This window comes from Eretmochelys imbricata, chromosome 14 (assembly GCF_965152235.1).
Source record: "Eretmochelys imbricata isolate rEreImb1 chromosome 14, rEreImb1.hap1, whole genome shotgun sequence".
Classification (NCBI taxonomy): domain Eukaryota; kingdom Metazoa; phylum Chordata; order Testudines; family Cheloniidae; genus Eretmochelys; species Eretmochelys imbricata.
Window position 1 is genome coordinate 38878484 of NC_135585.1, and position 71758 is coordinate 38950241.

The 71758-nt window shown below is 46.8% G+C and overlaps 2 protein-coding genes and 2 non-coding genes across 4 annotated transcripts; all 4 read left to right on the plus strand.

Moving 5' to 3' along the window:
• Window positions 1–39809: 39809 nt before the first annotated feature.
• On the plus strand, window positions 39810–40235 carry LOC144273994 (H2B.U histone 2-like). The gene has a single exon (XM_077832716.1). It carries the CDS (start codon window positions 39810–39812, stop codon window positions 40233–40235), a length of 426 nt encoding a protein of 141 aa, XP_077688842.1.
• A 13402-nt stretch (window positions 40236–53637) lies between these two features.
• Window positions 53638–54084, plus strand: LOC144273995 (histone H2B type 3-B-like). Its single transcript, XM_077832717.1, has one exon. It carries the CDS (start codon window positions 53638–53640, stop codon window positions 54082–54084), a length of 447 nt encoding a protein of 148 aa, XP_077688843.1.
• Window positions 54085–58019: 3935 nt separating this feature from the next.
• On the plus strand, window positions 58020–58128 carry TRNAL-CAA (transfer RNA leucine (anticodon CAA)). Its single transcript has 2 exons — window positions 58020–58057; window positions 58083–58128. It is a non-coding gene; the product is annotated as a tRNA-Leu (tRNA).
• A 564-nt stretch (window positions 58129–58692) lies between these two features.
• TRNAE-CUC (transfer RNA glutamic acid (anticodon CUC)) lies at window positions 58693–58764 on the plus strand. The gene has a single exon. It is a non-coding gene; the product is annotated as a tRNA-Glu (tRNA).
• The last annotated feature ends 12994 nt before the right edge of the window (window positions 58765–71758 follow it).

Below are 71758 nucleotides of genomic sequence, written 5' to 3' on the forward strand. Positions count from 1 at the left end.
GAAGAGGTAGACACAGCTGCCTTAATATGCCCTGACCCTAAAGGGACCTCTGATGTGTCTGTATTGATAGGGACCAACTCCAGTCTTTTCAAGGTACTCGCGGATTACTGCAGAAGGCGGGCTGGGGACCAGTACCTGAATACCCTGATGATCCATACGCTTTGTGCTGAAGCCTACAGGAAAATTGAGAACGCTAAAAGGGACACATCTGAGCTACCGCTTGGGGCACTGAAGTACGCAGGCACGACCCCCCTAGTAGTGCCTGCAAGGATGGAGCAAGAAGTGCTTGTCATGAATACCTGGCTGAAAGGCAGTAAACGGAAGTTAGCAATGATAGAGCAGCCGATGGGAGGATAGCTCCCTGAAGGAGTGCTGGTCCCCAGTGGAGTCATAACCCTACCTGCTGACGCCCAGGAAAGGGTGACTATACTGATTGCTAATGAAACGAGTCTTGATGTTGTTGTGAAGCAAGGACAAAAGATAACAGACCTCTTTGAGCCTGAGTCGATCGTAAAACCTCAGTGGGAAACTCAAATTCCGACAATAGACCCAGCAAAGTTTGACTTTGGAGATTCACCAGTGTCCGAGGACTGGAAAGATCGCCTGAGGAAGAAACTTTGTGAAAGGTCCAAGGTGTTCTCACTGCATGAGTGGGATGTGGGATGTGCAAAAGGAGTAGAGCACAATATCAGACTACATGACTCTCGACCTTTCAGGGAGAGATCTACGAAGATTGCTCTCTCTGAGATGGAAGATGTGCGACATCATCTTCAGGAGCTGGCTGAGAATGGCATCATTACAGAATCCCACAGCCCATACGCCTCACCCATTGTGATAGTCCGTAAAAAGAATGGGAAAATCCGGATGTGTATTGACTACCGCACCCTAAACAGCCGTACTGCGGTCGACCAGTACACTATGCCTTGAGTCCAAGATGCTTTAGACTGTTTGCTGGGAAGCCAGTGGTTCTCTGTGTTGGATCTTCGAAGTGGATACTACCAGATCCCTCTGGGAGAAGAAGATAAGGAGAAGACGGCCTTCATCTGCCCATTAGGGTTTTATCAGTTCGAACGCATGCCCCAAGGGATTTCTGGAGCACCTGCCACCTTTCAATGTCTCATGGAGAAAGTTGTGTGAGACATGAATTTACTGCAAGTGTTAGTTTATTTGGATGACCTGATTGTGTTTGGAAGAACCTTAGAGGAGCATGAAGAAAGACTTCTTAAAGTGCTTGATAGGTTGGAGGATTATGGTCTGAAGCTTTCAATTGACAAATGCCAGTTCTGCAGAACCTCAGTGAAGTATGTGGGTCACATCGTGTCCCAAGAGGGTGTGAGTACTGATCCTGATAAAATAGAAGCACTCACTACATGGCCACATCCAAGTAACTACAGAGAACTCAAGACCTTTCTCGGATTTAGTGGCTACTACCGCAGATTTGTGAAAAACTATGCTACGATTGTAAAGCCTCTGAATGATCTTACCAGGGGACACCAGTCCAGCAAGAACAAATCTAAGACCAAGAATAAGGGGATGTCTCCAAAGCCTCCTGTGCGGAGACATTATGGCCCCTTTGAACCATTTGGGCCACGGTGGGATGAGAGATGTGAAAGGGCTTTTCAAGAAATCATTACTTGCCTAACTCATGCTCCAGTTCTATTTTTTGCTGACCCAAGCAAACCATTTATCCTGCATACTGATGCCAGTTTGGAGGGTCTGGGAGCAGTCCTGTACCAGGAAGTGGAAGGCAAACGTAAACCTGTAGCCTTTGCCAACTGAGGATTGTCTGATAGCGAAACTCGCTATCCCACCCACAAGCTGGAATTCTTGGCCTTGAAATGGGCCATCACTGAGAAATTTCGAGACTACTTGTATGGTGCTCAGTTCCAGGTGTGGACAGACAACAATCCACTGACTTATGTGTTAACAAGTGCTAAGCTGGATGCTACAGGGCAGAGATGGGTGGCCGCCTTGGCTAGCTATGAGTTCAGCATTCAGTACTGATCAGGGAGAAGCAATGTAGATGCAGATGCATTGTCCAGGTGTCCACAGACTCCAGAAGTTGCTGTGATACTCACGGATGGAGTGAGAGCTATTTGCAGTGTGAGTCGCCGAGAGCCAGAGGCCCGTGAGGGCTTTCAGGGATGTGTTGCAGAAGCTTTGGGCCTGCCCCCTGAATGCATGCCTTCTGCTTCAGTGAACTATATTGCATTAGACCAATCTCCCTTGCCTGTGCTCAATGCGGCTGACTGGCAAGAAGCCCAGCGGCAAGATATTGACATTCATGATACACTACTTGCCAAAAGGGCGGGGCGAAGCCCAGCTGCGGTTGTCCCACCTAACTCAGAGGGTAAACTACTATTGAGAGAATGGACCAAACTGAAACTGATTCAGGGAGTGCTACACCGAATGACCATCGACCCTTTACAAAAGCAACGAGCCCAACTAGTACTGCCAAAAGAATACAGAGCCCTGGCCATGAGGGCCCTGCATGATGACTTTTTTGGGCATTTAGGGATGGAGAGAACCCTGGAACTTATTCGTAGTAGGTTCTATTGGCCCCGAATGGCTGAAGATGTTCGCAGGAAATGTGAGACTTGCGCTCGATGTGTTCAAAGAAAAACTCTGCCCACTAGGGCTGCATATCTCAAGAACATCACAAGCAACAAACCTTTGGAACTGGTATGCATTGATTTCTTGTCTGTAGAGGTAGACAAGAGGAATGTTGGGAACATTCCAGTAGTGACTGACCATTTTACACGGTATGCACAGGCATATCCCACATGTGATCAGAGGGCCACCACCGTCGCTCGAGTATTGTGGGATAAATATTTCTCAGTCTATGGATTCCCGGCTCGGGTACACTCTGATCAGGGGCGGGATTTTGAGAGTCACCTTCTGAAGGAGGTGCTGAAGATAGCAGGAATTAAAAAGTCTAGGACAACGCCTTATCACCCGCAAGGTGATCCTCAGCCAGAGAGGTTCAACTGAACCCTATTAGATATGTTGGGAACTTTGCGACCAGAGCAGAAGGCAACCTGGAGGCAGCATGTCGCATTTCTCGTGCATGCCTACAATGCCACAAAGAATGATGTTACAGGAGTCACCCCATATCTCTTGATGTTTGGGCGAGAACCAAGATTACCCATAGATTTGTGCTTTGGTGTATCAGAGGATGGAGCTAGCTATGAAACTCATCAGCAATATGTATCCCGACTAAGAGAAAAGCTGCGGGATGCTTATCACTTAGCTACCGCTGCGGCTCGGAAGAACGCAGACCACAACAAACATCGATATGATGCTAGAGTGCGTTTGCAGGAGCTCCAGCCGGGGGACAGAGTCCTGCTGCGAAATTTGGGTATTGCTGGCAAACACAAGATAGCTGACAGATGGAAGGCAATACCTTACCTGGCGATGGAAAAGCTGGGAGATCTGCTGGTCTGCAAGATCAGACCTGAAGACGGTCCAGGGCAAATAAAGACGGTGCATAGAAACCTTTTGCTCCCTGTGGGGGAATTGGTAAGCACCCCTTATGAGATGGGCCACGACAGGGCAGCCGGGCAGAATAGAAGTGCTAGACCAAAGCCGCCATCCAACACAGACAGCAGGCCCCCTGCAGCTAACTTACCCCTATTCTGCACATCCGAGAGTGAGTCTGAGGAGGAAGACACAACCCTGGTGTATCCTGGGATGGAGACAAGGTTTCAGACTTGATCAGCTGAACCAAACGAGAGTTCTCCCTCTTCCGCCCTAAACCCCATGGTGGAATTATTTAGGCCCATTTCTGACACGTCTGTGCCGCTGATGGGTCCCCCATGTGATGACACACACAGGTTATTGGACGTGGAGACACACAGGTAGAGGATGTCCTGGGCACCTTGGACCCTCCAGTGTTAGAACTAGAAGTGCAGGGGCCTACGCCAATAGCCGAGGGACCCTCCAGAAAAGCCTCTCCATCTGTCACTCAAGAGGATGTTCCCCCTACCACGGCAACAGAGATTCTGAATAGACGAGACAGTGGGATAAGACCAGTAAAATGGTTAACTTATGATGCCACCTGGGGTGACTAGTGAGGAGCCAATACATTTAGCACACAGGCTTGTGGAAGCTAAAGTGGGCTTCCTGAGGCCCTTTGGAGGAAACCAATGAGTTGGTATAAAGGAAGTGTGATTTGTCGGGACGACAAATTCTCAGCTGGGGAGAGGATGTAAGCAGAGTCAGGATGAGCTCCACCCTGACATCTGGTGGTGAGCTGTGGCAAGTTGTGGAAAAGAACTTCAGGAGCTCATCTCATTTGCATAGGCACACCCACCCTGCCTAGCATAAGCCCATAGCTGCCCAAATGGTCACTTTGGCTGCTGTGGGATCCCCAATGTCTCTGTTATTGGGGCAGGAAGAATAAATTGTTATTACCCTGATTATGGGAACTGTGCTTGGAACTGTACTGGACCTTTTGTTATGATGGAGGGACTCGCCATCAACTAAGCAGCACTCGCTAGGCAAGGGCCCTGGGTTCCAAAACTCTGTGAATTGAGAGAGGCTAGGGACAGGTATTTATACTTGGTGGTATGGGCCCCCCTGGTGAGGGCCTTATATGCTAATTGCACTTCTTTCTCTCTCCACTGTGGAATATCCGAGCTAATGTTGATTCCATTAGGAGTCTTGTTACAGGCTGCTGAGCTGAATTCACTTTGGGCTAATGGTGTACCAGCACTGAGGCTCCCCTACTACAAGCTGAAATCACAGAAGAGCTAAAAACTGACAAAGAGCTGAAATCACTGAGTGTTGTGTTAAGTAGTGGGGGAGCCTGAAGATATATTGTGGACCGGCTGGTGGAGCAGTTCATGGGACGGCAGGAGCTGTTTGTGGACCGGCTGGTGGAGCAGTTCATGGGATGGCAGGAGCTGCTTGTGGACCGGCTGGTGGAGCAGTTCATGGGATGGCAGGAGCTGCTTGTGGGACGTGGAGCAGAGCGGAGCAGTTCATGGGACAGTGGGAGCTGCTTGTGAGATGCAGAGCAGTTTGTGGACTCACTGGTGGAGTGGAACGGAGCCCTATGGAGCTGTGGGGCAGTCAGCTTCAGATCATGTAAGGTGCCCCTTACCTCTTTCCCCCCCCCATTTCCACCCAGGTTGGGAGGTAAAACTCTGCAGATAAACTTTCGAACTCTGGGGCTGCCCTGACCAGGGACAGAGACTTTTGGGCCATTGGACTTTTGGGACTTTGGGTGATTTCGGGTTGCTGGACTCAAGAACCCAAGGGAAAGGACATGCCCCAATTTGCTTGGGGTGGGTTTTTGCTCATGGGTTGTGTTATGAATCCTGTTGGTGGTCTTTCCCCAGCATAATGCCACATCGTTTCTCTCTGTTATTAAAAGGCTTTTTTGCTACACTCAGACTCCGTGCTTGCGAGAGGGGAAGTATTGCCTCTTGGAGGTGCCCAGCAGGGGTGGTATATATTTGTCCCAGGTCACTGCGTGGGGGCTCAAGCTGGTTTTGCATTGTGATATTGGAATGGAACCCCTAGATACTGAACCCGGCCCTTGTTGCTGCCAACTCTGATGGGCAGAAGGGTTACATATGATAGCCTTTCACAGCAGCTACAGCTGAAGAGAGATTTAACCCTACCCGGAGCTATAGAGATAGCGAAGCAGTCAGAATTAGTCAAACAATAGAACAAAAGGCAGGAGCAACTTGAAAAACCAGAAACTAGTTTAGAAGCTATAAACAGACACTTGATTGTTAAAAGTCATTGTCATAAAACCCCTTAGGCAAGGAGAGAGAGCTCCCAAGCTAAGAGGGACAAATTCCAGCTGATATGCACAAGGTGTGGAAAAATCATATCACAAGAGATGATGCATATCCAGCCAGAAGCACATGGTGTAATAAATGCAGAAAAATGGACATTTTGCAACTGTTTGCCACACCAATGCTGTCAGGGAGTTGACTCATATTACAGACAATCAAAAGCCATTGTTTCTGGGATCTATCAATTGTGATGACTTAGAGTCTGTCCAGAGAGTGAAACTGAATATTCGTGGCAAGACTATTGACAGTAAAATTGACTCAGAAGCTGATGTTAACAGTCATCTCAGAAGGGACTTACAATCACTTTCAACCCCTCCCAGAACTGAAGTCACCCAACACAGCTCTGACTAGCCCTGGAACTATTCTGAATAGCATGGGCCAATTCACCACAGAAACAACCTAAACAGGGAAAGGTTATGCATTCATAGCAGTCAAAGGAACAAAGACCAACAACTTCTTCAGCTTCAGCATGGCAGCCATGATGGGCCTAGTGGGAAAGGTGGAAGAACATGATGGATGATTTGATGATACTGGACTTTTGAAAGGAGATTCAGTACAAATCAACTTCAGAGACAATGCTGAACCATACAGTGTACAAACACCCTTACCAGAGAGACCTTGGAAGAAACTAGCTGCAGATTTATGCGAAATCAGAAGACATCATTACCTGGTTGTAGTGGACTATTTTGCCTGGTATATAGAAATAATGTACTTGAAAGACATATTATGGAACTGAAGTGCACTTTTGCTCACTTCGAAATTCCAGAACAACTAGTGACAGACAGTGGACCACAATTCATTGCAGCAGAATTTAAGTCATTCTGAATGAAATATGATTTTGATTACTACTACTACTTCTACACATCACCCACAACTGAATGGAGAGGCTGAGAAAGCTCCAAGACATCCAAGAAAATCCTACAGCAGGAAGATCCATTCCTTGCTCTTCTGAGTTACAGATCAACACCCATAGTGGTTGCAGAAGACCTCAGGAGGTCATCTAGTCCAATCCCCTGCTCAAAGCAGGACCAACACCAACCAAATCATCCCAGCCAGGGCTTTGTCAAGTCGAGCCTTAAAAACCTCTAAGGAAAGAGATTCCACCACCTCTCTAGGTAACCCATTCCAGTGCTTCACCACTCTCCTAGTGAAACAGTGTTTCCTAATATCCAACCTAGACCTCCCGCACTGGAACTTGAGACCATTGCTCCTTGTTCTGTCATCTGCCACCACTGAGAACAGCCTAGCTCCATCCTCTTTGGAACCCCCCTTCAGGTAGTTGAAGGCTGCTATCAAATCCCCCCTCACTCTTCTCTTCTGCAGACTAAATAACCCCAGTTCCCTCAGCCTCTCCTCGTAAGTCATGTGCCCCAGCCCGCCATTTTTGTTGCCCTTTGCTGGACTCTCTCCAATATTTCCACATCCCTTCTGTAATGGGGGGATCAAAACTGGATGCAATACTCCAGGTGTCTCCTCACCAGTGCCAAATAGAGGGGAATAATCAGTTCCCTCGATCTGCTGGCAGTGTTCCTACTAATGTAGCTCAATATGCCGTTGGCCTTCTTGGCAACAAGGGCACACTGCTGACTCATATCCACTGTGATCCCCAGGTCCTTTTCCGCAGCACTGCTGCTTAGCCTGTTGGTCCCCAGCCTGTAGCGATGCATGGGATTCTTCCTTCCTAAGCGCAGGACCTTGTTGAATCTCATCAGATTTCTTTTGGCCCAATTCTCCAATTTGTCTAGGTCACTCTAGACCCTATCCCTACCCTCCAGCGTATCTACTTCTCCCCGCAGCTTAGTGTCATCTGCGAACTTGCTGAGGGTGCAATCCATTCCATCATTCAGATCATTAATAAAGATGTTGAACAAAACTGGCCCCAGGACCAACCCTTGGGGCACTCCACTTGATACTGGCTGCTAACTAGACATTGAGCCATTGATCACTACCCGTTGAGCCTGACAATCTAGCCAGCTTTCTATCCACCTTATATGTGGTCAAGGCCTACAGTGGAGAGTTCAACAGAAACCATCAACCTGTACAGTGTGTCCCAGTGAAAGAACAATCAACAGAGAAAATGCTACAGATGGTAGATGCAGAACAAGAAGAAGAAGACTCAAAGATTCCAAATGGAGCACAGCCAGCTGCTGCAACTAGTGGACAACCAGATGACCAAGCTATTAGATGATTGGTTCAGGTAATGAGAAAACCAGTACAAGCCAAAGACACTTAACAGACTGAGCTGAGCTGAACTTCAAAGACAGTATGATAGTGTAAATACTGTAAATGGTAGAAAGGTAGAACTTAAGGGGGCAGGAGATGTAATGGAATACTAAACTCTTTTGTACTGGTCAGTCACTGGGAGGCCTGTGTGTATATATGTTATTTAAGCCAGTGGTTCTCAACCAGGGGTACATCAACTCATCTAAATATTTGCCTAGTTTTACAACAGGCTACATAAAAAGCACTAGTGAAATCAGTACAAACTAAAATTTCATACAGACGATGACTTGTTTATACCATTGTATATACTATACACTGAGTATAATATTTATATTCCAATTGATTTTTTTAATAATTATATGGTAAAAAAGAGAAAGTAAGAATTTTTAAGTAATAGCAGGAGGTGACGCTTTTGTGTTTTTATGTTTGATTTTGTAAGCGAGTACTTTTTAAGTGAGGTGAAACTTGGGGGCACGCAAGACAAATCAGACTCCTGTAAGGGGTACAGTAGTCTGGAAAGGTTGCGATCCACTGATTTAAGCTAACCTCAGCCACACTTGGCAGAGCATTAAAGGATCTGATGATGAACATATCTGGTGTATATAAACAAGCTCTGTAGCCAGCCCATATCTGATACAGGAGCATGACATCCCTCATTTACATAAGAGAGGGTGTAGGTCATAGTCACACACAGTGTCACAATGAGGCCCATGCTGCACCGGTCACAAGGCAGTTGCCTGGAGTGGCAGCCCAGCTACCCTATCAGCTGGCACAGTGGGAGCTCCTCATTTGCATGCCAGTTCCTTTGACTGGTCAGATCTGGGAAGAGGCTGCCGGCATTTGCAGGTGGAGAAGAGCTGAGCAGAGTGGAGCCATGGCAGCTGCCCAGGGAGGGAAGAGGAGACAGCCTCTGAGGAAACAGAAGCCCCAGCAAGATGAGCCACAGGCCGCCCCCAAGCAGGGTAAGTGCCAGTCCCAGCTGGGGCATCAGATGAGGCAGAAGCCAGCGGCGAAGCAGCTGAAGAGCTGCCAGGGGAAGAAGAGCCTGGGGAAGAGCGGTGTCCCCACCCGCTACGCCTCCAAGATGCTGCAGCAGATGACGAAGGTGCGCATGTCGGCCAAGGCCAAGGGGCTGATGAAATCCTTCATGGCCGATCTCTACAGCCAGGTATCCACCGAGGCCGAGCACCTGAGGAAGCAGAAACAGCTCCCTGCCCTTGGCTCCTCGGAGGTGAGAGCTGCCCTGCAGCAGGTGATGCCGAGGGAAGTGGCCAAGCACTCGGCCACCCCCGTCTGCAACGAATCCGCATAGAGAACCATCCCTCCCTTCTCCCCAGGGGCAAGCCCGGCTGGGGGGAGAGAAAGAACAAGAGGGGAGAAGGGAGAGAAGCAAGCACCAGCCTGAGAGACACCCCGACACCTGCCTGATTTAAAAGAGGACATTGCTTCAAAGATGATGAGAGAATTTTCCTTAGGTGCCAGCCTCACAATTTTTTATGCAAGAGACTGAGCTATAGGAGAGACCGCATCACTGAGAGACACTTCCCATTGCTGCAAACCAGAAACTATCCTGCTGCAGCCTGAAATAACCGAGAAACTCTTCTTCATAAAACAGAACTTTGTCAGATCTCCACACTGAGTGAGAGACAGGCCAAGAGGCGACCCTCGTGCTGCACCTGGAAGCGCTGAACAAGATCCTTGACAAGAAGAGCCTAACATCTCTGTACTGGACCCATGAAAGAGACTGGTCTTCCTAGGAAAGAAGAGATCTCCATACCGAGGACTGAATGAGCCTGAGACGCCATCATGGTGAAACAGAAAGAAGAGACGAAATAGAGAGATTTGCCCTCACTCAAAATGAGAGGATGGCATGTGATGTGTGTTATCCTAAAGCAAATAAAAACATCATCTTTCCATTATAATAAAACAAAATTTTTAACAGCAGTTTTTGTTCTCACGTATTTCCTTTGTCTTAAAGACTGATACTGGGGTGGATTGCATTTGAGAATGTAATCTAAAACATTAGTAATATTGTAACTTTCTGCTGTGCTGAATAAAAAGAGGAGGAGGGTTTTATGCCACATCTTCGGTCCTGTTTGCTTATTGTTGTTTAAAAGCAAATAGCCACCCGAAGATGGTAAGAGTGGCCATTTAAGGCCACCTTTGGGGGGTTGAGGAGCAATAAAGGTTCCAATAAGATCCCTAGATTTAAAGCCACTCAGATCAAGGGTTGCCATACACCTCCGTAGAAAGAGAAATCACAGCCCTCTCCAGTTCCTTCAGATTTATTCCTTTTCCCACCAGCATTACCTTGGCCTTGGCTAGACTGAGCTAAAGATCAGCGTTTTTCATTAGAGGTCCTGTCTCTGCTAGCTGCTGAGGCTACGTTTTCACTGCTAAAAGAACTGTGTTTTTTTAGTGAAATAGGTCAATTGGGTCAGGTATCTCCCTGTACCTTCAAAGTAGAGATAAAGCACAGGTAGTTTTTATCTCAGTGTAGCTAGTCGAGATCAACATTCCATCCCCCACCCGTTTAGTTCAATTAGCTACAACAAGGTGAAAACTACAGGACTTTGTCTCCACTGGGATTTGTACAGGAAGATCACTAATTTGAGGTAGCTACCTCACTGTAAAAGTGAAACCCTATTTTAGCAGTGAAACCATAAACTGAGAGAGCAAGGAGAAGGCAGAATTTGGGTTTGACAAAAAGACAAAGTAAACTTGAGTATCATCAACATACTGAGAATTTTTCTCATCAAAAACATCTCAGAATTGCTGCTCCACACCACCACTACCAATCATCTTCACATACACATTAAAACTATATGGGTTTCACAGTTAACTCATGGACAGGATAGGTTAACTACAACCCCATGGGACCTTCCAGAAAGTAAAGAATGTAGCCATGGGAAGGACAATTCCATTTTATTCTGCCAAGACCCATACATGAGCCACAGCACCTCACGTTCAATCCTACCCGAGGCTGATGAAAGGTCAAATGAAGTGTCCCATGGACAGCTGACCTCTGTGCTTCCCCAGAAGGAGACGATGAACTAAAGAGATCTGTGCAGGTATTAGGCTGTTCCCCAGTGTAAATCCAAACATGTTAGGATCTCAAAAGTTCGAAGAATGTGGGTGCGGCTGAAGTTAGTTGACTGCAATCTTCCAAAATGGAAGGTTTGAGACTGGACGAAAACAGAGCATAGTGTGAATGGTGTGGTGGGGCACCATCAGCAACAGCCTAAGCTGACTTTTAGGCAAGCTGCCCTCACAGGTGACTTGTCATCCATATTTCACCAGTAGTAACCTCAACACTGATTTTCACTAACCATGAAAGGTGGTCATTCACAAGAACATAAGAATGGCCCTACTGGGTCAGACCAAAGGTCCATCTATCCCAGTATCCTGTCTCTTGACAGTGGCCAATGCCAGGTGTCCCAGAGGGAATGAACAGAACAGGTAATCATGAAGTGATCCATCTCCTGTCGCCCATTCCCAGCTTCTGGCAAACAGAGGCTAGAGACACCGTCCTTGCGCAACCTGGCTAATAACCATTCTTGGGACCTATCCTCCATGAACTTATCTAGTTCTTTTTTTAATTCTGTTATAGCGGGTCAGACTAAAGGTCCATCGAGCCCAGTGTCCTGTCTACCGACAGTGGCCAATGCCAGGTGCCCCAGAGGGAGTGAACCTAACAGGTAATGATCAAGTGATCTCTCTCCTGCCACCCATCTCCACCCTCTGACAAACAGAGGCTAGGGACACCATTCCTTACCCATCCTGGCTAATAGCCATTAATGAACTTAACCTCCATGAATTTATCCAGTTCTCTTTTAAACCCTGTTATAGTCGTAGCCTTCACAACCTCCTCAAGCAAGGAGTTCCACAGGTTGACTGTGCGCTGAGTGAAGAAGAACGTCCTTTTATTTGTTTTAAACCTGCTGCCCATTAATTTCATTTGATGGCCCCTAGTTCTTATAATCTGGGAACAAGTAAATCACTTTTTCTGATTCACTTTCTCCACACCACTCATGATTTTATATACCTCTATCATATCCCCCCTCCTCTGGCAAGGTGTTCCACAGGTCGACTGTGTGTTGTGTGAAGAAATACTTCCTTTTGTTTGTTTTAAACCTGCTGCCCGGTAATTTCATTTGGGGACTCCCCTAGTTCTTGTGTTTTGAGAAGGAGTAAAAAACATTTCCTTATTTATTTTCTCCACACCAGTCAAGATTTTATAGACCTCTGTCATATCCTCCCTATTCATGTTTCAGACATCTGAAGAAAGCTTACCCTGAACATATGAAACATCCATCTGTGGGAAGGAGACCCCTTTTCTAAAGCATTGCAGAGCTGCTGTATTTATGTGATACCTCTTCTAAGTCCACGTGGACTTATTTAATTTTAAACTGTATTTAATCAAGATGGGGGAGTTCAAATACACACGAAACAGAAATACTACTGTAACTTCCTGCTTGCTCAGAATGGCGCTCTGTCCCCCTCTAGTGGTGGTTAGGCCCCTACAGAATGATGAGCCTGCCACAGCCTTGGCTAACAGACATGCGTATTTTCACTCATGCGTTTAGCTCCAGATGTCCCAGGTTTGATTCCTGCTGCCGATGCCTGGGTGTGGGTCAGCATTATGGTAGCATCACTGTTTGCACTAAAATATGGCTTGTTTCAGCTCTTATTACCCATGACTTCAATGGGAAGCTGGTTCAGTCCGTAATGTGCTGAGTGTTCTAACGATGTATAGTATCTTATAGGCTCCTGGATCCCATTGTATACCTGGCCTTTCTGCTTTCACTCTCTGTGTGGATCAAGCCTTTTACCCCATGGAATGGAAGTTTCTCTTTATACATAGATTCCTTCATTTATTAAGGGTCCATTTTTTCAAAGATTTTTTACTAATTGTAGAGCTTCCAGGCAAGATCAGTCCTACTGAAATTCACGGACAGTGCTCATTGAAGAAAGTGCTACAGTAAATGTTTGAAGAAGTGGGCATTAACAGAGCTTGATGCAGTTAAAATTGATACATCTCCAAAAAACCAATGATTTTTCATGAAACCTGCCACTCTTCTCTTTGGGAGAATGGTGGGAAACATACTTGTCTTTAATCTGGAGCCATTCTAGGGTTGAGCAGTTATCTACTCATCAAGTTATTGCTTTAATGTGTGCGCGGAGAACTAGTGAGAGCTCTGGTGGGAACATTTTAAATCTGATGATTACATTTACAATCTTTGTCCTTATGAACCTCATCCCCACCCAATTCTGTTAACTCACTGGTTGGGTCACATCTAAAGAATCACTTGTAAGATCTTTGGAGTGAGGAAAGATGTTTGATATGACTTCTGTGAAATGCCAGACTCTCTTTAATAAAAATAATAGTTTAATAATAATAATAATAATAATATAATAATAAATTAATAATACAGGCTAAAATTTTGAAAGCAGCCTAAAGGATTTCTCTGTTCAGTTCTCATTCAAATTAATGGGAACTGGGCATCCACAGGCAACCAAAAAACTCAACCCAAAATATGAAAAAGAGGGCCCAATGTATCAGGGATTTATATTGCTAAGTGGAAGTAAAGGAGAGAAAAAGCCAACAGAAATAGTAATAACTACAATTAATAATGGTTAAACAAAATCAACATAAAAATAAATATGAATACTATTAGATTAATATTATTAATGATATCAACATTAAAAAGTGATCATTAGTACCCAGCTAAGGGATAGTCTGACTCCAATATAACAGATCAAATTGCTATATAAACTTTATTATACTATTTATCCCTCCATTGGCCAGTCAGCAGGTGGGATGTAACCATTAATTCAGGGAAGTCCTATGTCCTGAGTTATACAGGAGGTCAGATTCGAAATTCACTATAGTTCCTTCTGACTTTATCATCTATGAATCCCCTTCATTTCTGTGTGAGGGAGTAAATAACCCATGGCTGCCCATTATGAGGCATGTGGGTCTCTACCAATATCATCACATTGTGACTAGTTGGGCATTGTTCCGGTCAGCCAATCACTGGGCTCAGAGTCATCCCCTCATTTGAATGCCTGCCACTATATATGAGTACAGCAGGGTGAAGGCCAGCGGCATTTGCAGGCAAAGGGGCTGAGCTGAGCTGAGCTGAGTGAAAGCAGAGCGGAGAAATGGCTGCTTCCCAGAGAGGGAGGAAAAAGGCTCAGACTCAGAGGAGACAGAAGCACTATGGGAGGAAGTCCCAGGTCAAGCGGAAGAAGTCCTGGGACAAGCGAAGGAGACAAGCAAGTTGGACACCATCAGGGAAGTGTGGGAAGAGCAGGCCTGGGAAGAAGCGCTCTTCCACCCCATATGACTCCAAGATGCTGAGACAGCTGCAGCGGAGTAATGGGCAAATGTCAAGCCAGGCCAAAGGGCTTATGATCTCCTTCATGAACAACATGTACAGAAAGGTGTCCTCAGAGGCCAACCGCTTGAGGAAGCAGAGCCACAACGCCACCATTGGCTCCTCCCAGATGCAAGCTGCCCTGAAGGAGGTGATGCCGACAAAACAGGCTAGGCAGCCGGCCACCTCTTTCTCAAAGAGGTCTCGGTAAAGAAATAATCCCTCCCCTCCCCCACCCCCGAGGTACATACTGGCTGGGACAAGAGAAAAATATGAAGTAGGGAAAAGGGAGAGGAGAAAACACCAGCCCGAGACACTACCACTTGCCTGCTTAAAGACCTGACATTGCCTTAAAGATGCCAAGAAAAACCTACACTCTGCGCATTACTGAGGGACCAACCATATGAGAGACTGAATCAGTGAAAGACATTTTCCAGGCTTGAGAATGAGTGACCATTCTGCTGTGGCCTGACTTAGTGAGATCATCATGGTTGGGGAGTGGGGGGAGGAAGGGACCATCATCTCTTAATTGAGTCAGTTGAAAGAATTTCGGCCATTGGAAAGAAAAGACCATCATGTTGGCTGTGGACTATAAATGAGAAACCCTAGAAAGAGGCTAGAAAGATCTGGCATCAATTTGAACTGAAAGGATTGTATGTATGTAAGGTGTTTTCCTAAGGGAAATGTCATCTTGGCATTATAATAAAACAGGATTTTAGCAGCGTTTTTCAGTATGATGTGCTTCCTTTATTTTCAGAATTAATGATGGTGGGGATGGATTGTGTGTCAGAAAGCTTACGAGTAAGAGTTGTGTGGATTTTTGCTTTATTGAGAAAGGGGGTGGAATTTTGCAAACCTCTTTCAGGCCTCTTTCATTATCAGAGATTATCCCATCTAAAATGTTAAAAGATGCTTTAGTTCCACCAGTGTCACTTGGGAATTGAGAGTTATTAAGAGTTTAAGAAACTTCAGATTTAAAATCCCTCAAAGGGTGGGAATAGCCACTCCATAGAGAAACCTACATCTCTCTCTAGATTCTCCATATTTAGCTCAATTCCTACCAATACTACCTACATCTGTCTGGAGCTGAAGCTAGCTGGCTTTTCCCTTACGATCCTGTCACTCCTATCAGGACCATGTCCTCAGCCAGTGTAAACTGGTATAGCTCCATGAATTTCAGCTGGTCCTGCAAGAACAAGGGGCGGGAACATCTGAGTTTGATGAGTTGGGTATCTTTAGCATCCTGATGATTTGTCCAACCCAAAACATCTCCCAGTTTCCATTATCTTCATTTAAAAGAGGGGTCAGACAGGATGGATTCATGCAGGAGCCCATGAGGATGGTGAGTCAGTTACAACCATGCGTGACCTCCCAGAGATTAAAGAACAGAGCCCCTAATATCAACAGTTCCCTCTGCCCGGTCAGGTCCACAGAGCAGTTCTAACACCTCCTGATCCACCATACCAAAGGCTACCAAAAAAAAAATGAAGAAAGTGTAAACGGACAGCTGATCTTCGTGCATCACCCGAAGGAAATTATCGGCCAAATAAATCAGATCCCAGGCCAGAGGTGGGCAAACTACAGCCCACGGGCCACATCTGGCCCGCTGGACTCTCCTGCCCGGCCCCTGAGCTCCCGACCTGGGAGGTTAGCCCCCGGCCCCTCCCCTGCTGTTCCCCCTCCCCCGCAACCTCAGCTCACTGTGCCGCTGATGCAATGCTCTGGGCGGTGGGGCTGTGAGCTCTGGCCCGTCCTGGTGCTCTGGGTGGTGCAGCTGTAGAGCTGCCAGCCACTGGTGCTTTAGGCAGCATGGCAAGGAAGCAGGGGGCTTGGATAGAGGGCAGAGGAGTTCGGGAGAGTGGGCGGGGGTTGGGGTGTGGATAGGGGGCGGGGCGGTCAGAGGGCGGGGAACAGGGAGGTTGAACAGGGGAAGGGGTCCTGGGGGGGCAGTCAGAAATGAGAGGAGGGTTGCATGGGGCAGTGGGGGGCAGTCAGGGGCTGGGAGGTCCTGGGTTGGATGGGGCAGAAGTCCTGGGGGGCCATCAGGGGACGAGAAGCAGGGGGGTTCATGTAGGGGGCAGGGGCCGGGCCATGCCTGGCTCTCTGGGGAAGCACAGCCTGCCCTACCCGTCCCTCCATACAATTTCGGAATCCCGATGTGGCCCTCAGGCCAAAAAGTTTGCCCGCCCCTGTCCTAGGCCAACCCTAGGTATAAAGCCAGACTCGTTGGCATCCCAGTAACTGGAATAATTTATGTGTAGTTAAAATTAGTTCTCTGAAGCCTTTTCAACAACTGTGTTCATAAAGGGCTTGCCACAGGGTGACACTGGCCCTTTAAGAGGTAGCAGGGCCATGTGACGGGTTCGGTCACAGAGACCCCCTTGGGACTGTCACCTGACATGCTGAATTTACTTCTGAGCCCATTTTCCCTGCCAGCTTGGGACTCCAGAACCCTGCTAGCCTGCTGCAGCACAGACCCAGGTCTGGTCTACACCCCAAAAGCAGCAGACTTTAACCAAAAACTGCTCAGCAGGTCACCTATCTTCAGCATCCAGATACCCAATTCCCAATTGGATCCAAACCCCAAATAAATCCATTTTACTCTATACAAATCTTATACAGGGTAAACTCATAAATTGTCCACCATCTATAACAGTGATAGAGAGATATGCACAGCTGTTTGCTCCCCCAGGTATTAATCACTTACTCTGGATTTATCAATAAACAAAAGTGATTTTATTAAATATAAAAAGTAGGATTTAAGTGGTTTCAAGTAATAACAGAGAGAACAAAGTAAGTTACCAAGCAAAATAAAACAAAACACTCAAGTCTAAGCCTAATACATTAAGAAACTGATTGCAGATAAGATCTCACTCTCAGAGATGTTCCAATACGCTTTTTCACAGACTGGACTCCTTCCTAGTCTGCGCCCAGTCCTTTCCTGTGGTACAGTTCTTGTTAGTTACAGCTCAGGTGGTAACTAGGGGATTTCTCATGACTGGCAGCCCCCTTTGTTCTGTTCCACCCCCTTTTATATCTTTGGCACAAGGCGGAAATCTTTTGTCTCTCTCTGGGTTCCATTTCTAAATGGAAAAGCATCAGATTTAAGATGGATTCCAGTATCATGTGACATGTTCACGTGTCCTGTGAGACTTCATTGCCCACTGGCTGGCACACACGTATACAGGAAGGCTTACGAGTAAACAGAGCCATCTACAGTCAATTGTCCTAGTTGATGGGAGCCATCAAAATTCTAAACCACCATTAATGGTCCACACTTTGCATAACTACAATAGGACCTTGGAGTTATATTTCATATTTCTAGTTTCAGATACAAGAATGATACATTTATACAAATAGGATGACCACACTCAGTAGATTATAAGCTTTGTAATGATACCTTACAAGAGACCTTCTGCATGAAACATATTCCAGTTTATATTATATTCACACCTATTAGCATATTTCATAAACATATGGAGTGCAACATCACAGGCCCATGCACCTCATCAGCTGCCTCCCACCTGGGCTTAAGAGAGAGTACCTGGCCCCTAGAGGAGGCTAGACCTAGTGAATGTCGGTTGCCTTACAGCACAGACATAGTCAGCCAGGAAAAGGGCAGGTGAGAGCTTTCAGAGACCAGGGAGCTGTGGAAGGGTCTGGAAGGAGGTGTAGTTAGTTCCGGGGAGAAGGCTGAAGGTAGGAGAGTGGCTGACGGATTTGCTGGCTGGCTGCCCCAGCTCTGCTGGAAAAGGCTGAAGGCCACAGAGCAGCAGAGGGAGGTGTCTGCTCACATCTAAGCTAGTGAGACAAAACTGAGGGCCCAGGGAGAGCTGAAGGCAGGGGAGCCATGAAGTGGCTGGAAAGATCGACCTAGGGGAACAATGGGAGGGCCAGGGGAGTGAAGGGTGCTGTCCCGGTGAGGATGATCTCCTGGCAGAGAGGCTGTGGGGGATTCCTGCTGGGAAGAGAGGGGGTTGCACAACTTGCACTCCAGCAGGAGGGGCATGGGTGGCTGTCATGATGGAGGGACCAAAAAGGACTGACAAGGAGTGTAGGTGTGGCCAGAAGACACTGTGGTTATAAGTGGGCCTGCAAATTTGCCCTAATTGTGAGCTCAGCTGTGAGAAGTGGGTAGAAGTTCCCAGCATGTCCAAATAACCTGTAACAATAACATGTTGATGTGGAATAGGTGCAAAACTGGGCTGAATTAGTCCAAAAAAAAAGGCCTCCCGATAAGATCACGGCTGGTAAGGAAGAACAGTGTGAGACTGAAAATCAGTGAACCTAAATGGATGATTTGGAAATTAGGCCTCATTAGGGTACAAAATAATGAGGGGATGGGCTATTGCACATACCACTCCCCTTTGGGGTCCTCAAAACCAGACCTGGGGCGGGGAGAAGCTGGCTACCAGCACTGGCAAAGCTGGCTGACTGAAAGAAGGGAAGGAATGAGCTTCATCATCATGGCAGACATTCCCACTGTCTTCTGAGACCCCAGGACCAAGCCTGATAACATTAGATCTTCATCCTAATCCTGAGAGATAACTTGGACAGCACTGAGCTAGAGAGAGGGACCTGGATGACACTGCCACCTCCTGCAAACATCACCTGGGATGTGAGATGTCTTCCTCCTTCTCCTCCAGCCCCCCATGTGTCCTGTTAAGAAAATAAGAACAGTCATACTGGGTCAGACCAAAAGTCCATCTAGCCCAGTAACCTGTCTTCCAACAATGGCCAATGCCAGGTGCCTCAGGGGGAATGAACGGAACAGGTAATCATCAAGTGATCCATCCCCTGTCGCTCATTCCCAGCTTCTGGCAAACAGAGGCTAGGGACACCATTCTTGCCCATCTCGGCTAATAGCCATTGATGGACCTATCCTCCATGAACTTATCTAATTCTTTCCCCCCACCTTGTTTCTTTTCCTTCCTATATCCCTCCTTTTTCCTTCTGTCTAATAAGAGTCTGGCTTAGCAAGCCAAGGCTGTATATTTTTGCAACACTGCTGTAAACCTGGGACCAGAAAGAGGTCAGCTGTCCATGGGACACTTCACTTGACCTTTCATCAGCCTCGGGTAGGATTGAACATGAAGTGCTGTGGCTCCTGTGTGGGTCTTGGCAGAATAAAATGGAATTGTCCTTCCCATGGCTACATTCTTTACTTTCTGGAAGGTCCCATGGGGTTGTAGTTAACCTATCCTGTCCATGAGTTAACCGTGAAACCCATATAGTTTTAATGTGTATGTGAAGATGATTGGTGTGGAGCAGCAATTCTGAGATGTTTTTGATGAGAAAAATTCTCAGTATGTTGATGATACTCAAGTTTACTTTGTCTTTTTGTCAAACCCAAATTCTGCCTTCTCCTTGCTCTCTCAGTTTATGGTTTCACTGCTAAAATAGGGTTTCACTTTTACAGTGAGGTAGCTACCTCAAATTAGTGATCTTCCTGTACAAATCCCAGTGGAGACAAAGTCCTGTAGTTTTCACCTTGTTGTAGCTAATTGAACTAAACGGGTGGGGGATGGAATGTTGATCTCGACTAGCTACACTGAGATAAAAACTACCTGTGCTTTATCTCCACTTTGAAGGTACAGGGAGATACCTGACCCAATTGACCTATTTCACTAAAAAACCACAGTTCTTTTAGCAGTGAAAATGTAGCCTCAGCAGCTAGCAGAGCCAGGACCTCTAATAAAAAACGCTGATCTTTAGCTCAGTCCAGCCAAGGCCAAGGTAATGCTGGTGGGAAAAGGAATAAATCTGAAGGAACTGGAGAGGGCTGTGATTTCTCTTTCTACGGAGGTGTATGGCAACCCTTGATCTGAGTGGCTTTAAATCTAGGGATCTTATTGGAACCTTTATTGCTCCTCAACCCCCCAAAGGTGGCCTTAAATGGCCACTCTTACCATCTTTGGGTGGCTATTTGCTTTTAAACAACAATAAGCAAACAGGACCGAAGATGTGGCATAAAACCCTCCTCCTCTTTTTATTCGGCACAGCAGAAAGTTACAATATTACTAATGTTTTAGATTACATTCTCAAATGCAATCCACCCCAGTATCAGTCTTTAAGACAAAGGAAATACGTGAGAACAAAAACTGCTGTTAAAAATTTTGTTTTATTATAATGGAAAGATGATGTTTTTATTTGCTTTAGGATAACACACATCACATGCCATCCTCTCATTTTGAGTGAGGGCAAATCTCTCTATTTCGTCTCTTCTTTCTGTTTCACCATGATGGCGTCTCAGGCTCATTCAGTCCTCAGTATGGAGATCTCTTCTTTCCTAGGAAGACCAGTCTCTTTCATGGGTCCAGTACAGAGATGTTAGGCTCTTCTTGTCAAGGATCTTGTTCAGCGCTTCCAGGTGCAGCACGAGGGTCGCCTCTTGGCCTGTCTCTCACTCAGTGTGGAGATCTGACAAAGTTCTGTTTTATGAAGAAGAGTTTCTCGGTTATTTCAGGCTGCAGCAGGATAGTTTCTGGTTTGCAGCAATGGGAAGTGTCTCTCAGTGATGCGGTCTCTCCTATAGCTCAGTCTCTTGCATAAAAAATTGTGAGGCTGGCACCTAAGGAAAATTCTCTCATCATCTTTGAAGCAATGTCCTCTTTTAAATCAGGCAGGTGTCGGGGTGTCTCTCAGGCTGGTGCTTGCTTCTCTCCCTTCTCCCCTCTTGTTCTTTCTCTCCCCCCAGCCGGGCTTGCCCCTGGGGAGAAGGGAGGGATGGTTCTCTATGCGGATTCGTTGCAGACGGGGGTGGCCGAGTGCTTGGCCACTTCCCTCGGCATCACCTGCTGCAGGGCAGCTCTCACCTCCGAGGAGCCAAGGGCGGGGAGCTGTTTCTGCTTCCTCAGGTGCTCGGCCTCGGTGGATACCTGGCTGTAGAGATCGGCCATGAAGGATTTCATCAGCCCCTTGGCCTTGGCCGACATGCGCACCTTCGTCATCTGCTGCAGCATCTTGGAGGCGTAGCGGGTGGGGACACCGCTCTTCCCCAGGCTCTTCTTCCCCTGGCAGCTCTTCAGCTGCTTCGCCGCTGGCTTCTGCCTCATCTGATGCCCCAGCTGGCACTGGCGCTTCCCCTGCTTGGGGGCGGCCTGTGGCTCATCTTGCTGGGGCTTCTGTTTCCTCAGAGGCTGTCTCCTCTTCCCTCCCTGGGCAGCTGCCATGGCTCCACTCTGCTCAGCTCTTCTCCACCTGCAAATGCCAGCAGCCTCTTCCCAGATCCGACCAGTCAAAGGAACTGGCATGCAAATGAGGAGCTCCCACTGTGCCAGCTGATAGGGTAGCTGGGCTGCCACTCTAGGCAACTGCATTGTGACAGGGGTAGCATGGGCTTCATGGCAACACCCTTTGTGATCTCAACCAGTTCCCTGTCTTATGGAAATGAAAGGATCGTAAAATCCAGCAACTTGTTGGCTGTAGGCTGTGTGCTTTGGCCAATCAGTTTGATATGTGAATTTATAGACTTATGATACACCCAAGGAGACTGTAAAAATAAATGTGTGGAAATAAGTGATAGCTTATTATTCTCATATTAATACAATTTTATTTTTATTTCTTTTGATGTTATTATATTCGTTTGATTTTATTACAGGTGGAACTGGTAGTGACCCCTCTCTTTATTTTGCCTGATATTATAAAATATGCTTTGAGGAGCTGTCACATCGCCACTGTTTGCATCCAGTCTTTGCCATCCTGTAGAGGTTATGCCCCAAGGCTAGAGAATTGCCTTTTCTTTGTTACAGGAAACTCTCTTCAGCTATTGCGGAGATAAAAATCACCATTTCCCCTCTGTTGCTTGCCTTCCTCAGGAAAATTTTGGCAGCCAGCCAGAAAAAAACCCAACATACAACCATTCCTAGGCTGGAATTCCCACATGCTGTACTGGGAACACCTGAGAGCAGCTGCAATAGGGTAGGTGGGGAGAGAGGAAGAGACCTAAACATAAGAAGAGTCATACTGGGTGAGACTAATGGTCCATCTAACTGAGTATTCTGTCTTCTCACTATGGCCAGTCAGGTGCTTCAGAGGGAATGAACAGAACAGGACAATTACTGCGTGATCCATCCCCTGTCGTCCAGGCCCAGCTTCTGGCAGTCAGAGGTTTAGGGACACTCAGAGCATCGGGCTAATAGCCATTCATAGACCTGTCCTCCATGAACTCATCTAATTCTTTTTTGAACTCAATTACAGTTTTGGCCTTCACAAAATCCCAGTTTAGGTTGTTAGTTTAGGGTTGCCAATTTTGGTTGGATGTATTCCTGGAGATTTCATCACAGGACATAATCTTTAATTAAAGATTAATCTTTAATTGCTGGAGATTCCAGGCCAATCCTAGAGGCTTGACAACCCTAAGTTTAATACTAGTAGTGTGTGCTACTGTGTTGAGAGTGCAACTCCTGATGCTTGGGCAACTCCATGGGAGGGAGCAGGAGGAAACAGCTCCACACTGCTGCAAACAGCAGTGAAGTGAGGAAGGGCACCCCTGCTTCAGAGGAGTGACCTGGCTGGTCCTGTGCTCCATCCGTCTGACCTCTCCAGACACTGCTGAGCCACCTCTAAGCCCGCTGGCTGTCAGCGGGTCAGATGGGTGGGAGAGACCGCCACAGAGCCCCTGACCACCAAAACCCTGAACTATTGCCCAGCCCACAAGGGGGGCACCCAGCTCCGCTGGAAAGGAGCAGCTGCAGGAAGCTTGCACCAGGCCTCAGCTGCTGGAAGGGACTTGGTTTTCTTTTTACCCTGCTTTCCTTCATTCCGGGGGGGGCGGTGGGGGGGGGAGTGAAAGCACGCCTCCGCACACCACCAAGATTTCTACCTACTAGTAGCCAGGTGCACCTTTCAGCCCTTGTCTTGGCCTCATTCAGGCAGCTGCCATTCCGTAAATGCCGCAATGGCGGCCAAGGAGCAGCTGAAGTGATTCTGGTGGGATTTGAGCCCACAACTTTTGAATTATTGTCCCATGCGATACCATGTCTAAGGCTGCTTTTTAAAAGTCCCAGACACCTTCCACTGCGCCACAGTGCTCTCTGCGTGACAGAAAAGCTCCTCTCCACTCTCTATTTTGCAACCCTGCTATTGCTGTGGTAAAAGCAGGGAAAGATCCAAGGAAAACACCACGTTGGCTGGGAATTCAACCCAGACCAACGGCTTGGAACGCAGCCATGCTAACCGCGACACTACCGCTGCTGCCCTGATGGGGCTCCTCATAACTCAAGAATGTGGACTATCTAGTGTCACACTCCATACGCCAAAGCAATACCCTGGCACCCCCATTTTTACCATGGGTGATATAGTTATGAAATGATTTGTACAAAATATGTCTTGTGAGGTATCATTCTAAAAGCCTTGATGAGATGAACATTAATGTCCTGCTGGATTGTCCAGCCAGTGGAGGAGGCGAGCAGGGCAAGGCTGCCAGGACGAGTGTCTGGCCATCTTCTCTATTCCCCTCTCTGTGGTGCTGGAATGAGCTGGTGGCCGAACGGGCCTGGGGCCCAGGGCCTGCCACTCTCCTCAGCTGCGTCCCTGACTCGTGAGAGCACCGGCCTGAGCTGCTGGGCCGGGGACTAAGGAGCAGGGCTGCCAGCTCAGCCCTCCGGACACAAGAGGTTGACCTGCTGGCCGCAAAACAGTGGGTTTTGCTTCAAGTGCTGAGGAAATCTGCTCAGGAACAAGAGCTAGTGCAAAACTTACACTGGTCAGACTTCTGAGCAGGGCAAGATGGTTCCAGCTCTGTGGTCCTAGGCTGGGGAGTTGGGGGAATTGGCTGCAGCCTCTCTAGTGTTGGTTCATGAGTGGCTGGCAAAACCATTCATATAATGCAGCTGGATGTGTCCCTGCCTGTGGATGTGTGTGTAAGTGCAGGACATGGAAGGGTTTGTGGCTTGTCAAAACATCCCAGTGTGAGCGGGAGACAGGCTGGTAAGGCAGAGGGCTGAGCTGTACCCCATTTTCAGCTTGCACCTCGGGGAACCTGTCACAATGTGTCCCCGCACCGCTGAGGCGCAGGCAGAAGCTTCGACCTACTGGTAACCAGATGCACCTTTCAGCCCTGGTCTTGGTCTCAATTGGCTGCCTCTTGTGTAAAAGCCACAATGGTGGCCAGGGAGCAGCTAAAATGACTCTGGTGGGATGTGAACCCACAACCTTTGAATGACTGTCCCATGCAATACCCTACCAAAGGCAAGTGTTTAGAAGTCTAACACGCTTTCCACTGCACCACAGAGCCCTCAGCAGGATGACAGAGCTCTTCTCCTCTCCTCTCCTGACTTTGGAACACTGCAAGTGCTGTGGGAAAAGCAGAAGAAGACCTGAGAAAAGGACGACGAGGGCTGGAAATTGAAGCCAGACGAACTGGGTGACAAGTGTAGAACTGGTCAATGAAATTGCTTTTAATTGTTCACTTTATTAATATAACTTCATAAGTAAAGTATTATGAATGAAACTACATTCATTCATAAAACCACGTTCCCCAATAACTGGCTAATTGAGTTTCACTTTCAATCCAGTTGCTGCTTAAATCACTGAAACTTGCACTGCTTCAACATAGTAACTTCTGCTCACTGTTTATTTCTAACACTTGTCCATGTTGTAACCCAAACTCCATTTTAACTTCTCCCAAACTCCATTTTAAAATGCTCGCTTCATTTTTGCAAAACCCTGCTGTAATCTTATTAGTGTAGTTTAGATGTGTGAATGAGGTATGTATGGATGATGGAATCAACCTCCAGCCCCAGCCTGCCCTGATGAAATAAAGTGTAAACACCAACGGCTGAAGATGCAGACAACAGCCCTGACAAAGCAAGAGGAGTCCACCCTAAAAAGAAAAGAACAAAAGTACAATTGAAGAAACATCAAAACCAGGTCCTAGGCTGAAAGTCATGTCTGCAATTGATGGGTGATCAATCACACCGAACCCAGAGGCAGCGTGACACAGCAAGACCTATAGACTCTGGATTCAAACTAAAGCCTACAAAAAGGATGGGTGAGATGGAAGACAATGCTAAGTCTAAGAGGTATGGTCCATGAAAGTACACACCCATCTAGTTTGCTGCTTTGCAAAGGTGCCCTTGAGGATGACACAGATCCTTCAGTGGCCCAAGTTGAATGGCATCTTAACCTGGCATGCACTGGTACTAGCGGTGTGTATACTCTGTGTATACTCAGCCAATTTAGACTAGACCTGGGTGAGATTTTTGGCACAAAACTTTTGTGTGTCTGAAAAATGTGGATTCATTGACACGGAAATGTTTTGCAAAATTGTGCTGATTTTGCTAAATTATAGTGGTTAAAAAAAAACCCTACACCCAAAAAATATTTTGGGAGGAGTTTATTTGGCTTTATTTTTTCTTTTCAGTTCAAAATGACATTTCATTTCAAAATGTGCTTTAATTTTATTTTTAAAAAATCAAACATGTTTTACAATGGTGGAAATGGAAAGAAAATGTTTTGCTATGAGTCAAACAAAGCATTTCCTTTGAGCTGAAACAGTGTTTTTCTCCGTGTGACTTGGGATGCCTGGGGCAGCAGCCCGCACTGAAAATGCCAAGGTCAGGGCAGGCTGCAAAAGGTAGAGCAGATACTCCCAAAACTGGTGGTTAACACTGAAGTTAAACTCACTGACCAGTCACAAATTGTGCTCCTGGTCCCCCACACTAGAAGCTGAAAAAGAAATCACATAGCCACCTTTATTGCGTTCCAGTTCTCTGGCTCCCAATCAGCACCTAGGTACAGTACAGTGAGAAGTTATTTAAAAACTCTGCTCACTACACGAAATATTCTTCTGACTCCCAAGGGTCAGCCACATTACCAGCCAATATTAGTTTGGATCTCACCCAAAATACCACGCTGCCAGCCAATCCTTTAGTATCTAAAACTAAAGGTTTATTATAAGGAAAAAAGAAAGAACAAGAAGAAAGTTGTTAAATGGTCAAGCAATCAGATACATACAGAGACTTCAAAGTCCATATATCAGGTTCTTAGCAGTATTGGTGAGTTGCTGGCTTGAAAATCCGCCTGGATTACGGTTACCATATTTGAACATTCAAAAAAGAGGACACTCCACCAGGGAGGAAGGGGGTATTTGATTGTGCCCCCCCGCCCCGGGCCCTGCCCCAACTCCACCCCTTCCCCGCCCCTTCCCCGCCCCCATTCCAACCCTTTCCCCAAAGTCCCCGTCCCAACTCCACCCCTCCCTGCCCCATTGGACCCCTTCCCAAATCCCCGCCCCTGCTCCGCCTCCTCCCCTGAGCGCGCCGTGTTCCCCCTCCCAGCCATGCAAAACAGCTGTTTTATGGTGCAAGCGCTGGGAGCTAGGGGGAAAAAGCGGGCACTCACTCGGGTGATCAACATTCACTCTCTTTCTTGAATGATCAACTCTTCTTTGGGGAAAAATAATAATGGCAAAATCCCAGACGTTTTTAGATATTTTAAAATTCCTCCTGGATGGCGATTTAAGAACCAAAAAGCCAGACATGTCCGGGAGAATATGGACATATGGTAACTCTACTCTGGAACACATCCACAGCTTGGATGGATTATTCAGTCCTTGTTCAGAGCTTCAGTTTGTAGAAAAGTTACTCCATAGGTAAGAAGCAGGAATGAACACAAAATGGAGATAATGCAGCTTCCTTTTATATTCCCTTTGCCATGTGGCTTGCTTTTTCTGTGTCCCAAACATAGGCCTGGAAAAGCCTTAAAGTTCTGTCCATAGGCATGCCCTTACTTGCCTTGCTGAGTCATAAGGTGTAGTCCCTGGCTTTTCAATGGGTTCATTGTCCAGCTGATGATCCTTGATGGGCTATAGAATCATAGACGATTAGGGTTGGAAGAGACCTCAGGAGGTCATCTAGGCCAACCCCCTGCCCAAAACAGGATCAACACCAACTAAATCATCCCAGCCAGGGCTTTGTCAAGCTGGGCCTTAAAAACCTCTAAGGATGGAGATTCCACCACCTCCCTAGATAACCCATTCCAGTGCTTCACCACCCTCCTAGTGAAATAGTGTTTCCTAATAACCAAACTGGACCTCCCCCACTGCAACTTGAGACCATTGCTCCTTGTTCTGTCATCTGCCACCACTGAGAACAGCCGAGTTCCATCTTCTTTGGAACCCCCCTTCAGATAGTTGAAGGTTGCTATCAAATCCCTCCCCACTCTTCTCTTCTGCAGACTAAACAAGCACAGTTCCCTCAGCCTTTCCTTGAAAGTCATGGGCCTCAGTCCCCTAATCATTTTCATTGCCTTCTGCTGGACTCTCTCCAATTTGTCCACATCCCTTCTGTATTGGGGGCCCCAAAACTGGACACAATACTCCAGATGTGGTCTCACCAGTGCTGAATAGAGGGGAATAATCACTTCCCTCGATCTGCTGGCAGTGCTCCTACTAATGCAGCTCAATATGCCGTTGGCCTTCTTGGCAACAAGAGCAAACTGCTGACTCATATCCAACTTCTCATCTACTGTAAGCCCCAGGTCCTTTCCTGCAGAACTGCTGCTTAGCCAGCCGGTCCCCAGCCTGTAGCGGTGCATGGGATTCTTCCTTCCTAAGTGCTAGACTCTGTACTTATCCTTGTTGAAACTCATCAGATTTTTTTTGGCCCATTCCTCCAATTTGGCTAGGTCACTCGGGACCCTATCCCTACCCTCCAGCGTATCTACCTCTCCCCCCAGCTTAGTGTCATCTGTGAACTTGCTGAGGGTGCAATCCTCCAGATCATTAATAAAAATATTGAACAAAAACGTCCCCAGGACCGACCCCTGGGGCACTCCGCTTGATACCGGCTGCCAACTAGACATCAAGCCGTTGATCACTACCCATTGACCCTAACAATCTAGCCAGCTTTCTATGCACCTTATCGTCCATTCATCCAATCCATACTTTTTTAACTTGCTGGCAAGAATACTGTGGGAGACCGTATCAAAAGCTTTGCTAAAGTCAAGATATATCACGCCCACTGCTTTCCCCATATCCACAGAGCCAATTATCTCATCATAGAAAGCAATCAGGTTGGTCAAGCATGACTTGCCCTTGGTGAATACACGTTGACTGTTCCTGATCACCATCATCTCCTCCAAGTGCTTCAAAATGGTTTCCTTGTGGACCAGTTCCATGATTTTTCCAGGGACTGAGGGGAAGCTGACCAGTCTGTAGTTTCCTGGGTTCTTCTTCTTCTTCCTATTTTTAAAGATGGGCACTATATTTGCCTTTTTCCAATCGTCTGGGACCTCCCTCGATCGCCACGAGTTTTCAAAGGTAATGGCCATTGGCTCTGCAATCACATCAGCCAATGCCCTCAGCACCCTTGGATGCATTAGATCTGGACTCATGGATTTGTGCGTGTTCAGCTTTTCTAAATAGTCCTTAACCTGTTCTTTCACCACTGTGGGCTGCTCATCTCCTCCCCATACTGTGTTGCCCAGGACAGCAGTGTGGGAGCTGACCTGTGAAGACCAAGGTAAAAAAAGCATTGAGAACTTCAGCTTTTTCCACATCATCTGTCACTAGGTTGCCTCCCCCATTCATTAAGGGTTCCACACTTTCTCTGACCTTTTTCTTGTTGCTAACATACCTGTAGAAACCCTTCTTGTTACCCTTCACATCCTTTGCTAGCTGCAACTCCAGTTGTATTTTGGCCTTCCTGACTACACCCCTGCATACTCTAGCAATATTTTTATACTCCTTCCTAGACATCTGTCCAAGTTTCCTTTTCTTGTAAGCTTCCTTTTTGTGTTTAAGCTCACCAAAGATTTCACTGTTAAGCCAAGCTGGTCGCTTGCCATATTTGCTATTTTTTCTGCACATTGGGATGGTTTGTTCCTGTGCCCTCAATAAGACTTCTTTAAAATACAGCTAGATTTCCTGGCTTCCTTTCCCCCTCATATTAGCCTCACAGGGGATCCTGCCCACCTGTTCCCTAAGGGAGTCAAAGTCTGCTTTTCTGAAGTCCAGGGTCTGTATTTTGCTGCTCTCCTTTCTTCCTTTTGTGAGGATCCTGAACTCAACCATCTCAGAGTCTTTGCTGCCCAGGTTGCCACCCACTTCTAGTTCCCCTACCAATTCTTCCCCGTTTGTAAGCAGCAGGTCAAGAGGAGAATGGCCCTTGGTTGGTTCCTGCAGTAACTGCACCAGGAAGTTGTCCCCAACACTCTTCAAAAAGTGCTGATGCCAATCTGTCTGGGGGTGTCATCCAGATACACAGCACAAGTTTGGAAATACAGATATACCCTACAGATCTATAACTCACAATACTAAGGGGAATCAAACATATAAACAAGATTATCATACAGGGAAAATCATAACATTTTCACAGATATCTTACAGATACCTTACACAGCATATCTGGTCAGATTCCTTGCAATTTTATAATATTGTTATTAACAATATTATAAAGTGTCTCCCATATTCCATACAGCGTTACACCCCAACTTTCCAATTCACCAAAAAGTCAAACTAAAAATTCATTTTCTGTTCTCCTCAAAATGATTTTTTCCCCAATATTTCAGAATTGTGAGGAACCAGCAAATCCATTATTTGCTCAGATGTAATTTATACAGCCTCTGTATGGACAGCTTGGTTCTCCTCGGCATCTTTCCCCAGGAGCTATAAAGAGCTCTCTGACATAGGGAGATGCACTTCCCCTGGGTGGTGATGGAGTCCAGGGAAGAACACAGACAGATCTATACTGAGTATGGTGGAAGTCAGAAACTACACTGGGCAGAAAGCTAGCGGAGGTCTGAGCACCATTTTGTCCTTGTGGATATAATATATGGAGGATCATCCATCAGGGCTTGTGGCTCATTAGTTCTCCCTTCATTTCTGATCTTATTGCAATGAAGAATGCCAATTAAAAAAAAAATGTTTTCTAGGGATGTCTCTCCAGGGAGGCCCCATCAGCCATCTGAAAACTAAATTCCAGTCTCAGGATGGGGGAGGAAGGGTGATAGCTATGCTGCTTTGGAATTGGAATCAGGATGGGAGAATATATTTCTTCCCTGGGCAGGCTGGTGGGGAGCTGAGAGACTTGCATGATGAACCTTCAGTGGATTAATAGATAGCCCTTGGGCCTTCACATAAAGCAGAGCCTCCAAGATCATTGGGATCCTTGCTTGTTTTCATTTTGCTCCAGGGAGAAAACCTTTTCCACTTTGGAAGGTAACATTTCACTGTAAATTGTTTTCTGCACATAGATCACACCCTCTCTGAAAAGGAGCAGTTTCACCTTTGATGCTCAGCAATTTAGCCTGGTAAGGGGCACTGGCCCTTTAAGGCCAGAAGAGGTAGCTCAAGAGGCCAGTTACCCTGTTCCATGTGTGTGGAAAAAACAAAATGGACTGTGGCCATGAGGTAGATGGTCCTGAGGAATAGTTATTGTCTGGGAAGGGGAAGGTATAGGCAAACCCAGGCTATTGTTCCTACAAGGGCCCTCGTAGAGTGGATGGGGCAAAGTACCCTTTTTTCAGCCATCCCAGACAGGTATTTGGGGTTATTAAATCCAACTGAGCAGGAAAAAGGCAGTGGTCAGATGACTGGGCAGGTGGCTCTGCCGGACACAATCCCAGAAGGAGGGCTGTGGAGACCCTGGATCTAGGGGTGGATAAAAAGGGGGCTCTTTTGGGACTATGCAAAATAAATCAGACCCCAAGAGAAGTGGAATATGGTTTTTAAAGACTTTTGGCTGTGAGTGGATTATTCCCAGGAACCAGAAGAGAAACAGAGGCAGGGGACTGCAGAGATGCACTATGCCACAAGGGGGCAAACTTGGAGACTGCATCCTTCCTACTATCCCCAACACTGCCAGGTGAAGTGTCTCCAGGCTGGGGTGAAAGTCTTGCCGGTTCCTCTAGGACAGGAAGTTTGGAACTAATGGCAGTAGATATGCTGACCTTGATCCTGTAGGGAACCTGGTGTGAGCTACTGACTACAAAGCTGGTGCATGGTGACTGTGTACATGGAGCTCATTGTGGATCTGGGGCCTTAGATTATAAAACCGCTGGGACAGGGACAAAAGCTTTCCATGTCTTAGGCACGTAGGCCAGGAAGGGTCATCAAGTCCAGTCTCCTGCCACCCCATTATATAATCCCATTCATAAATTTATCAAGCTCCATTTTTAGGTTGTTTGCCCTCAATACCCCTACTGAGATGATGTTCTGGAACCTGGCTCATCTGATGGTTAGACACCCTCTAAGTTCCAGACTAAATTTATTCATAGCTTGTTTATTCCCATTTGTTCTTCTGCCAAGATTGTTCTTTAGCTTGGACAGCTCTTCTCCCTCACTGGTGTCCCCCCCCCAGATGTATTTAGAGAGAGCAATCAGACCCTCTCTCAGGCTTCGGTTTGGTAGGCTAAACAAGCCATGCTCATTTAGTTTATTCTCATAAGATTTCCCTTGATCATCCAGGTAGCTCTTCTTTGCATCTGCTCCACTTTGAATGCATCTTATTTGAACATGGGTGACAAACATAGCGCACACATTGCTGCGAATTGCTTAGAATTGCTTGTGATGGGATCCCTGGGGTGCAGCCTGGGACTGTGGGACCACCATGGCCCCTTAACTCTCTCCAGCCTGGGCTGTCTCTCACAGTGCCTTGCTAGTGACCAGCAGCCAACCCCTCCAGGCGCTATTATCACTCAGCACAACAGCATGTGGCAGCCCCGACCCCCAAATAGATTGCATGAATCACACAGAGAAAGGCTCTGGCCGAATCCCCCCAGCTCCCTGCACTGTACCTCAGGAATATACCATCTGCACTGCTCAAGACGAGCAGTGAAAATTTATTAATTGGTTCACCACTTCATCAATGAAAAGTGGACATACACTAGCCTTTGCAAACCTGAGCAGATTTGCCACACACTTCAGGCAAACTCACTGGTAAAGATAAACAGTTAAACAAATTTACTGACTACAAAAGATAGATTTTAAGTGATTATAAATGAGAGGCAAAAGGTCAGAGTTAGTTACCAAAAGAAATAAAATATAAGCACTCAGTCTAAACTCTCAACCTTATTAGATTGGGCAACAACTAGATTAAGCAGTTTTTCTCACCCCATTGGATATTGCAGTGCTTAGTATACAGAATTCACCCTTGAAATCTGGGCCAGTCTCCTTTGTTGGAGTCTCAAGTCTTCAGTGTCCTTGTTGCTTGCAGCATAGATGGGGGCAGGAGAAAGGTAAAGCATGGGCCTGCGGTGCTCTGTTTTATACCCTCAGTCCCATGTGCTTGGGGAACACACAAGTCTAGACATGTCTGAGGGCATTACTGAGGGCTTGTCTACACTGGCACTTTACAGCATTGCAATTTTCTCGCTCAGGGGTGTGAAAAAAAAGCCGCGCTTCCAGCGCTGGGAGCTACGCCTCTCGTGGAGGTGGGATTTTTAGAGCGCTGGGAGAGCTCTCTCCCAGTGCTCTGCCATGACTACACAAGCCACATTAAAGTGCTGCCGTGGCAGCGCTTTAACGTTGCCAGTGTAGACTGACCCTGAGTCTCCAGGCAAGGTTGAGCAATTCCCCTGTTGTGGCTTCATGCAGGTGAGTCATTGCATTGTACCTCCTTTGCTGGACAATGGCTGTTGATGGGTTGTTTGACACCCTGCCTGGGTGTTGGTTACTTTCCTTGCTGTTGCCTCTGGGGAGCTAATATCTGGCTGATTCCCCAACTTACAGCTTGTTTTACTGACAACCATACAATACAATTCTCATAACTTCATAGACATTAATGATATACATGTATGGATAGAGAAATGACTTTCTGCAGATCATAACCTTTTCCCTGATACCTCACATGGCATGCTTTATATGCAATATCACAATTGTATACAGATGAGGAATATGGGGGTTACAAGCCGCTCCCCCAAGGTATGTCACAACACTTTTATAAAAGTGAATAATAAGGGAATAATAATGTGAAGCCTGAAAAGGGGGTGCAGTCTCCTAGGAACAGTTTGTAATGGACCTAGAACCAAAGGGAAAAAGCTTGATAAACCATATACATAAAAATAATGATTATAAATGGACTAAAATAAGAACAGCCAAATAAGAATGAACCAGTTGTAAATAACAATCAGCTAAAACATAGCTGGAATCTATTATAAAATAATAAAATAATAAAAATTAATAATTAATAAATATAATTAATAATAAAGCAATCCAATTGTCCTAACCAGCCTGCCACTGCCCAATCAGCAGGAGGCATATTACCATCCCTTTCATTTCCATAAGGGAGGAAATGGCCCAGGGTTGCCCATTATGAAATGCATAGGTCTGTACTGATATCATCCCATTGTGACCAGCTGGGGGCATGGTTCCTGCCAGCCAATCACTGGGCTCAGAGTCGGCCCCTCATTTGAATGTCTGTCACTGTATATGAGTACAGCAGGAGGGAGGTCAGCGGCATTTCCAGGCCAAGGGGCTGAGCTGAGCTAAGTGAAAGCAGAGCAGAGCAATGGCTGCTGCCCAGAGAGGGAGGAAAAAGGCCCAGACTTGTGGGAGACAGCACTATGGGAGGAAGTCCCAGGCCAAGCAGAGGAAGTCCCATGACAAGCAAAGGAGGCAGGCCAGGCGGAAGCCAGTGGGGAAGTGTGAGAAGAGCCCCCATGGGAAGAAGCCCTCCCCCACCTCATACAACACCAAGATGCTGAGGCGGTTGCAACGGGACACCAGGCGCTTGTCAAACAAAGCCAAAGGGCTGATGATCTCCTTCATCAACAACATCTATAAAAAGGTGTCCACACAAGCTGAGCAGCTGAGGAAGCAGAGCTGTCGCCCCATGATCGGCCCTTCGCAGATGCAAGCCGCCCTGCAGCAGGTGATGCCGAGGAAACGGGTCAGGCGCTCGGCCACCCCAGTCTCGAAGAGGTCTCACTAGAGCAACATCCCTCCCCCTCTCCCTTGGGTGCCTCCTGGCTAGGATCAGAGAAAGAACAAGAGGGGAGAAGGGAGAGGAGCAAACACCAGCCTGAGACACCTCAGCACCCTCCTGATTAAAGAACTGATGTTGCTTTAGACATGCCAGAAAAACCCCAAAAAACCTGCATTCTGCCAGAGGGACCAACCTCTCCCCCAGCAATTCTTCACGAGAGACTATGAGAGACTGAATCAGTGTGAAACTTTCCATACCGGAGCCTGATGGACCATTCCACTGCAGCCTGATTCAGTGAGACCATCACAGTTTGGAAGAGGAGACTCTTATCTCTGGGACTGAGCCAGTGAGTCAATTTCCATCACTGGAAAAATAGAAACCAACACACTGGCTGTGGATTTAATGAACCAGACACTTTCCATCACTGTAAATGAGAGACTGGCTAGAAAGAGCTGGCATCAGTTGAACTGAAAGGACTGTATGAGAGGCGCTGTCCTAAGGGAAATGAAATAATCATCTTGGCATTATAATAAAACAGGATTTTAGCAGCACTTTTTGGTGTCATGGGTTTCCTCTATCTTAAGGAGTAAGGATGGGATAGACTGTGCTTCCCAATTTAATATACAACTAATGACTAAGAATTGTGGGATTTTCTTGTGTTGAAACAAGGAACAATTTTATTAACTGCTTTAAGGCCTTTCTCTTTGCCACAGAATTAACCTGCATCTGACGAAGTGGGTATTCACTCACAAAAGCTTATGCTCCAATACGTCTGTTAGTCTATAAGGTGCCACAGGACTCTTTGCCGCTTTTACAGATCCAGACTAACACAGCTACTCCTCTGATACCTAGCTAAAATGTTAATCCATTTAGGCCACCACTTTCCCCTGGGAATTGAGGGTTTATTAAGGGACTAATAAAATACCCAGATTTTAAATTAATCAGACAAAGTGTGGGCACAACCAGTACATACACAGAACAGCTCCATATTTAATTTCCTTCCAATATTTTCCTACTCATACCTGTATTAATCTGAAGCCAGGTGAAACTCACCCAGGATCCAATCTCTGCAAGAAAAGAAGGGCAAGGTCCTAAGTTCGATTTAATTGGAATAGGTCTATTAGCTTTAGTGATGCTCTGTTGATAAACCCCTTCATTTTCAGTTTTAACTGATTTTTACCACTACACCCAGAGAAGCTACCAGAGACAAAGAGGCTCCCCTCCCACTCCCCTGTCAGGGAGGCCAGCAGGAACCCCTGCTCCAACAAGGTGCAGACAGTAAACCCATGGGCGTGGGGAAATTCCCCAGCCCGCTGCTAAGAGGAAGCACGGAACCCACCAAGGCAGAGAAGGAGCTCTGCCACAGTATGTATATGCAAAGCTGCCTCTTGAAGTAAGACTATGTATTAGTCTAGAAGATGCAACAATAAACAAACAGGCACTCACGCAAGCTCTGAAGTGTGTGCGCATCTGAACGTACTGATGAATTGCACGCCCACCATATCCACATTTCAAGCAGAATACAGATTAAAGTTTTGACACACTAAAATGGGAAGAAAATGAAAATCTGTCCTTCTGTCCACCAAAATAAACCCCGATGTTTACCCAGAAAAATTATGAATAGTTTTTGGCCAGATTTTCACCTGTTTTTGTTGTTGTAGTAATAAACACAGATAAATTCCCCCCAAAATTAAATAAGATAAAAACCGAAAATGAAGGGCCCTATCTGTTGATTTACGCAAGCTGAGGACCTGATCCTGAGAGAACGAGGAGGAAGAAGAATTTTAGTTTGACCAACAGGAGAAGTAGAGTTGAGTATCTCTCGCATTCTGGCAGTTTGTTCAACCCCAAACATCTCTCAATTTCCTCTTCTGTCTTCATAGACTCATTAAATAAGAGGGGTCAGAACATGGATCCATGCTGGAGACCATGAAAGGGATGAGTTAGTTGCAATCCTGTGAGACCTCCCAGAGGGTAAAGAATGGAGCCGTTGTCATTCAGTTCCCATTGCTGCTGCCATGTCTCATGGAACAGTTCTAGTGATGCCTGGTCATCCATACGAAACGCTGCTGAGAGACTGAATGAAGTGGGTAGGGACACTTGACCTCTGTGCATCTCCAGGAGGAGATCATGAGCCAAAGACCTCACTGCAGGTTGTCGGCCATTCCTAGGACTAAAGCCAGACACATTAGCAGGCCAGACTTACAAAGGTACTTAGGTGCCTAAAGATGCAGACAGGCAAGTTCAAAAGCACCTAAGCAGGTCAGGGGCCTGATTTCAATATGAGTTAGGAACCTAAATGGCCTAGGTGCTTTTTCAAAATCCTATTGTGCACCTATCTTCATCGTGATATGCCCGAACAGCTCTGAAAACCTGGCCCTTCGTCTTTCTGTGCTTCCTCTTCCTCATCTGTAAAATGAAGATTGTCATTGCCTTGTCCACTTAGATGGAAGCTCTCTGAGGCAGAGATGTTCTTTTCCTGTGGACGTTTGCAATGTTCTGCACAATCTCGGTGAGGGTTTTGAGGTGCTAGTGAAGCACAAAGAAGAAATGCTAGCAGCAAAAATCATCTCACAGTGTGTTGGAAGGAAAATGGTTTGGTCTCCAGCTATTTCCTCAGGAGGAATGCTAGGAATTTAGGCTTGGGTTACCAACTTTGTAATATTTAAAAACCAGACACTCCAGCAGGAGTGCTCGAACCACCCGAGCCCCGCCTCTTCCCCCTGAGGACCCACCCTGCTCCACCCCTTCCCCCGAGGCTCCACTCCTGCCCTGCCCTTTCCCCCTGAGGCCCTGCCCCCATTCGCTTCTCTTTCCCCCTCCCTCCATCTCTCACTACTTTTCCCCTCTCACCCCCTCCCTGGATGGGTCGGGAGGGACTCACCTGTAGAGCCGGGCCTGGGAGCTGCAGCCGCCTGATGCAGGTAGGAGGTGGCCGTGGCTGAGTAGGGCCTGGTGTGGATGATGACTCGATGCCTCCCACCTCTGCAGTAACTGGACTTTGGGTGTCCAGTGGGTAGATATGACCAGACACTATCAGGTCCCCTTTTCAACCAGACTTTCAGGTAGAAAACTGGACACCTGGCCATTCTAATTTAGGCCCAAATCTTCAAAGGTATTTAGGTGCTTAACTCCCACAAGTTAGGCTTCTAAATATCTTTGAGGATCCGGGTTTTAGTTAGCTTTAAACCGGAGGTGGAGCTTTTCTGAGGGTGTGACTTGCTCACTTGTTATGTATTTTGGGGTGATTACATTACGCATATATGCATTTTCACAGAGAGCTTTGATGGGTTCAGTTGGGACATCAGAAATAAATTTACAATCCTCAACCCTGTGTCTTCCTTAATATTTTGCCACCCCTAACCATTGTGTCTCGCCAAAATTGTGGGCCCTGAGCTTGTAAGGAGCTCTCTGCAGAGAGGCTTCTGTGCCCATGCAGATCCCCGATGACTCTGCATGTTGCCAGGGCCTGCAGAAGTGGAGCTCAGTGCAAAATTAGTGTCTTCCACTGCAAGATCTTGGGGGCTTTCGGTGGCTTACTTGGTACTCTTTCATAAAAGAACAGGGCATAAGTAATAAAAACCCTGAAGACCTGGCACAGTCCCTTAGGGTTTTTTTAAAGCCAGTGGCACCAATGAAGAAAATATGTACTACCAATAATAGGCCAGGTTCTCAGTGGGTGGAAGTGTAGTTCCGATGAAATCAATGGAGCTGTGTCAATTTATAGAGACAAGGCGGTGGGAGGTAATATCTTTTATTGGACCAACTTCTGTCGGGGAGAGAGACAAGTTTTTGAGCTTACAGAGAGCTCTTCTTCACGTCTGGGAAACTAAGGCCAAGTCTACACTAGAGACCTATAGTGGTATAACTATGTCACTCACGCATGTGAAAAATCACACTGACTTAGCGCTGTCTACATGGGGTGGCTAAGGTCGGTAAAACTACGTCACTGAGGGGTGTGGATTTTTCACACCCCTGAGCGAAGTATACCGAAGAAAGTGTAGCGTACACCTGGCCTATGACTGGAGGGGTGTTAACGGGCCACTTCACCTTGAATGGTCCCTTGAAATGTGTTAATTACTTATGCTAAACAAAAAGAAAAGGAGTACTTGTGGCACCTTAGAGACTAACCAATTTATTTGAGCATGAGCTTTCGTGAGCTACAGCTCACTTCATGCTCAAATAAATTGGTTAGTCTCTAAGGTGCCACAAGTACTCCTTTTCTTTTTGCGAATACAGACTAACACGGCTGTTACTCTGAAACTTATGCTAAACAATCTCTTTCGACTTGAATTTAGCAGTGACATTCTAACCCCAGATCTACACTACAAGCTTTCATCGGTATAACTACATTGCTCAAGAGTTTGAAAAATCCAAACCAATGAGCGATGTAGTTATACCGATCTAAACCTTGGTGTTGACAGCACTATGTCCACAGGAGAGCGTCTCCCATTGAAATAGCTATTGTCTCTTGCAGAGGTGGGTTAACTATGCCGGTGGGAGAAGCTCTCCTGTTGGCATAGTAGTAAAATGCTACAATCGCAGCAATGCTGTACATGTAGACATGCCATGAGTTATTTCCCAGACCTGAAGAAGATCTCTGTGAAAACTTATCTCTCTCACCAACAGAAGTTGGTCCAATAAAAGTTATTACCTCACCCACCTCGTCTTTCTAATATCCTGGGACCAACCTGGCGACAGCAATGCTGCATGTGTCAATTTATGTCAGTGGAGATCCTGGCTCAATAAATACACAGCAATAGCTCATAAAAATAATTCCATGATAAAAATGAATAAAGAAAAAATGTAATGATACTTATTGGTGGTAGTAAAATAATAACATTTACAGTGGAACCTCAGAGTTATGAACACCTCAGAAATGGAGGTTGTTCGAAACTCTGAAATGTTCGAAACGCTGAACAAAAAGTTATGGTTTTTTCCCCCCAAAAGTTCACAACTGAACATTGACTTAATGCAGCTTTGAAACTTTACTATGCAGAATAAAAATGCTGCTTTCCCTGTATTTTTTTAGTAGTTTACATTTAACTCAGTATTGCACTGTATAGTATTTGGCTTTTTTCATCTCTGTTGCCTGATTGTGTACTTCCACCTCCAAATGAGGTGTGTGGTTGACTGGTCAGTTCGTCACTCTGGGGTTTGTAACTCTGAGGTTCTACTGTAAATATTAAAATAATAAATTCTATTAAACAATCAGCTAATTGGCAGCTTGCCCCTAATATACTCCACAAAAATTGCCATAGCAACTTAATTGCCCTACTCATCCTACCAAAAGCCGGTGAGCACATGGAATGCTACAATTTCCTTCATTTTCATATGAGAAGGAGTGAATTCGAATCCCTCATTACGAGGATCACCATTACAGTGTGGCTAACAAGGCCATTGTCCTAACCAGCCAATCACTGGGCACAGGGTCAGTGCCTCATTTGAATGCCTGTCACTATATAGGAGTACAGCTAATGCGAAGCCACTGCAGGCTGAGAACTGAGCTGGAGAGACCAGGGTGGAGAGCAATGGCTGCTGCCCAGACAAGAAAGAAAAAGGCCCAGATCCGGAGGAGGCAGAAGACCCAGCAGACGATGCTTCAGAAGCCACAGCCCAAGCGGAAAACGTCCCAGCCCCAGCAAGGCGGGTGGAAGCCGGTGTTGAAGCGATTGAGGAAAAGCCGGGGGAAGAGGCGTTTTTCTGCTTTGTATATCTCTGAGATGATGGGTCGGCTGCAGCGGGGAAATCGGCGCATGTCGGCCAAAGCCAAGGGACTGATGAACTCCTCCATGTGCAGTCTCTACAGTGGAGTATTCACGGAGGCTGACCGCAGGAGAAAGAAGAGACGCGGGTCTTTCATCGGCACCTCAGAGGTGCAAGCTGCTCTGGAGAAGGTGATGAAGGGGAATGTTGCCAATTATTCCACCACTTCCATCCACAGCAAGTCTCGTTAGAGAAACATTCCCTTTCCTTTCACCCTAAGGCCCTACACCATGGCAGGGGTAAGAGAAAGAGCAAGAAGGGAGAAGGGAGAGGAGCAAACACCAGCCTGAGAGACCCTAATGCCTGCCTGATTAAAGATCTATCATTGCCTTCAAGATGACCAGAAAAGCTGCACTTTGCCCTTTGCTGAGGGACCAGCCCTGTGTACAGCAATTCTTCATGCAGGAAGCTGAGCTAGAGCAGAGATGGAATCAAAAGTGGAATCTCCATGATTATGAATGAGAGAGGGTCATGCAGCATCCTGACACAATGGGATCATCAAACATTGCGAAAAATACCATTCTTCATCAGAAGAAAAGAGTTTATCCTGAACCAGCACCAAAGACTTTTCACACCTGGGAAAAAAAGATTCTCATGCTGCACCTTGAATTTGCAAGCGGTACTTTCCGTGATGGATGGAGACTGTCTTCTCTGCATTGCTTCACTGAAAGAGTCTGAGGGAAGAGATTTGCGAACATTCTAAATGAAAGGATTGCCAATGAGATGTTATCATAAGGGGAGAAATTAAGGTCATCTTGGCATTATAATAAACAGGATTTTAGCAGCAATTTCTGTTGCTAAATGTTTCCTTTATATGGGAGTGGGGGGAGTGCTTTATGTTTTAGCTAACTGGCTTCAAGATGGAGCTTGCTACGTTTATGGAGGGGATGGTATGATGGGACTATCTACAATAACATGATGTAGCCAGTATGCGACTGCTAGGAGCAAATAGCTCCAATGGCTGGTGATGGGACACTAGATGGGGAGGGTTCTGAATTACTGCAGAGAATTCTTTCCCAGGTGTCTGCCTGGCAGGTCTTGCCCACATGCTCAGTGTCTAACTGATTGCCATATTTGGGGTCAGGAAGGAATTTTCCCCTGGGTCAGATTGGCAGAGCCCCTCCCTGGGGGTTTTTCGCCTTCCTCTGCAGCACGGGCATGGGTCACTTGCAGGTTTAAACTAGTGTAAATGGTGGATTCTCTTTAAATCATGATGTGAGGACTTCAGTAACTCAGCCAGAGGTTAGGGATCTATTACAGGGATGGGTGGGTGAGGTTTTGTGGCCTGCAACGTGCAGGAGGTCAGACTAGCTAGATGATCACGATGATCCCTTCTGACCTTAAAGTCTATGAGTCTATGAGCATTTAAGATAAAGTCTTAATGAGTTGTAGACTTCTGCTAGAGTGAACACAAAGGGCTTTCAATGCATCCTTTTTTTCTGATCAGTGCTTAAAATAAATATCCAGCGACAGATGATAAAGGCATATAGGCCTCCGTTTTCGGCTTGGAAGGATAAGAACTCAAGATTATAAACCATTAAGAAAAGAGTGGATATAGGCTAGCCTTTCAGCCTAGAGAACTGTAACAACCATCTCCAGTTCCTCCAGATATATTCCTCTTCCTAACTACTTTGGTATTGTCCAAATTACGCAGAAGATGCTAAGATGTTACGTCTTACAGTTTCTCACCTCTAGGGTCTTCATGTGTACAATAAACAGGTCCCTTAAGGAGGATGTGTCATAGAATCATAGAATCATAGAATATCAGGGTTGGAAGGGACCTCAGGAGGTCATCTAGTACAACCCCCTGCTCAAAGCAGGACCAGTCCCCAACTAAATCATCCCAGCCAGGGCTTTGTCAAACTGGGCCTTAAAAACCTCTAAGGATGGAGATTCCACCACTTCCCTAGGTTCATAGATTCATAGATATTAAGGTCAGAAGGGACCATTATGATCATCTAGTCTGACCTCCTGCACAATGCAGGCCACAGAATCTCACCCACCCACTCCTGCGATAAACCTGTCACCTATGTCTGAGCTACTGAAGTCCTGAAATCATGGTTTAAAGACTTCAAGGTGCAGAGAATCCTCCAGCAGGTGACCCGTGTCCCATGCTACAGAGGAAGGCGAAAAACCCCCAGAGCTTCTTCCAATCTGCCCTGGAGGAAAATTCCATCCTGACCCCAAATATAGCGGTCAGCTGAAGCCTGAGCATATGGGCAAGATTCACCAGCCAGATAACGCATTTCAGTGCTTCACTACCCTCCTAGTGAAAAAGATTTTCGTAATATCCAACCTAAACCTTCCCCACTGCAACTTGAGACCATTACTCCTCGTTCTGTCATCTGCTACCCTGACAACAGTCTAGATCCATCCTCTTTGGAACCCCCTTTCAGGTAGTTGAAAGCAGCTATCAAATCCCCACTCATTCTTCTCTTCCGCAGACTAAACAATCCCAGTTCCCTCAGCCTCTCCTCATAACTCATGTGTTCCAGTCCCCTAATCATTTTTGTTGCCCTCCGCTGGACGCTTTCCAATTTTTTCACATCCTTGTTGTAGTGTGGGGCCCAAAACTGGACACAGTACTCCAGATGAGGCCTCACCAATGTCGAATAGAGGGGAATGATCACGTCCCTCGATCTGCTGGCAATGCCTCTATTTATACAGCCCAAAATGCCATTGGCCATCTTGGCAACTAGGGCACACTGTAGACTCATATCCAGCTTCTCATCCACTGTAACCCCTAGGTCCTTTTCTGCAGAACTGCTGCTGAGCCATTCAGTCCCTAGTCTGTAGTGGTGCATGGGATTCTTCTGCCCTAAGTGCAGGATTCTGCACTTGTCCTTGTTGAACCTCATCAGATTTCTTTTGGCCCAATCCTCTAATTTGTCTAGGTCCCCCTGTATCCTATCCCTACCCTCCAGTATATCTACCTCTCCTCCCAGTTTAGTGTCATCTGCAAACTTGCTGAGGGTGCAATCCACCCCATCCTCCAGATCATTAATGAAGATATTGAACAAAACCAGCCCCAGGACCGACCCTTGGGGCACTCCACTTGATACCGGCTGCCAACTAGACATGGAGCCATTGATCACTACCCGTTGAGCCCAACAATCTAGCCAGCTTTCTATCCACCTTATAGTCCATTCGTCCAGCCCATACTTCTTTAACTTGCTGGCAAGAATACTGTAGGAAACCGTGTCAAAAGCTTTGCTAAAGTCAAGGAACAACACGTCCACCACTTTCCCCTCATCCACAGAGACAGTTATCTCGTCATAGAAGGCAATTAGATTAGTCAGGCATGACTTGCCCTTGGTGAATCCATGCTGACTGTTCCTGATCACTTTGCTCTCCTCTAAGTGCTTCAGAATTGACTCCTAGAGGACCTGCTCCATAATTTTTCCAGGGACTGAGGTGAAGCTGACTGGCCTGTAGTTCCCCGGATCCTCCTTCTTCCCTTTTTTAAAGATGGGCACTACATTAGCCTTTTCCCAGTTGTCTGGGACCTCCCCCGATCGCCATGAGTTTTCAAAGAATGGCCAATGGCTCTGCAATCACATCCACCAACTCCTTTAGCACCCTCGGATGCAGCGCATCCGGCCCCATGGGCTTGTGCTTGTCCAGCTTTTCTAAATAGTCCCAAACCACTTCTTTCTCCACAGAGGGCTGGTCACCTCCTCCCCATGCTGTGCTGCCCAGTGCAGTAGTCTGGGAGCTGACCTTATTTGTGAAGACAGAGGCAAAAAAAGCATTGAATACATTTGCTTTTTCCACATCCTCTGTCACTAGGTTGCCTCCCTCATTCAGTAAGGGGCCCACACTTTCCTTGACTTTCTTTTTGTTGCTAACGTACCTGAAGAAACCCTTCTTGTTACTCTTAACATCTCTTGCTAGCTGCAACTCCAAGTGTGGTTTGGCCTTCCTGATTTCACTCCTGCATGCCTGAGCAATATTTTTATACTCCTCCCTGGTTATTTGTCCAATCTTCCACTTCTTGTAAGCTTCTTTTTTGTGTTTAAGATCAGCAGCGATTTCACTGTTAAGCCAAGCTGGTTGCCTGCCATATTTATTATTCTTTCTACACATCGGGATGGTTTGTTCCTGTAACCTCAATAAGGATTCTTTAAAATACAGCCAGCTCTCCTGGACTCCTTTCCCCCTCATGTTATTCTCCCAGGGGATCCTGCCCATCAGTTCCCGGAGGGAGTCAAAGTCTACTTTTCTGAAGCCCAGGGTCCGTATTCTGCTGCTCTCCTTTCTTCCTTGTGTCAGGATCCTGAACTCGACCATCTCATGGTCACTGCCTCCCAGGTTCCCATCCACTTTTGCTTCCCCTACTAATTCTTTCCGGTTTGTGAGCAGCAGGTCAAGAAGAGCTCTGCCCCTAGTTGGTTCCTCCAGCACTTGCACCAGGAAATTGTCCCCTACACTTTCCAAAATCTTCCTGTATTGCCTGTGCACCGCTGTATTGCTCTCCCAGCAGATATTTGGGCGATTGAAGTCTCCATGAGAACCAGGGCATGCGATCTAGTAACTTCCGTGAGTTGCCGGAAGAAAGCCTCGTCCACCTCATTCCCCCTGTTCCGGTGGTCTATAGCAGACTCCCACCACGACATCACCCTTGTTGCCCACACTTCTAAACTTAATCCAGAGACTCTCAGGTTTTTCTGCAGTTTCATACTGGAGCTCTGAGCAGTCATACTGCTCTCTTACATACAATGCAACTCCGCCGCCTTTTCTGCCGTGCCTGTCCTTCCTGAACAGTTTATATCCATCCACGACAGTACTCCAGTCATGTGAGTTATCCCACCAAGTCTCTGTTATTCCAATCACATCATAATTCCTTGACTGTGCCAGGACTTCCAGTTCTCCCTGCTTGTTTCCCAGGCTTCTTGCATTTGTGTATAGGCACTTAAGATAACTCGCTGATCGTCCCTCTTTCTCAGTATGAGGCAGGAGCCCTCCCCTCTCACGCTCTCCTGCTCGTGCTTCCTCCCGGTATCCCACTTCTCCACTTACCTCAGGGCTTTGGTCTCCTTGTCCCGGTGAACCTAGTTTAAAGCCCTCCTCACTAGGTTTGCCAGCCTGCTTGCGAAGATGCTCTTCCCTCTCTTTGTTAGGTGGAGCCCGTCTCTGCCTAGCACTCCTCCTTCTTGGAACACCATCCCATGGTCAAAGAATCCAAACCCTTCTCTCCGACACCACCTGCGTAGCCATTCGTTGACTTCCACTATTCGACGGTCCCTACCCAGGCCTTTTCCTTCCACGGGGAGGATGGACGAGAACACCACTTGCACCTCAAGCTCCTTTATCCTTCTTCCCAGAGCCACGTAGTCTACAGTGATCTGCTCAAGGTCATTCTTGGCAGTATCATTGGTGCCCACGTGGAGAAGCAGGAAGGGGTAGTGATCCGAGGGCTTGATGAGTCTCGGCAGTCTGTCCGTCACATCGTGAATCCTAGCTCCTGGCAAGCTGGAAACTTCTCAGTTTTCCCGATTGGGGTGGCAGATATATGCCTCAGTCCCCCTGAGGAGAGAGTCCCCGACGACCGCCTCCTTCTCTTGGGAGTGGTGGTCATGGAACCCCCATCCCCAGGACAGTGCATCTCATGCCTTCCAATTGGTGGAGTCTCCTTCTGTTCCCTTCCCTCAGATGTATCATCTAGTCCACTCTCTGCATTCGTATCTGTGGAGAGAACATGAAAACGGTTGCTTACCTGTATCTGCATGACTGATACATGGACGCTCCCCTTTCTTCTTCTGGAGGTCACATGCTGCCAAATTTCTTCACCGTCCTTCTGTCCCCGCTGCGTAGCCTGCTCTGAATCTTCTGAACGTTGTGTCCGTAGCAGCATATCCTGAGGTCTGTCCCGGAAATCTTCAGTTTCTCTTATGCAACACAGGGTCAATCCTTGTTTCTCCAGACCTTGAACCTACTCTTCCAATATGGAGACCAGCTTGCACTTTGTCCAGACAAAGTCGCTTCTGTCCTGTGGAAGAAAGACAAACATGGCACATCCTGTGCAGGTCACAACAGCTGAACGCTCACCATCCATATTACCTTCCTTCTTCGAGCTTCCTCAGGAGTTGTAGTAACTACTCAGAGAAGCGTGCAAGATGAAAGCCTCAGTGGGCTCTCCCCAGGCGAACTCCCAGGCAAACTCCCTCTGTTAGCCTCTCTGCTGTTCGCTGCTCAGCTGGTTCGCAGCTGACTGGCTTTTTATAACTGGCTTTTTATATCTGTCCAATACAACTCTGTGGAATCTCCAAGAAAGGAAAGAATGGAGTTGTTTTAAAGCACTGGTTTTCAACCAGGGATCCGAGGCCCCCTGGGAGGCTGCGAGCAGGTTTTAGGGGTCCACCAAGCAGGGCTGGCATTAGACTCACTGAAGCCCAGAAAGCCGAAGACCTGGGCTCTGAGCCCCACCACCTGGGGCTGAAGCCTGAGCAAGTTGGCTTCGTGGGGGCCCCTGTGGCATGGGGCCCTGGGAAATTGCCCTGCTTGCTACCCCCTAATGCTGGCCCTGGCTTTAAAAGGCAGAAAAACAGTTGCTGTGGCACAGGTCGGCCATGGAGTTTTTATAGGATCTGGGGGGGAGGGAAAGGTTGAGAACCCCAGATCTAAAGCACAAATTTTAGTTCCTTTGGGTCCCCCCCTTATTTACAATTAGAAGTGACTCCATCTGCCTCTGCCAGGTCTCACAACACCTCATAATCAACCATATCAGAGGCTGATGGTAGACATGGTAAAGTCTAAAATGGACACCTGACCTTGGAGCCTCACTAGGAAGAGACCCTCACAACCACAACTCCTTATCCAGCACCAGGTCTATGTGACATTCCATTTCATATTATTTATGGAAATATGCTTATGATATGGCAAAACGGAGATATACTTTATGCAAGATAGCTCATGTAAGATATCATTGGAAAAGTTATTATGTACTGAATGTGATTATCCAATGTGTATGCCTGTATCATTTCTGTATCTGAAGTTAGGAATATTCACTATGCATCTGTATTTCAAATGGGATACTTTGGGTGTCACCCCCAACTAGCCCTTCAGGTACAACAATGAAAAAGCCAGACAGGGCTGATGGCCCATTAGCAAAGACAATGGACTGTGAAAGAGCTTAGTCTTCCAGTGGATGCTCCAGAAGCCCTGCTAGTAATGGCTGTCACAGCCCTGCAGAGACAGGGGTCTGAATCACCTGGTACGGGACCCACCCACTTTTTGGAATGCTAGTGTTTTTCCACTGCAAGACAAAGGGTTCCCGCCTTACACAAGAGCTATATAAGGCAGGGAAGTGACATCATCAAGGTTCTCCTCTGCCTCTCCACCCAAAGAGAAACTGAAAAACACCTGGAAGCAAGAACTGAACTTGGGGGAGAAGGGTTGAGCCCAAGCTGGAAGAGTGTCCAGCTTGTGAGTAATATGGGACCTCTGCAACTAGTGTGTGCTGCGGAGCTGTGGGATTGGTCGACGCTATGCACGGCTCATGCGGCGTCTCATGGTCTCGGACACCATCCCGATGTCCAGGGACATCTACATCGAACACATCACCGGCCACTGACAGTACCAGGAGGTGTGAGCCGGTACGACATCATGCATCAACTATGGGAAAAGGACTGAGAGACTTTTTCCATTAGAGCATATGAACTGGAACCATAAACTCACTGAACATTAAATCCCACCACATGAGGGTGAATCCATCCTCATCATCGTATCCACTCATTATACTCCACACCTGAACATAGCCATTATATGAACAACATACCCCCATATCTCAGGTTTCAGAGTAACAGCCATGTTAGTCTGTATTTGCAAAAAGAAAAGGAGTACTTGTGGCACCTTAGAGACTAACCAATTTATTTGAGCATGAGCTTTCGTGAGCTACAGCTCACTTCATCGGATGCATACTGTGGAAACTGCAGAAGACATTATATACACACAGAGACCATGAAACAATACCTCCTCCCACCCCACTGTCCTGCTGGTAATAGCTTATCTAAAGTGATCATCAAGTTGGGCCATATCCAGCACAAATCCAGGTTTTCTCACCCTCCGCCCCCCCGCCCCAACTCACTCTCCTGCTGGTAATAGCCCATCCAAAGTGACCACTCTCTTCACAATGTGTATGATAATCAAGGTGGGCCATTTCCTGCACAAATCCAGGTTCTCTCACTCCCTCACCCCCCTCCAAAAACCACACACACAAACTCACTCTCCTGCTGGTAATAGCTTATCCAAAGTGACCACTCTCCCTACAATGTGCATGATAATCAAGGTGGGCCATTTCCAGCATAAATCCAGGTTTTCTCACCCCCCCACCCCCATACACACACAAACTCACTCTCCTGCTGGTAATAGCTTATCTGAAGTGATCATCAAGTTGGGCCATTTCCAGCACAAATCCAGGTTTTCTCACCCCCCCACCCCCATACACACACAAACTCACTCTCCTGCTGGTAATAGCTCATCCAAAGTGACCACTCTCCCTACAATGTGCATGGTAATCAAGGTGGGCCATTTCCAGCACAAATCCAGGCTTTCTCATCCCCCCCCGCCCCCGGAAACAAACACACACACACACACAAACTCACTCTCCTGCTGGCAATAGCTCATCCAAACTGACCACTCTCCAAGTTTAAATCCAAGTTTAACCAGAACGTCTGGGGGGGTGGGGGGGGGTTAGGAAAAAACAAGGGGAAATAGGCTACCTTGCATAATGACTTAGCCACTCCCAGTCTCTATTTAAGCCTAAATTAATAGCATCCAATTTGCAAATGAATTCCAATTCAGCAGTTTCTCGCTGGAGTCTGGATTTGAAGTTTTTTTGTTGTAAGATAGCGACCTTCATGTCTGTGATTGCGTGGCCAGAGAGATTGAAGTGTTCTCCGACTGGTTTATGAATGTTATAATTCTTGACATCTGATTTGTGTCCATTTATTCTTTTACGTAGAGACTGTCCAGTTTGGCCAATGTACATTGGAGAGGGGCATTGCTGGCACAGGATGGCATATATCACATTGGTGGATGTGCAGGTGAACGAGCCTCTGATAGTGTGGCTGATGTTATTAGGCCCTGTGATGGTGTCCCCTGAATAGATATGTGGGCACAGTTGGCAACGGGCTTTGTTGCAAGGATAAGTTCCTGGGTTAGTGGTTCTGTTGTGTGGTATGTGGTTGTTGGTGAGTATTTGCTTCAGGTTGCGGGGCTGTCTGTAGGCAAGGACTGGCCTGTCTCCCAAGATTTGTGAGAGTGTTGGGTCATCCTTCAGGATAGGTTGTAGATCCTTAATAATGCGTTGGAGGGGTTTTAGTTGGGGGCTGAAGGTGACGGCTAGTGGCGTTCTGTTATTTTCTTGGTTAGGCCTGTCCTGTAGTAGGTGACTTCTGGGAACTCTTCTGGCTCTATCAATCTGTTTCTTCACTTCCGCAGGTGGGTATTGTAGTTGTAAGAAAGCTTGACAGAGATCTTGTAGGTGTTTGTCTCTGACTGAGGGGTTGGAGCAAATGTGGTTGTATCGCAGAGCTTGGCTGTAGACGATGGATCGTGTGGTGTGGTCAGGGTGAAAGCTGGAGGCATGTAGGTGAAAGAACCTGGATTTGTGCAGGAAATGGCCCACCTTGATTATCATACACATTGTGAAGAGAGTGGTCACTTTGGATGGGCTATTACCAGCAGGAGAGTGAGTTTGTGTGGGGGGGTGCGGAGGGTGAGAAAACCTGGATTTGTGCTGGAAATGGCCCAACTTGATGATCACTGTATATAAGCTATTACCAGCAGGAGAGTGAGCTTGTGTGTGTATGGGGGTGGGCGGGTGAGAAAACCTGGATTTGTGCTGGAAATGGTCCACCTTGATTATCATGCACATTGTAGGGAGAGTGGTCACTTTGGATGAGCTATTACCAGCAGGAGAGTGAGTTTGTGTGTGTGGTTTTTGGAGGGGGGTGAGGGAGTGAGAGAACCTGGATTTGTGCAGGAAATGGCCCACCTTGATTATCATACACATTGTGAAGAGAGTGGTCACTTTGGATGGGCTATTACCAGCAGGAGAGTGAGTTTGTGTGTGTTTGGGGGGGGGGGGGGGGCGGAGGGTGAGAAAACCTGGATTTGTGCTGGAAATGGCCCAACTTGATGATCACTTTAGACAAACTATTACCAGCAGGACAGTGGGGTGGGAGGAGGTATTGTTTCATGGTCTCTGTGTGTATATAATGTCTTCTGCAGTTTCCACAGTAAGAAAAGGAGTACTTGTGGCACCTTAGAGACTAACCAATTTATTTGATGAAGTGAGCTGTAGCTCACGAAAGCTCATGCTCAAATAAATTGGTTAGTCTCTAAGGTGCCACAAGTACTCCTTTTCTTTTTCCCCATATCTCAATGTCTGTACTTTGACCCATTAAACTTTTAGCCCCAATCAGGGAGATTGCAGTTTATGTATTCCTTACGCCACCCGTTCCTAAACCGAATTTTGCACCCCTTGATAATCTGTAAAAGTAGGAAAAACTTTTTCACTAGGAGGGTGGTGAAACACTGGAATGCGTTACCTAGGGAGGTGGTAGAATCTCCTTCCTTAGAAGTTTTAAGGTCAGGCTTGACAAAGCCCTCGCTGGGATGATTTAATTGGGGATTGGTCCTGCTTTGAGCAGGGGGTTGGACTAGGTGACCTCCTGAGGTCCCTTCCAACCCTGATATTCTATGATTCTGTGATTCTATACCTTATTCCCTGATAACCAGAGACTTCTATGCTTAAACTCTGTACTATTTTCTTTTTACTTCAACATCATATTAATAAAATTATTATACCTGAGATCTCAAGCGGCAGGCCAGTGCAGCTGCCTTTCAAGACTTTCTGTAATCTGCCTGCAACAATATCTAGGGTGAGAAATTACTATTTGTAAACAATTTCTTTAGTGAAACAAGCTTAGTTTGAGTGTTTTGTTTTAATTTTTTAGTAATATATTTTTGTTCTCTTTGCTATCTCTTTAACCACTTAAAATCTATCTTTTATAGTTAATAAATTTATTTCTTGTTTATAATATAACCCAGTTTGTGCAATTCATAATTGGGGGTGGGGGGCACATTGAGGGAGGTAGGCACCTGAGTGCTGGGGCAAGTCCCTTTAGCTGAGTCTTCCCAGAGCTGATCTCAGTGTCTGTGTTGTTCTGCAGTTGGGTGTGGCCCTGCCTGTGTGTGTTCTGGAGGATGCTTAAGAGCCTGGCTCAGCAAGACAGGTAAAAAGGGGACCTATGCTGTTAGAACGGGCGGGCTCCGTGGTATCTCAGCACATCAGGTGGCATCTTAAAGAGGTGCGACCTATCACAGACTAGACCGGGGTTGATAAGGCGTTCATAAAGAAGAAGTATTAGGTGTAGCTGAAGGTGGTTAATTAGAATCTGCTTGGTAACTGTTCTCAAAAGAGAGGGTAAAAATTGATGAGAATGTTAACAGAAAGAGATGGCTTTTTTGGCAGAACCTTGCTACTGCTTGCTTCCGGGGATTAAGCGACTGGGTCTATAAAGGGCAGTAGCATCATTTCCCATCAATAATAATAGCCCCAACACTTCCTTTTAATAACCACAATGGGCAGGTGTTCATCTTGGTGGTGGTTGTGAAATCTTATCCTAAAATTTGAGAACATCCAACAACACTGAGAATGGAAGGAACTCAACAGAGAGAAGTGGTCTGTTCAGACAGCCCAGTCCATTTTGAGTTCCTGAGAGACTGTGACAGATCTGAGCAATCTTACCTGCAAAGCAGATGGAAAACTACTGACAATGGACCAGATTTGCAAAGGTACTAAGGTGCCTAAAGATTCAGGTGTTCAAAAGCCCCTAAGCAAGTTAGGTTCCTAACTCCCATTGATTTCAATAGCAGTTAGGTGTCTAATATGTTGAAACACTTTTGAAAATCTTACTAGACCTACTGGCATTGTGAGGGGCCTAAATACCTTTGAAAACTTGGTCCCGGCGTCCCTGATACATCAAAGCACTTAAGCACATGCATAACTTTAAGCACATGTGTAATTCCATTGATTTAAAGGGGACTATGGACTTGCTTAGGTGTTCTGCTGGATTGGGGCCAAGGAGACTGTCTTCCTGTCTTGTAGCATATAGGCTCTGATTCATCTCCCATAGCAGTCAATAGGAAACTCCAATTGACTCCAATGGGAAACTTCCATGATTCCAGAGGAAGTTGAATTAGACCTATATGATCTAGTTTACAAAAATGCCAAGCGCCTAAAACTCCAGTTGAAGTCAATGGGAGCTACTATTGCTTGGAACCTCTGAAAATCAGAGTCTATGTAATGTTTTGCACTATCTGAGGAATGAAAATATCTTGCCATTTCCAAGATCCTATATCATCCCAGATATTCTCCTGTCACACTCTGTTCCAGGCCTCTGTCAGCCTGGAATGGAAGACTGTATACAATAAGGGCCCGATCTCACCACCATTTACTACTGAGCAAAGCGCTTGTTTACTGCAGTTAATTGTCTTATTGACTTCAGTGACAATAAGCATTTCACTCGGTACGAAATGTTTGTTTTGTTGAGTGTAAAGCATCGGATCCTGAAAGGTATTTACACACATTTCTGGAGAAAACTTGAGTTGGTTAAAACAGACATAAGCATCTCACTGTGTCACATAACAAGGGCTTTCCATTTCATTGCCAGCTATTTTCTTGTGGCGAATAGTCGGAAAGCAACTTGGCTTTGATCATGAGAGGGTCATTTCTGGAGTTAACAGTTATCCATTTGTTATGTGCATTGGCTTTAGAACATACATACAGTGCTTAGAGAGAACTCGGATGGGAAGGTTTTATACATTACAAATGAAAAAACGTACAAATCCTGAAGCAATAGCTCATTCCCTAGGGGCTTGTTAAGGCAAGGGCAGCCTTCACCATTGAAATCAAATAATAAAAACATGGGAACATTTCATTCTGTCCAGTTGCTCTGCACTTAAACCAATGTTATGTGAGAGAGAAGAAGAAATAACAATGAAGGGTGGAACCTAAAAACAAAACAATGGGCCATCTTTTTGTGCTGTGTTTGTATAGCAGCTAGCACAATGGGGTCCTGGTCCATGGCTAGAGCTCCTCGATGCTACTGCAATAATAATAATAATAATAAAAAATAATGTATTATTAATACCACTACCTCAATTACGATGTAATTGATAACATGAAATAATAAAAAATGAATGATAAAAATAAATCCAACCCAATAAAATAAAAGATTGGTGCAATAATATTAATATGTGACTAATGTAATTTTAATATGCAAAATCTCTAAGGTTCACCTCATTGGCCAGAATGACCAGACAACAGCCAATAAGCAGCTAGGGTTTTAAAAGCCTGTCATTTGCATAAGGAAGGGAAAATGACATAGCCGCACACAAATGCACAGTGGGGCCTGTACAGCCTAGTCATAATGCAATTGGCTGGAGTGGCAGCCTGGTTACCCAATCAGCAAGCCCAGGGTGGGCCCTCATTTGCATGCTAACTGTTATATGAGATCTCAGCTGGCGGGAGGCTGGTGGCATTTGGCTGGGGAGAGCTGAGCTGAACAGGAGCAGAGTGGAAAGATGGCAGCTGCCCAGAGAGGGAAGAGGAAGGTCCAGATTAAGAGGACACAGAAGGCCCAGCAAGATAAGCCACGGACCGCCCCCAAGCAGGGGAAGCGCCAGCCCAAGCCCCAGCTGGGGAATCAGATGAGGCAGAAGCCAGTGGCAAAGCAGCTGAAGAGCTGCCAGGGGAAGAAGGGCCTGGGGAGGAACGGTGTCCCCGCCCGCTACGCCTCCAAGATGCTGCAGCAGATGACGAAGGTGCGCATGTCGGCCAAGGCCAAGGGGCTGATGAAATCCTTCATGGCTGATCTCTACAGCCAGGTATCCACCGAGGCCGAGCACTTGAGGAAACAGAAACAGCTCCCCGCCTTGGGCTCCTCGGAGGTGCGAGCTGCCCTGCAGCAGGTGATGCCAAGGGAAGTGGCCAAACACTCGGCCACCCCCATCTGCAATGAGTCTGTGTAGAGAACTGTCCCTCCCTTCTCCCTGGGCACAAGCCCGGCTGGGGGGAGAGAAAGAACAAGAGGGGAGAAGGGAGAGAAGCAAGCACCAGCCTGAGAGACCCTGACACCTGCCTGATTGAAAATTGCTGGAAAGATGTCTAACAAACCTGCATTTTGCCCCCTACTGGTGGACCAACCTCACACTCTTCTGCACGCCAGATACTCAGATAAAGGAGAGAGACTCCATCCCATCACCTGAAACAAGGGACCATCATGCTGCAGCCTGAATCAATGAGAGCTCCTTAAGAGGCCTGTATTCTACAGCCTGAATTCCTGAGAGAATTTGCGTTATTTTAAAGAAGAGACCGTCATCTCGCGGCTGAATCAATGAGATAGGCTTTCTGTTATTGGCCACCAGGCGGCAGACCGAATGAAGCAGAGACTTGCCATCCTTGTAAACTCAGAGACAATCGAGACCGAGTAAAGAGATTGGCCACCATTAGAAATGAAAGAGTTGTAGGGGAGGTGGGAAAAATAAGAGACAGTAACATCACCTCGGCATTATAATAAAATTGGAATGTTAGGAGTGGTTTGTTGTGTGTTTCTTGTTTCCCAAAGAAAAAGAAGAATGGGATGGTTTGTGGTTTGGGATTTAACATCTTTTAGACCTATTTTCAAAGGTATTTGGGCACCGAAGGATCCAGATAGGCATCACGTAGGGTTTTCAAAAACACCTGAAGCAGGTTAAGTGTAGACTCCATTTGATTTCAACGGGAGTTAGGTGCTTTTGAAAATCCCACTTAGTGCCTATCTGAATCTTTAGGCACCAAAATACCTTTGTAAGTCTGGCCCTGAGCTTGTTGTGCCAGCAGCTGTATTTTATTATATGTCTGTACAGCATAATCACACCCTGAGAGGGCTGAGACCTTTAGAAGTAGTTGTATCTGTCTTTCTACATAAAATAATAACATAAAGTGCAGATAAGAGTTTTGCAATCATGGGTGGTGGGTGAACCACTCCTTTGGGGAGGCTAGCACACCAGCCCCGCCCCTTCTGCCAGAGGCCTCCCTTGTCGCTAGAGGAGCCCTGCCCTGCCCACCCCAGCCGCTCTGGCTGGCCTGAGCTGCCGACTCCAGCGCTGGGCCACTGGCGGGCCCGAGCTCCAGGTCGCTGGCTGGAGCTGAGCCCTCGCGGGCTTCAGGGTAGGAAGGCGGGGCCTTGGGGCGGAATATGAGTGGGGCTATGGCCTGGGTTATGGGAGACTTTGCCTGCCCTGGCCTTTGATACTCACCACCCATGGTTGTAGTTTCTGATACAGTGAGTGTAAATCAGAGTTGGCCAGATCGAAAGCCTCCTGAAATCCCTGGAAATGTAACTGTATATGACAATGACTGTATTTAAAAACAAAACAAAAAAACAACAAAAAAAAAGCGGCAAAGAAGGTTCTCTTTTGGGGATGTCAGATAACCCCCCCTAAACTCTTCCTACAGAGACAATTATGTTTTCTAATATAGGGCATGTACTTGCAGCCTAGAACAAGCATAAAAAATCCAAATCCTTCTGTTTATTCTTTTTGAACTGTTTACATTCTTAAAAGAGACAGCTAGTGAGTTTACAATTAGTTTTGAAAATGAGAAGAGTGGGAGTGATCTGGAATGGGAGAGCTGCTGGGGAGTGTATGAGGGTTGAACTGAGATAGATTCCCCAATTTCCCAACGTGACAATCATCTTGGCGTTACAATAAAAGTGGAATTTTAGGAGCAGCTTTTTGTGTGTTTCTTGTTTCTTGATGAATAAGAATGGAGTATCTTTTGGCTTTAATCTGAGCTATTAAAGCTTTGAAAGAGACATACAGATGCCAGTGGTCTCCAGTCTGAGGTCTTGTCTACACTATAAACGCTTTGCGGGTATAGGCACACCGATCTAGTGATACTGGCAGAGCCCCCTGGTGTAGATGCAGCATATGGCGACAGAAGGAGTTTTTCTGTAGCCTCCCTGACTGACATTAGCTATGCTGGCAGAAATGCTCTTATGTTGGTGTAGCTGCACCTACAATGGGGGTTTTGTCGGCGTGGCTATCTCGCCTAGGGCTTTGGTTTTTTCACACCCCCTGACCAACATAGCTACGCCGACAAAACTTCATAACTGAGGCCTGCTGTGCACATAAAATGTAGAGGTCTAAGTCACTTAGGGGCGTGAAAAATTCACACACTCCTGCGAGGCATAGTTAAGCCGACCTAAGCCCCAGCGTAGACTCCCTCTTAGAGAGGTGGATGTACTACAGTGATGGAAAAAACCCCACCGCTGGCTGTAGGAAGTGTCTACACCACAGCACTGCTGCTGTAGCGTTTCTCATGTAGATTTAGCCTAATTTTTATAACAGATCTCACAGAGACTGGGACGTGACATCACAATCACCTTGTTAAACTAGTCTAGCCACAGGACTGTTGATATCACATTCCTCTGTGGCTGACTCTGGCATCTAGCCCCTGTTGCACTTCAGTGTAGACACTAGCTATGCTGACAGGTAATCCACCTCCCCAAGAGGAGGTAGCTGGGTTGATGGAAGAATTCTTCTGTTGACCTAGTGTTGCTTACACCAGGGATTAGGTGGGTATAGCTATGTCTCTCAGGAATGTGGATTTTTCATGCCCCTGAGAGACGCAGCCATCCGTGCATCTGATTAAGTGGGTTTTAGCCCACAAAAGCTTATGCCCAAATACATTTGTTAGTCTCTAAGGTGCCACAAGGACTCCTCCTTGTTTTTGCTGATACAGCAAAACACAGATACCATTCTGAAACCAGCTATCCTTATGTAAGTTCCCTGTGTAGACAAACCTTCAGTCTCTGGTGATTTCTAAGGATTTACACCTGATTCACCCAGAGTGGCTGAGGCCAGGTCTACACTAAAGAGTTAGATCGACCCAGGAGCACCAGGTGGGGGGGAAAGCCCCCGCCCCAACCCTGTTTCCCCAACAAGAGCACAGGGCGTGGGGTGGGGCCCCCACTTGTTCTGGCCCCAGGCTTTACAGTCCTCTAATCCACTTCTGCCTGTCGCTGTAATGAGCGTCCACACTGCACCCCTGTACTGGTTTAAAGGTATACCTAGCCTGACAAGGGAATCAAATGCAGTGATTCCCAGAGAGGAGTAGGGGGTGAGTGTGTGCGTGTAAGGAAGTCAATCAGGCCGAGCAACTCTAATCGATTGTGTGTAAGAGAGAAGAAGGAAGGAAGGGAGACTGTGGGCGCGACTTTGCTTTTCTGACTGGGAGGTAAAGATGTGTACCGTGCTCCAGGCTGCAGTGGTTTGCCCTGGGTTGAGAGTGTGGACTGGAAGGGAGATAGTGTAGCCGCCGCGAGGACTCTAGCCTTGCCACTGAGCAGGCGGTAGAGGGAAGTGGATTGGATGGATTAAAGCATGATTGCAAACACCACCAATCAGGGATCAACCTGAGCCAATGAGAGAGTTTAATCCAAGCCCAGGATATACTCGGTGCGGCTAGCTGGACGGTGAAGTCCACGCCTGGGTGACTTTATACACTTTGGCTCTGGCCTGGGGAAGGGAAACAAGTGAGAAGAGGGAGGCAGGAGAAACTGGGCAGGTACCCTTGGAGAAGGGAGAGGAGGGATATGGAAAAAAAACGGGGCCGGGAAGACGGGCTGAAACCTGATACACACTGCTGGCAGGGCGCTGCTGTATTGAGGAACGGGAGCGAGTAGCACTCAGCCGGAGCAGCCGGTGTAATCCAGTTTAGAGCCTGTCTAAACCAGCGGGAGTAGTTCGGTGCGTCTGTGATCCTTTGTGTAGATCAGCAGCAGTCGCGGGTCTGTGTGTGCCGTGGAAGGTGAGACCTGAGGGCTCTCAGGGCAGAAGGAAAACAGGGTGAGGGAGAGCGAAGGGCGGACACTTCTGCAGAGAGATTGTGAGGCGCTTGTTTCAAAGTTGGCCCCGTCAGTGTCAGGATGGCCGAGTGGTCTAAGGCGCCAGACTCAAGGCTCTGTCTTCCCCTCTCCTGGGTGTTCTGGTCTCCGTATGGAGGCGTGGGTTCAAATCCCACTCCTGACACGATCTTTTTAACGAATAATAAATTAATTTTGCTATCTCTCAAAGGAAGTTTTAGTCTCATTAGATTAAAATGGGAAAATAAGCCAAGGATTCTTTCCTTCCTTCCCTTCTTTCCATTCACAGTATATTTAAAAACATGTATGTGTTTTGTTTCCAGGGCTCTTTTCCATCAGATCTTTATTTGCCCTGTATTATGGAGGGGCTCTAAGGGGTAAAGGGGAGATTTGGGGGTGGATCAGCTGCCGCTCCGATTTTAGCATTGTTCAGACAGCCTTGAAAAGAGCCGTAAAATCTATAACCCGCCGCACAGACAGCTCTTTCAAAGTTTAAATCAACTGCAGGGGGGGGAGCAAAGCCAGTCTCTGCTGATTTGCACAGGATTTGTGTCTGCTGCAGAGTTCCGTGTGCAGTCTAGATGCTTTGCTCAGTTCAGGGACGTGAAATGATTGTGTGTGATTGCAATGAAGGCTTTTGCGTTTCCGCTTTGGTCAGAACTAGTGGGGAAAATACTAGCTCTGTACCTGCCAGCAGGAGTACATCCTACATGAGATTTCCGTCAGCTCTTCCCTGGTGGTCTAGTGGTTAGGATTCGGCGCTCTCACCGCCGCGGCCCGGGTTCGATTCCCGGTCAGGGAATGACGCTTTTAAATTAAAATATCTGTAATTTTCACATGAAAGGGGCGGGGAAGAGAAAGAGATTCTCCAATTCTGAATATGGATTTGGTATTTTTTTTAAAGTTTGTGCTATAGTTTCAGAAGGCCAGATTTTTACACTCTACTGCAACCTGGGAAGAGAAATTAACATTGTTTTTATGCTTGTGAATGATTCAATTGCTTCCCCAGCCCTAGGGGGCTTAGAAAACTGCTAGATAGATGAGGATCTGGGAGAGACATTTGTGAAGGCTGATTGCAGGAAGCACAAATGCCCCTGAGTAACTTTACCCACAGAAAGAAAAGCACCTTTGTGGCACCTTAGAGACTAACTAAGACTTACTCACAGAGTAAGCCATTGAAACCATGGGGATAGTGGTGAATGAAATTATTCATGTGTGCAGAGAAACCTTACTGTTTCTCTTAGCGAAGTTAGGAGCCATAGGGTATATTTCTTAGGGTGTCACCAAATAATCAGATGCTAACACTTTTTGTCACTTTCTGATTTTATTGACTAGTAGAAGGACCTTCAGCAACACTGTATCTAGGAGGCTGGGGAACAAGCTGACTTTTCTCTCTCCTTTATTTGGCAGCATGGCCTTGGAGTAGCGCTGAAGACAGCTAGATTCCAGTCTTGGCTCTCCTGAGTGACCTTGAGCAAAGTCCCCACTCCGTGCCTCAGTTTCCCCATCTCAAAAATGGAGATAATGCTGGTGCCTTCCTTTGCAAAGTGCTTGGAGATATGCTGAGGAATGGTACTATATGAGAGCTAAGTATTATGAGTCATTCTACAGCCCTACAAAATCTCAGCCTGAAAGCAGATGCTTCCTGTCCCAGCCATAAGCAAAGTTATTTGGGGCCAGATTCTGCCACATGAGTAGCCCCATTGAAATCAGCAGGGTAAATTGTGTGGTAAGGCACCACTTCGTATGTAAACGAGAGGAAATAAAACTCAATTCTTAGTTTAAAGGGGCAAAGTGTGCTGATAAAAAAAAATCTGCACTATTCCAGCAGAGTAAGGGGGGTATTTTGTAAAGTGCAGCCAATCTGGGATCAAACTTTTTTTTAAAAGACTAACCAAATAAAGAGTCCCCTTTATTTATAGTAAATATTGCCTTACTCTTTGAGTGGTCCCACTAAGAACCGGGAAGCTGTTGGAAGGTTAAAGTACTAATCAGCTGGAGTAAGTGTGTCAGAATCTAACCCTTGTTAATTATTATTGATTAGTATCATAATTATCATCCTCCCCAAACTGGAAATCCATCAGGAATTGAGGCTTTACCGTTATTGTGCTCATCAAAGCTTGCTTTATTTTTGTTTTAAAAATAAGTGTCAGGTTTATGGGAAAGAAACAAAGGATGAAAGCAATCATCATGGTCTAGTAGCTAGATCACTGCACTGAGAGTCACAAGACCTGGGTTTCATTCCCAGTTCTGGCACTGACCTGCTGATTAACCCTACACAAGTCACGTCACTTCTTCGTGCCTCAGTTTCTCCATTTGTGACAGTGACCGCTGTTATAAAGTGCTTTGAGATCTACTCATGAAAAATGCTGTAGAAGAGCGAGGCGGTCTTAAGCACAAATCCCCACGTGACAACAAGAGCTCTTACAGTTACCAGGCCGTGCTTACAGAACCTGTTAGACCCTTTCCAGCATTTAAACACGTATTGCTTTACACTGATGAGCAGTCTTAAAGTCCCTTATAGTATTAAAATATACTAATACAGCCACAGTCTCACCAGTGCCACAACAAGCAGGGCAGTTGCCTGGGGCCCCATGCCAAAGGGCCTTCCACAAAGCTACATTGCTCAGGCTTCAGCTTCAGCCCTGGGTGGCAGGGCTCAGGGCCCCGGGCTTCAGCCCCAGGTGGTGGGGCTTTGCTTTCTACCTTGGACCCCAGCAAGTCTTAATTCTAGCCCTGCTTGGTGGACCCCCTGAAACCTACTCGCAGCCGTCAGTGGGAGAAGCTCTCCCATTGAGATAGCGCCATCCACACCAGGGGCTAGGTCAGTCTCTCAGAGGTGTGGATTTTTCACACCCCTGAATGATGTAGTGACACCGATGTCAGTTTGCAGTGTACACCTGGCATCAGTCACAGTCCTAATCTAGGCAAGGTCTAGATACGTATTTCCATTTTTGATACAACTGTATTGTTTATGTCTTTGATCTGCATTTGCAAAAAGCTAGTAACTAAGGGTGCACAAAGAAGTGTGTTCTTAACTTGGGTTAAAATAGCAGTGAAGACACAGTAGCTCTGTTTTTAACTTGGGTTAGCAGTTAAGCAGTTAGCAGGGAGCCTGGTGGTTGAACTCCAGATGCTAACCTAAGTTAGTGTCTTCACTGCTCCTTTAACCCAAACTAACTAACCTGAGTTAAGAACAGGTTTCAGAGTAGCAGCCGTGTTAGTCTGTATCCGCAAAAAGAAAAGGAGGACTTGTGGCACCTTAGAGACTAACAAATTTATTTGAGCGTAAGCTTAGTGTACAGTAGAGGTACCCTGAAAGCCAAAGCATACAGACACTAGCCTATGTAGTGCTAGCTAGTGTGAGTAGCCCCTGGATTTCAACAGGGCGATGCACAGAAGTCAGAAATGTGCTTAACAGGAAATTCCAGGCCCTGTATTCTGAACAGTATTTGTTTGTGGTGAAGTATCTTGCCGGCAGGTATGAATGAAAACCAAGGCTGAGAATTGCTGTAGTGGAAAAATCTACTCTTCTCTAAGTGTCTGGGTGAGGAAGGCAGCCTGCTCTGTATGGGCCTGAACCAAAGCCCACGGAAATCAGTGGGAAGACTCCAGTGACTTGTTGGGAGTTGGATCAGACAGAAGGGATTGCAAAAAGAAAAGGAGTACTTGTGGCACCTTAGAGATTAACAAATTTATTTGAGCATAAGCTTTTGTGAGCTACAGCTCACTTCATCGGATGCATTCCTAACAACTTTATTTGAGCATAAGCTTTCGTGAGCTACAGCTCACTTCATCGGATGCATCCGATGAAGTGAGCTGTGTAGCTCACAAAAGCTTATGCTCAAATAAAGTTGTTAGTCTCGAAGATGCCACAAGTACTCCTTTTCTTTTTGCGAATACAGACTAACACGGCTGCTACTCTGAAAGAAGGGATTGGGAAGCTAATTGAAATATATTTGCTCCGAAAAGTCTGCCCCTACAGTAGGGCTTGCTGATTATAGCCTTTAAATGGCAATACACAGGAGGCCTCTTGTTTTCTTGGGAAAAGTGGCAGTTACAAGGAAAAAATGGATTTGGATTTGTAAACCCCCCCCCCCCTTTTTTTTTTCTTTTTCTTTTTCTTTTTGCTTCTTCATGATGGATGAAGAAAATCCACAAGGTTTGTTTCTTCCTGCTTGACTTTTGCATTCTGAATTTAGGGCTCTCTTGTGTTCCTGGAAGATTTGTTGGCCACATGTACATACAATGAGAGCTTGATGAGATTCCCCTTTGTTACCAGAGTACCAGTGGCGGGAGAACAAAGGCTATCACCAGGCCCTCTAACCCTGCTAAGAGCAGGTGTTATCAACATAGCAGTAAAGCCCTCTTTATCTTAAAACTGCTATCGGGCAGATCCGGCCCCTTCTGATTTAACAAAGACTGGATTCTGGGTGAAAGCCACATGACTTCAGATCAGTATAGGTAAGACTGGAGTAATATTGGAAGGAACAGGTCTAACTAGAGAGTGCGGTGACTTGTCTGCATATGTAGTGGCTTTGCCCACCTTTTGGCTGATTGATTTAAAATCTGGATCTCTTATTGGTCCCTTAACTATTCCTCAATTCTCAGGTGGTCTGAAGGGTTAGGTGCTGACTCCGTGGGTGCTCCGGGGCTGGCGCACCCATGAAAAAGAAAATACTGGGTGCTCAGTACTCACCAGCCACCCTTCGATCAGCTGCTTGGTGGGCGCTGCTGATCGGCAGTTGGGCGGCAGGTGGGAGGTGCTAGGGGGATGCTGGGGAGTAGCGGTGGGAAGAGGCATGGCAGGGGCGGGGCCCTGGGGCAGGTGGTGTGGCAGGGGTGGAAAGAGGTGGGGCGAGGGTGGAGCCTTGGGGGAAAGGGCAGAATGGGGGTGGGGCCTTGGGGCAGAGCAGGGGTGGAGAATCCACCTGGAAAGGAGAAAGTTGGTGGCTGTGGTCTAAAATGTTTTAACATTTGAGACAGGGACGTTCACTTTTAGTCTGTGAGAAGGAGGAATGATTGGCGGTGGTGGATAAACATCCCCCTTTTTTCAGTAAAGCAAAATCCAAAACTTCTAGTCAAAAGCTTTTTGGGGCAGAGATTGTCTTTTTGTTCTGTGTTTACACATAATGGGTTCCTGATCCATGATTAGAACTTCTAGGCACTATACCAGTGGTTCTCAATCGGGGTACACATACCCCTGTCTGGGGGAACGCAGAGGTCTTCTGGGGGGGCACATCAACTCATCTAGATATTTGCCTGCTTTTGCAACAGGCTACATAAAAAGCACTACTGAAGTCAGGACAAACTAAAATATCATACTGGCAATGACTTGTTTATACTGCTCTGTATACACTGAAATGTAAGTGCAATATTTATATTCCAGTTTATTTATAATTCTGTGGTAAAAATGAGAAAGTCAGAAATTTTTCAGTCCTAGAGTGGCTGTGACACTTCTGTATTTTTATGTCTGATTTTGTAAGCATGTCGCTTTTAAGTGAGGTGAAACTTGGGGGAGGCAAGATAAATCCCCTACCTTGGGGGTAGGCAAGACAAGCCAGTCGTCTGGAAAGATTCACACCCACTGCACTATACTACTACTAATTTTATATTAAATTGTGAAGCACAATCCACCCCATCATTGCCCACTACACTAAAGGAAACATAACACCAGAAATGCTGCTAAAATCCTGTTTTAATATAATGCCAAGATGCCAATTTTATTTCCCTTAGGAAAGCACCCAGTCCTTCTATAGTTTCTCATTTGCAGTGATGAAAAGAGTCTGGTTCATTAAGTCCACAGCCAGCAGGTCTCTTTTTAACTAGGATGCAAATTCTTTCTCACTGGCTTAGTCCAGAGATGATGGTCTCCTCTTCCCACCAGTGATGGTCTCACTGAAGCAGGCTGCAGTGTGGAACGGTCTATCAGGCTTGGTCATGGAAAGTCTCTCACTGATTCAGTCTCTCATAGTGTCTCATGAAGAATTGCTGGGGGAGAAGTTGGTCCTTCTGGCAGAGTACAGGTTGGGGTTTTTTGTGTGTGTGTGTGTTTTTTTTGGCATGTCTAAAGCAACATCAGTTCTTTAATCAGGAGGGTGCTGAAGTGTCTCAGGCTGGCGTTTCCTCCTTTCCCTTCTCCCCTCTTGTTCTTCCTCTGATCCCAGCCAGGAGGCACCCCGGGGAGAAGGGAAGGGAAGTTCCTCTAGTGAGATCTCTTCGAGACCAGGGTGGTCGAGCGCCTGACCCGTTTCCTCGGCATCACCTGCTGCAGGGCGGCTTGCATCTGCGAAGGGCCGATCATGGGGCGGCGGCTCTGCTTCCTCAGGTGTTCAGCCTCGGTGGACACCTTTTTGTAGATGTCGTTCACAAAGGAAAACATCAGCCCTTTGGCCTTGGGTGATAGGAGCTTGTTGTCCCGTTGCAGCTGCCTCAGCATCGTGGCGTCGTATGGGGCGGGGGAGGGCTTCTTCCCCTGGGGGCTCTTCCCACGCTTCCCCGCTGGCTTCCGCCTGGCTTGCCTCCTTTGCTTGTCCTGGGACTTCCTCTGCTTGGCCTGGGACTTCCTCCCATAGTGCTTTTGTCTCCTTCGAGTCTGGGCCTTCTTCCTCCCTCTCTGGGAAGCAGCCATTGCTCTGCTCTCACACAGGTCAGCCTAACCCTTTTGCCTGCAAATGCCGCTGGCCTTCCCCCTGCTGTACTCATATATAGTGGCAGGCATTCAAATGAGGGGTCATCTCTGAGCCTGGTGATTGGCTGGCTGGAACAATGCCCTGGCTAGTCACAATGTGATGATGTCAGTACAGACCCATGTGCCTCATAATGGGCAACCATGGGCTGTTCCCTCTCAGGGAAATGTAAGGGTTGGTAACATCCCTGCTGCTGAATGGCTCGTGGTGGGATGAGTAGGGGTGTTTCCCCACCCCCGTGTTTCCCCATTGGCACCTAGTCCAAGTTTCCTTGCCCAGTCAGTACCAGTCTCCACCCCCCATACATCTCCCTATCTCAGTCTGCCCCCCAGCTCTTGTCAGGTCTCCTGTCCAAACTTCTCCCACAGCTCCTTATCATCCCCCCCACACTCGCCACATCACCTGATCAGATCAAGCTCTGGCCCCCTCAGCATTCTAGTTAATGCTTCTATCTCCATGCTGCTTTGGTACCCAGGGAGGGTTGAGTGCATAGGATCAGCAGGCCAGAGGAGCAAAGTGCATGGAGAAGTCCTGTTCAGCCCCTGCAGCTCCAGGCTGGAGAATGCTCAGTGCAAATGGAACCATAGCAGATATTAGCTGCCAAACTCTTATCAGTTCTCTACTGAGCAAGTCAAATGGCAACGTGTTGAAGGCTTCAAACTTAGCCAGTTTTGTGTGTGTGTGTATAGGGGAGTTCCACATGGACAGGAAAAGGAACATCCCTGATGGGGCCACACTGACTGTCCATTTCAGGTCCCTGCTCCAAAACACTCGAGCTTTTCAACCAAATGCCCTGTGCGAATTTTTTTTAGCCTGGGTAAATCCACATATTGTCCCCTAATCTTGCTCTCACAACGGCTTACCTGTTTTTGCTGACGCTTATCGAAAAAAGACATCCTAAGGCAGGCACCCGAATGGAGAATGTCAGCCCAAACACCAAAAGTTTGCGAAAGTTTTAAGCAACTGAAAACAGGGTCTTATGATGGGATGTGTCTAGAAACGTTATCTACATTTACCTCTACTGGGTCCAACTATAATTCTTGAGCACCATCTATTGGCACCTTATCTACTAACCAACTAACTAACTAAATGTACATAGATAGCCTGTAGGGACTACCACAGTACAAATACATAAAATAAGAATAAGAATACTGTGGACAGTGGAGACTAAGTAGTGTCTCTACTCCTATTGCACCTATTTGACTCAAATTATTATTCTTAATCATGTTTATTACAATAGTGCATAAGGAGCCACCAAGAGTGTTACCCCCTTGTGGTAGGTGCTGGTACAAACTCAAAGTAGTCAACAGTCCCCGCCTGGAAGATCTTACAATGTAAATGACCAGATAGACCAGTGGCTCTCAACCTTTCCAGATTACTGTCCCCCTTTCAGGAGGCTGATTTGTCTTGCGTACCCCAAGTTTCACCTCACTTAAAAATGGCTTGCATACAAAATCAGACATAAAAATACAAAAATGTCACAGTCACACTGTTACTGAAAAATTGCTTCCTTTCTCATTTTTGCCCTATGTCAAGGTTCCTTCCGCACTCTGAACTCTAGGGTACAGATGTGGGGACCTGCATGAAAACCTCCTAAGCTTACTTTTACCAGCTTAGGTTAAAACTTCCCCAAGCTACAAACTATTTTACCCTTGGACTTCCACTGCCACCACCAAACTTTATCTGGGTTCCTGAAAAAACGTAGTTTGGAAACGTCTTTCCCCCCAAAATCCTCCCAACCCTTGCACCCCACTTCCTGGGGAAGGTTTGGTAAAAATCCTCACCAATTTGCACAGGTGACCACAGACCCAAACCCTTGGATCTTAGAACAATGAAAAAGCATTCAGTTTCCTTACAAGAAGACTTTTAATAGAAGTAAAAAAAAGAATCACCTCTGTAAAATCAGGATGGTGAATACCTTACAGGGTAATTAGATTCAAAACATAGAGAATCCCTCTAGGCAAAACCTTAAGTGACAAAAAAGACACACAGACAGGAATATTCATTCTATTCAGCACAGCTATTTTCTCAGCCATTTAAAGAAATCATAATCTAACACATACCTAGCTAGATTACTTTCTAAATTCTAAGACTCCATCCCTGTTCTGTCCCCGGCAAAAGCATCATACAGACAAACACAGACCCTTTGTTTTTCTCCCTCCTCCCAGCTTTTGAAAGTATCGTCTCCTCATTGGTCATTTTGGTCTGGTGCCAGCGAGGTTACCTTTAGCTTCTTAACCCTTTACAGGTGAAAGGATTTTTCCTCTGGCCAGGAGGGATTTTAAAGGGGTTTACTCTTCCCTTTATATTTATGACACCCTATAATTATAAAATAAATCACTTGGAATGTAAATATTGTACTCACATTTCAGTGTATAGCATATAGAACAGTATAAAGAAGTCATTGTCAGTATGAAATTTTAGTTTGCACTGACTTTGCGAGTGCTTTTTATGTAGCCTGGTGTAAAACTAGACAAGTTGATGTACTAGATGAGTTGATGTAGCCCCGGAAGACCTCTGAGTACCCCCAGGGGTACATATAGCCCTGGCTGAGAACCGCTGAGCTAGACACAGGGTGGGGGAAGGGGTAGAACACACCCGCGGAGTGAACAAGGTGACGGCAGCAACGTGATGGGAGTTACACCTTTTTTTGGATGGATTTAGTTAGGAGGGGATCAGCTAAAGGGAAGGGAAAGAGGGTGAGGGGGACAAAGCAGGGGTGAGTAGGATAAGAGGGGAAGGGGTGTGTGACAGCTATGGCAATTTCCTGCCATGGCCTTGGGAGAGCTTACTGAATTAAGTGTAAGTCTCGCTGGAGTCCATTGTATTAAATGCAAAGCTGTGGGCTGGGATGGTTTGTAACCTCTCCAAGGGGGAGATGTGCTGTGAACCCTGGGAAGTGTTGTGGATTTCAAAGGACTGGATCGAATAATGTGCTAGATAAGGATGGACTTTGGGGACAAACAGTGTCAAGAGGTTTACCAGGGGAATCTCTAAGGAGAGGCACAGGTGCCGACTTTCCAAAGTGCTGGGGGGTGCCCGACCCTCGGCTCTGCCCCAGGCCCTGCCCCCACTCCACCCCTTCCCCCAAGGCCTCACCCCCGCCCCACCTCTCCCCGCCCTCGCTCCGTCCCCACCCTGCCTCTTCCTGCCCAGTTCTGCCCCCTTCCCTGAGCGTGCTGCCTCGCTCCTCTCCCCTCCCCCTTCACCCCAGTCTCCTGCACACTGCAAAACAGCTGATTGCAGTGGGCAGGAGGCGCAGGGAGGGCGAGGGAGGTGCTAATCTGCAGGGCCCGCCATTGGGCGGGAGGGGGAAGTTGATAGGGGGGCTGCCAGCACCATTTTTTCCCCGTGGGTGCTCCAGCCTCGGAGCACCCATGGAGTCGGCACCTATTCCCCACCTCCGGTGATGCAAAAACCCGTCCTTTTCCACCTGTGTCCTGAGGAGTGGGGCTTTGCTGCCATGAAGCCAAGACCCAAGCTGTAAAAGGAAAGACTAACCTGTTAATGGGTGTGCGCTCTCTGAGCTAAGCCTGTTAACCAACTTGTAATCACAAAAAATCCCCTTGGTGGAGGCTGGAGGACTGACTCTGACCGGAGGCCTTGTTGGAGTTGGGGGGTGATCTCTGGTACGTTATTGCAATCGAGGAAGGTTTTAAAATTGTTTTTAATGTGGTTTCTCTGTAACGCTTGCACCGTAAGACTAAATGCGCTGGCCTAGGAAGGGCCGTGTGCTAACTCGTAGGTGTGGGCAGTTACAGCCTTTGGAGGGAAAGCAAAGTGCAGAGCCTGGCCTGGAGAGGCAGTCTGATTTGTGGGATTATCACTGTGCAGCCTGGAAAACCCCCTGGTCAGGGAGGAGAGAGCTGCGAGTCTCTGCCTAAGAGAGGTGCGGGCTGAGGAGCCGGAGGCCAGAGGGAGTGCCCTGGAGGGTTGATGGGATGGGAATACAGGGCCAGTTGCTCTGAGCTGCGATGGTGAGGAGTAATGCAGGGGTGATGAGAAAGGGGGAGTGGGAGGAACATAAGAACGGCCACACTGGGTCAGACCAAAGGTCCATCCAGCCTTCCCCTGGTGCCCCCCACCAGTGGCCAGTGCCAGGTGCCCCAGAGGGAATGAACAGAACAGGCAATCATCAAGTGATCCATCCGCTGTTGCTCACTCCCCACTACTGACAAACAGATGCTAGGGACACCATCCCTGCCCATCCTGGCTAATAGCCATTGATGGGCCCATCCTCCATGAACTTACCTAGTTCTTTTTTGAACCCTGCTATACTCTTGGCCTTCACAACATCCTCTGGCAATAATTTCCACAGGGGTTGACTGTGCTTTGTGTGAAGAAATACTTCCTTTTGTTTGTTTTAATCCTGCTTCCTGTTAATTTCATTTGGTCAACCCTAGTTCTTGTGTTATGAGAAGGAGTAAATAACACTTCCTTATTTACTTCAGTCATGATTTTATAGGCCTCTATCATATCCCCCCTTAGTCGTCCCTTTTCCAAGCTGAAAAGTCCCAGTTTTATTAATCTCTCCTCCTCCTCCTCCTCCCAGTTTTATTAATCTCTCCTCCTATGTTCCATACCCCTAAACACTTTTGTTGCCCTTTTCTGAACATTTTCCAGTTCCAATAAATCTTTTTTTGAGATGGGGCGACCACAGCTGCACGCATTCAAGATGGGGGTGTACCATGGATTGATAGTTTTATAGATTTATACCATGGCTGGAGAAACAGCCCATCAACACAGGTCAGAGAAAGGCCTGTTGAAACTGTAGCATGTTCTCTGAATGTCCAAAAGACCAGAGGTCCCTGCTTCTGCTCTCATTGGCTGGAGCAGATTGGCCATCCTCTATTCTGTCCACACCTGGGTAGGGGAGGCAGTACCTGGGCGGCAGTGGCCTCTTAGTGTGTGGGGACGGGGGAGTGTCTTCGCAGCACTGTTCTGCATCCGGGAGTTACTCAAGGGCGGGGTGGCTGTGGCTGGGCCCTATTTTACCCCCTTTCTCCCCACTCTGGCTGAGTAAACGCTTGGGAGAAAAGGAGACTTGGTTAGAAATTCAGCATCCCCCAAACCCATCGATCAAGGAGGGACAGCACCTGACGCCACTGCAGCTGACAGCTCTGGAGTCCCACCGCGGTGGCTCGGAGCTCCAGGTCCTCCTGTTGCCCATGGCAACTGAGAGCTGTGCTCTTCCCCCCCCCCCCACGCCCACAGTGGCTCAGAGCTCCAGGTTCCCCCCACTACCCATGGCAGCTGGGAGCTGTGCTCTCACCCCCCCCCCCACCCGCGGTGGCTCGGAGCTCCAGGTTCCCCCCACTACCCATGGCAACTGAGAGCTGTGGGGGACCCCTGCTGCCCATGGCAGTTTGGGGCTCCAGATCCCCCTCCCCCCGCTGCCTCTGGGTGGAAGTGGAAAATGTCGCAGAGGTTTCTGGACATCACAGAATCCGTGACATAATCTTATCCTTCATCATGAAGAGGTGAAAGAGGGCACAGAGATAACTGGATTGTCTTCACCTTTCCATTGCACCCTTAACACATGCAAAAAAAAAGGCGGAGTTTGTGTCTGCCTATTCACGGGCCTGCAAGAGTGTTTGAAGAGAGGCTGCCTGGGTGATTTTTGTTGTTGTTATTTGTATTGTGTTAGTTGCAAGGTCATAGGCATTGGAACAGTTTGTTCAGTGGGGGTGCTGAGAGCCATTGAACCAAACTGTAAACCCTGTAGAGGATGGAAACTACTTCAAACCAAGGGGTGCTGCCACACCTCCAGCACCCCTAGTTCCAGCACCTATGTGCAAGGAGCCTCAGGCATGGACCAGGACCCTGCCGTGCTAGGTGCCATTCAAACACAGAACAGATGAGAGGGGAAAGCTGGCTGTGCATATGTGACCTGCCTGGAGAGATTTCAACAATGGAAATTGGTGGGGGAAGGGAAAGGTGTGGTGGGGAGGCGGAGATGAAGAAAAATGGTGGGAGCTGGGAAAGGGGAAAGAGAAGGAGCATGGGGTTCTGTAGCTAATGTGTGTCATAAACTTTATTCCTCAGGGAACTGATTTTCATCAAAGCACTGGGGATAGCCACAGATCTCTCTCTATACAGCTAGTCCTTGAGTCTGTCTGTTGGCATAGCTCATGTCATTTGGGGAGATGATGTTACTACACCAGCAGAAAAACTCCCTCTGTTAGCATAAGTTGTGTCTACACTAGGGGTTCTGCTGGTTTAGCCGTAAAAGAATAGCTCCATCGGCAAAACATTTGTAGTGTAGATAAGGCCTAAGTGTGAGAAAGAGCAGCCTCCTCCCTGATCTGGAGCTGTGTGCCTGGACCTATCAAAATAGCTGATTGCAGTATCACTAACCCAGCATTTGAAAATCATAAATCAGAGCCCCCAGTCATGACTAGCTTAAAATTCATGAGATTCCCCCCCCCGCCAAATAATAACTTTTTTCTTTTTCTTTGGCTTCTGGTCTTTCGATTGCACTTGCTTCACATTTCAAAGGTCTTTTCTTCCCCCGAGAAAGCTACACTTTTTTTTCCCCCCATGAAAGCTGAAATTCTCATTCCATCTCTTGGTTCCAGCAGCTGGGCCTTCGAGTAAACCGCCAGCTATTGTGAGACGCGTGATGTAAATTGTGAGAGATAGCGCTGCTTTGATTCTTTTCCTGTTCTTAGCCGTCCTCCTCTTCCCCTCGTGGCGATCACTTGACTGTGAGCATTAAGAAATCAAAGTGTTCCAGCTGAAGAAATAGATCATCCTCTCTCTGATGGGACAGAGACATGCAGTAATACTAAAGCCTGGCATTCAAAGGCCTCAAAAAATCATTAGGGGGGCTTAAAAATCATGATATTGCATTGTTAAAGCTAGTACATTTGGGGTTCTTTTTCTTTGCCTTCTGGTTTTTGAGCCATTAGAATCCATTCAGGGCATGTTTTCAAACTTTTGTTTGCATTGGGGACTAGAAACTTCTTAAAAAACAAAACAAAGCTGAAGGTCATAATCATATGACTCCTGGAGCTGGAACTTTAAGAAAAACACCAGCTATGGCAAGAGTTGACAACACTGAGGGCTTATCTACATTTGAAAGTTAATGCAAATTAAGAGAGATTG

What these genes read in the sequence shown, in the direction of transcription:
- LOC144273994 (XM_077832716.1), top strand. Translation starts at nt 39,810, where the DNA reads ATGGCTGCTGCCCAGACAAGAAAGAAAAAGGCCCAGATCCGGAGGAGG.
- LOC144273995 (XM_077832717.1), top strand. Translation starts at nt 53,638, where the DNA reads ATGGCAGCTGCCCAGAGAGGGAAGAGGAAGGTCCAGATTAAGAGGACA.